Source organism: Nicotiana tomentosiformis, chromosome 5 (assembly GCF_000390325.3).
Source record: "Nicotiana tomentosiformis chromosome 5, ASM39032v3, whole genome shotgun sequence".
NCBI lineage: Eukaryota > Viridiplantae > Streptophyta > Magnoliopsida > Solanales > Solanaceae > Nicotiana > Nicotiana tomentosiformis.
In genome coordinates, this window is record NC_090816.1 from 122,330,496 (window position 1) to 122,402,584 (window position 72,089).

The window sequence follows — 72,089 nt, forward strand, 5'->3', positions numbered from 1 at the left end:
ATTTTTGGGCTGATGTTCGTGACATTTTTGAGCCTGAGAGACTGGACAGATTGATGGCTAAGTGAGGCTGAGGGCCTGATGGTGATGATGTTGATGGGATCGGGATGCACGCCGCAACATGTTTTTATTGATTTATGGCATGATTGTATTGTTATAGCGCTTGGAGTGAAGGAGCTCCTTCGGAGTCTGTACACACCCCTAGTGAGCACAGATACTTACTAAGTGCGAGTGCCAAGCGCGAGTGCCGAGTGACTTGTGAGGATTGAGTGACTGTAAGGCATGAGTGGCTGAAAGAATTGAGTGACTGGGAAGACTGAGTGAATTGATACTCTAAAATTATGCATATGGTTTTATCACTATGTTGCATTGCATTGGCATGCACATTGACATGTAAGCATAGAGATGTACTTTCCTCATTTCATTTGAAAAATGAATTTTCCTGTTGTAGAAGAAAGATTTTGGGGAAAATCGCAGTTTTCAGACTACTCATATGTTGGTGATTTCAGTGAAAAGAATTGAGTTTTACTATTATACTTGAAACGAAAATGTTTAATTTTTTTTTGCACTGTGAACGAGCTGAGCATTTTATTATTGAGTTATTCTTTGTGTTACTTTAATTATATTGTTATGAGATGTTACTGGATATTAGTGTGGACTCTGACTTTGGTACAAGCTCATCACTACTTTCAACCTAAGGTTAGGTTTGTTACTTATTGAGTACATGGGGTCAGTTATACTAAGATTTTGGATGTTGATGTTGTTGTGCATGGAGAGAGCTAGCATTAAAGATGTACTTGCGATCTAGTCATAGTTGCATCTTGTTCTTGGTAGCTTTAGAATTATTAATATGTTCATCTATATTTTAAACAGGTGATGTATTTTATTTCACACCAACTTTGTAAATTCTAATCTTAGAAGGTCATGATTTGTACTACCAGTCTTTGGGGAGTGTATTAGAGTCAGTTGAATATTAATTGAATCAGATTATTACTATTTGGCTTACCTAGAGGGTGAGGTTAGGTGCCATCACGGCTAGGCGGATTTTGGGTGGTGACAAGTTGGTATCAGAGCCCTAGGTTCATAGGTTCTACAAGTCATGAGCAAGAGTCTAGTAGAGTCTTGCGGATTAGTATGATGATGTCCATACTTATCTTCGAGAGGCTACAGGGAATTTAGGATAAACTTCTCATCTTTCTTTCTTTATCATGCGACATTGATTCATCTTGAAGCGTACCTCCTTGAATTTCTTCCACTCACCCATATGCGTATGAGAATGTTCGGTATCAGCTGTGCATCGACAGCGTGTGATTTTACGAACGAAGTACGAGATATGTTTTTGTGTTTTGGTGTTTGGCCAATCTGGAGGACTTGAGGCTAGGTGTAGACCGCATCTTAGGCTCGGTAGTTTCAGTTGTGAAAAACTTGTGCGTTGGACTTATGTGTTTGGTAATGTCCTTATGTGTTGAAATTTGTGGCTCGATGAGCGGTTAAATGGCTATATGATTAGTATGAGGTAACTGCGAGATGTGTTTGGATGGTTCAATTGTGATGAAAGGAGTTTTCTTGAAATGCCTTGATGTCTGTCTTGATTTGACTTATAGTCTTGAGTTATGAGTAGTTGAAGAATCTTTCACGTGGTGTAATTGTGGAACAAATTAAATTTTCATGACTTGTTGATGAGTTAAAACTTAGGAAGGTTAAGTGATTACTTAGTGGTTGCGGCAGTAAAAAGGGTATAGAAAGATGCCAGCTTGAGGCTAAACATGTGGGTTATCACCTGCGGAATAAACTATAGAGGTGTGATTATTACAATGTTGTATGGAAAATTTTATTTACTACAAGTAGGGAAGATGTATTGGGATTTGAATTTGAATTAGTCAAGAAAGTTGACCCGACCGTCAGGATAATGAAAGCGAGCTTAGTAGACGATTTGAGGTACCATATAGGTTGTGTTGCATGAGCTTGGGAAAAATTGAGTTAAATCTCACTACGGTGTTATGACAGTAATTGAATATGGGTATTGTGAGTTATTGAATGTTTTGATCTACGACTTTGAGCCAAGTGGGGGGAGCCTACTATTGACAATTCGATTTCATGGGTATATGTTAAATTAGGTTTTGGTCTAAGACATACTTGTGGAGAAATTATGACTTCGAAAGTTGAGATCGAGGATGACTCGAGTGAAAAAAACTCCTGGAAACGGGCTATATTGCACTCTATAAGAATATTAAAATCATGGAATTATTAAGTTGTTAATTACAAAGAAAGTAGTGCGCATGTAATATGAATTCGACCGGTGGTGTTAAGGTTGGGTTACTTATTTGAGTGTTGTTGTGCTAATGGGGCATGCGTCTTTTGGCCCGTTTGGGCGGTGCAATTCAGGTTTGAGTAGAGTGGGTGACCCTCGAGAAGGTTCTTATGGGTCCGGGATTTATATATGACAATTGAGAATTTTTTCGAACTTGTGTATGGATAGAATATGAATTTTCATTGGATGGTGCCGGGACTTGCGGTAATTCTGTATGACTATGAATTCTACATTCCAGTATAAGAAAGGTAAAAGAATAATTTTAAGTCCACATAAGGTCTTTTCAGAGTGGGTGTCTCGGTTGTGGTATTTAATTATGATGCGGTGAGGCTCTACAGTTGTTTTGGTGGAAATATTCTTGGGTTTGGTAACTTACGTGGCTTGGTCGAGTTAGAGGAATTCAGTTTTGATTGCTTGATTATGTGCAAATAGATTTCAAAGTCTTCTTGATGGTTTCTACCATGGGTTGAGGCGGATATTTTCTACTGGTGTGAGGTACGTGTTGTGTATTGTGATTTTCTCCTGGAAGGGAGCATATGGAATATTTCTAACTAATTGGGTATGTATTCTACTAGTGACTCAGAGTTGATATGAAATTCTCGTACTTTTCGTATGGTGGTCTAATAGAGGCGGTGTGTCCTGTGGGATTGAGAATGGCAATTTAGTTTTGAGGGGAAGGTCATGAATTATGGACAACATGGTCAGTTTCAGACATTTAGATGAATGTTATAACTGCTCGGTAATTCCTGAGAATGGTGCGCATACCAGAAGGCACATTGTGTTCTGAGTTACGGATGTTCATTGGTATTGTTGTACTCACATAGTTGATAGGCTGCTGGTATTCAAATTATTTTTATGTGACACGGAAGAATTATGTAAGTATTCCTAGTAGGATGGTTGACGAGCTAAAAACACAAGACAAAATTATGCTAGCTAGTCGAATATAATATAGAAAATATTGTATCAACAAGGATTGGATTTAAACAGTGTTTTTGTAGCTTCTAGTTTTAATTGCTATACAAGATGATCAACAATTTAGAGTTGTGTGATTTAAAACTAAAAATTACTAAAAGTCTAAACTATTGGCTAATGACAATCGCAACAAGAGTAAGCAAGAAGATATCAAAGGGAGAAAATAGGGGTTGATTGGATATGTGTAAGATACTTGTTTGGGGAATTAACTATGGTTACTTCGCTTCTATGGTTCAAGTGAGTCTCTCGAATTCACTCTATTATGTTCAAACATTCAGTCTAAACTCCTCTCTCGATTAAGTCTCAACCTTACAATATAAACTAAGTTAAGCTCGGTGAATATATGCAAGAATTCGTAGTGGATTGATCCTTAGGAGATCCTCTTTCGATTATTCTCCTAACTAGGTCTAAACAATAATTCAACTAGCCTCTTTCGATTACTAAGAAGAATCAAGAAATTCAACCAATAAGATAATACAAAACATCACAAATTATGCCTTTTTCGATTACATAAACAAGTGAATATATATATGCAACAAAAAAAATACTCAAAACGATTCAATACATAAAACTAGAGTTAATATCCACAAACAATTCTCAAAATACCAAATCCATCAATCCCTAAGGAAGAATTACTCCATGGATATGGAGAAATTCATCACAATTAAGCTTAAGTCAAAGAAAAACATAAACATCCAAACCTTTGTCTTGAGTGAGGATGAATGGTGAAATCCTTGTGCTCTTGCTTGTCCCTCTTCTCCTTAGCTTCCTTAGGTCTAAGGATTGCCAAATATCCTCAAAATACCATTTTCTATGTATATATACCAAGTAGGGTCGGCCCCAAACAAATACACCTTCTCCTACACGAAAAAGGACACTTTTCCTGAATTGGATGTGCGCGTCCGCACATTTGGAAGTGTGCCCGAGCACTTTGCCGTGCACTTTTTACACTGTTCTTCCCTATATGCACGGTCAGTGCGCAGTCGCACACTTTTCACACACTTTTTACCCTGTTATGTTGGGAATGTAAAAAATCGTAAACATGAAAGTTGTAGCCCTTTGAATTAGATTTCCAACAATATATTGTGGAGCTAAAACGGAGTTCCGAGTGAAACGTTATGTGCATTTTACTAGACATTGTGCAGTATACCTGCTCGATTCTTTGTTCGTTCTAAACTATCATCCGTTGATCCCCGAACACGATCCCGGCTTAATTCCTTGGGCTTTTACTCAGACTTCAAATCTCCAAATTACTTGAATTCATTCCATAACATCTACATAGCTCGGAATCACTCCTACAAGGCATAAACACACATAATTAGTGCGAAACACTAGTGATTAAGGCTCAAACTCAACTAAAGTGCAGTAAATTGGAATGTAATAATCGACTAAAATATGAGATTATAGCCTACCATCAATGGTCGTGCATGAAATATGTTTTAGTCATTCAAATGCTGGAGTTGTGATCAATTACGGTAGTTCATATGTTCTATGAATTTAAGGACTGGGAGTTCTCAGAAGAAAATTGCTTCGGGGTCGCGAACTATGAAGGTGTGGCAAAGTTAACTAGCAAATATTACGTGTTATGGTTAAGTCATTAAGGACTTTTTAGAGGGTTATTTATCCATGCTCAGATTGCGTTTGGGCCTTAATAAGCCTGGAATCAACTGTTGAGCTTTAAGCTATGATGTTTCTCATATATGTAACATTGCGTGAGCTATTTAAGTGACGATTGAGGCTACATAGGAGTTAAAATCCCTGAATGAACTTGATAAATGCTTCAGTGATGAAAGATTTTTGATTTGAGCTACGCTAGCACACTTTGTACATGCCTACACTTTAGCATGTCATTTATACCAGTCCAGGAATGTGAGAATCTTATTTCACTCACCTTATACATGTATACTTGTTTAAATTCTCTTATATAATATGTTTGGATTGGAGGCCTGGGACTATACCGGGCGGATTATGTTATTAGCTCGTGAGTTGTCTGTGCAGATCCATATATTGAAATTATTGACACGTGAGTTGTCTGTGCGGGTACTATTATTAGCACGTGAGTTGTCCGTACAGATCCATTTATTGATATTATTGGCACGTGAGTTGTCTGTGAAGATCCATGTATTGATATTATTGGCACGTGAGTTGTTCGTGCGGGTACTATTGTTAGCACGTGAACTGTCCGGGTAACGTGCAGAATTTGCGATTCCTCGATCGTTTATCGGATTAATTATTTCCTTCATCTGCATGCTATGATATTGACTTATCATGGAAATTTGAGAAAATTGTGCACATGCACACACGGATGGTCTTCTCACGGAATTTGATGAGTTGGTTTTAAATAATGTTCTGTGCCAGAAGGGCAGGATTACACTGGAATAGCTAAAATAGTTGTGTTTTGTGATATAAGGTCATTGGAACTAGAATAGGTACTATCGAATTTGATTATGGTATATTTGGGAGAATAATATCAGTAGTATACGAAGGTTTTGGAATGAGATTTTATTTAAAGTGGGGTTTAATACTAGTACTTGGTTGGTTTTGGGTAGTTACTGTGATCGGGAATGGTGTTGCGAGTATGCGGGTTGTGTAGTATGTTGTGTGATTATATTTGAGGTTATGGTTAAAGATTAATACAACTTGCTCAAATTTATACAGTGTGTAAATGTGAAATTTGGGTCTTCAAAGAAATATTTGGATGTTGGAAATTGGATTCCAAGGTTTATTGGCTAAGGCTAAATTAATTATTTTTAGTTATGTGGTGTCGTCAGGCCTATAAGGAATCGGGTGACATGGGATCACCCTCGGGTATGCATGAGTGATAAGGTGAAATAGTGATTTGAAGGTTCAAACATGTCAAAGAGAAAGCATCGCCGCGTGATCAAATATATGGGATAGGAAATTTTATGGTCATATTCATGCTAGAACATCTTAGAGCAATTTTTGGTGGTCGCCAAAGGCTTAGTTGGGTGTTCGGCGTGGATATTTAGAGTTGAAGAAATTGAACGGATAGTTCTCCATATTTAATCCTTGAGGATGTTATGTGAATTGCTAATAAGGGTAAAGTATGTGTAGTCACATTGGGCCTTATGAAATCTAAAAGGAAATAGGCTAAACTATAAATATGATGTTTCCCCATCGTTGTTCTCCATGTACCCGGTATTTCGTGTGTCTATGTATAAGAAGGCTATTGGAAATCCTTTGTCCATCGTTCTGGTGTAAACTATCAAATATGAAATTAGTGGGTAAATGGCTGATGAGAGGTACCTAATTGTAATCTTTGATTAAACAAGTTTGAAAGCTGAGAAATAAAGAAATTGCCTACGTAAAAGTGCTATGGCGAAATCAACAGGTTGAAGAAGCTACTTGGGAGGCCGGGGAAGAGATGAATAAAAAGTATCCTTATTTTGAATATCTATGTAATCTTTCTATGAAATTGTCGCCTATGATTCTTTTTTTCCATTGTATAGTTGATGTTAAAGGTGCTCATTTCTAGTTATATGTTGTTTATAAGACCACGGTTGGTGTTGATTTGGTGTTATGTTACGTCATTGGATTATGTATATGTTGTTAGGATGTGTTTCTGGATTCTATGACAGATGGATAGGCCCAATTACAAGAGAAACTCTGGCAAAATATTTGGAAATTTAGGGAGTTCGTCAAAATTTTTGGACAAATGGTGTATGGTATGGTAGTGGAGTCGCATCAGATGCTAATAGTGAACTTTGGCCCTCATTCGAGGACGAATGATCCTAAGCGGGGGAGAATGTAAGGCCCCGAAAATTTTGATTTGAGCTACGATAGCACACTTTGTACATGCCTACACTTTAGCATGTCATTTATATTAGTCCAGGAATGTGAGAATCTTATCTCACTCATCGTATACATGTATACCTGTTTAAATGCTCTTATATAATATGTTTAGACTAAAGGCCTGGGACTATACCGGGCGGATTATGTTATTAGCACGTGAGTTGTTCGTGCAGATCCATGTATTGAAATTATTGACACGTGAGTTGTATGTGCGAGTACTATTGTTAGCACGTGAGTTGTCCGTGCAGATCCATATATTGAAATTATTGGCACGTGAGTTATCCGTGCGGGTACTATTGTTAGTAAGTGAGTTGTCCGTGCAATGTGCGGAATTTGCGATTCCTCGATCGTTTATCGGATTAATTTTTTCCTTCCTCTGCATGCTATGATATTGCCTTATCATGGCAATTTGAGAAAATTGTGCGCATGAACACACAGATGGTCTTCTCACAGAATTTGATGAGTTGGTTTTAAATAATGTTTTGTGCCGGAAGGGCAGGATTACAATGGAATAGCTAAAATAGTTGTGTTTGGTGATATAAGGTCATTGGACCTAGAATAGGTACTATCGAATTTGATTACGGTATATTTGGGAGAATAATATCAGTAGTGTATGAAGGTTTTGGAACGAGGTTTTATTTAAAGTGGGGTTTAATACTAGTACTTAGTTGGTTTTGAGTAGTTACTGTGATCAGGAATGGTGTTGTGAGTATGCGAGTTGTGTAGTATGTTGTGTGATTATATCTGAGGTTATGGTTAAAGATTAATACAACTTGCTCAAATTTATACAGTGTGTAGATGTGAAATTCGGGTCTTGAAAAGAAATTTTTAGATGTTGAAAATTGGATTCCAAGGTTTATGGGGTAAGGCTAAATTAGTAATTTTCAGTTATGTGGTGTCTTCAGGCCTATAAGGAATAGGGTGATATGGGATCACCCTAGGGTATGCATGCATGATAAGGCGAAATAGTGATTTGAAGGTTCAAACATGTCACAGAGGAAGCATCACCCCGTGATCAAATATATGGGATAGGAAATTGTATGGTCATATTCATACTAGAACATCTTAGAGCAATTGTTGAAGGTAGCCAAAGGTTTAGTTGGGTATTCGGCGTAGAGATTTAGAGTTGAATAAAGTGAACGGATTGTTCTTAATATTTAATCCATGAGGATGTTATGAGAATTGCTAATAAGGGTAAAGTATGTGTAGTCACATTGGGCCTTATGAAATCTTGAAGGAAATAGGTTGAACTATGAGTATGATATTTCCATATAGTTGTTCTCCATGTACCCGGTATTTCGTGTGGCTATGTATAAGAAGGCTATTGGAAATCCTTTGTCCATCGTTCTGGTATAAACTATCAAATATGAAATTAATGGGTAAATGGTTGATGAGAGGTACCTAATTATAATCTTTGATTAAACAAGTTTGAAAGCTCAGAAATAAAGAAATTGCCTATGTGAAAGTGCTATGGTGAAATCAACAGGTTAAAAAGGCTACTTGGGAGGCCGGGGAAGAGATGAAGAAGAAGTATCCTTATTTGTTTGAATAGCTATGTAATCTTTCTATGAAATTGTCGCCTATGATTATTTTTTTCCACTATACAGTTGATGTTAAATGTGCTCCTTTCTAGTTATATGTTGTTTACAAGACCACGTTTGGTGTTGTTTTAGTGTTATGTTACGTCATTGGATTATGTATATGTTGTTAGGATATGTTTCTGGATTCTGTGACAGGTGGATAGGCCCAATTACAAGGGAAACTCTGGCAAAAATTTTGGAAATTTAAGGAGTTTGTCAAAATATTTGGACTGCTGGTGTATGGTATGGTATTGGAGTCGCATCGGATGCTAATGGTGAACTTTGGCCCTCATTCGAGGATGAATGATCCTAAGCAGGGGAGAATGTAAGGTCCCGATAATTTTGAAGTATTTAAGCGCTATTAAGAAAGTTGATGTGTGCTAATTATATTATTTTGTGTGCAGACGAGGACTATTAATATGATGTATATCAATTGAATATGATAATAAGTGTATGAGGTATATTATAAGTGATGTGGGGTCTAAGGAGAGGCCTAAGTCTAAGTCAAGCTGAAAAATTACATGATCAACTAATGTTCCATATATATATATAAGGAGTTATGTTATTAACAACTTATAGAATTAAAGATCTTCTAGTATAGTTTCTAATGCTTCAAACCGTTCGTCATTTGGACACTCCTACAAGAAGTCATGACCAAATTACCAAAACCTGGCAGAATGTGACACTATCGTGGCCCCAAGCAGTGCGCCTGTGGGGATTTCCAGAACACTTCAAAATATCGTTTCTAGGCACATTTTTCACTGCCGCGCCGCTCCCCGCGGTGCCCCATGCAGCGTGATAGTGCAATTTCTAGGTTTTTATGACCCGACCCCCATTTTATTTAACTCGTTTGGGGTTTATTGTTTGGGTATTTTCTGTTGCTTTAGAGAGAGGGGAGAGAGATTCTAGGGAGAGGAAGAATATCAAGAGCTTTATTCATCAAAATCTTGTCCAAGTCTTGAAATCGATTAAGAAATCCCTCAAGTTCTTCATCAAAGAGGTAAGTTTTCATACCCTAGTTTTTAATTTCGGATTCTAATTAAAAGTAGGTCATGAGAAGTATGATTCTTGGGTGTGAGAGTATTATATATACATGTATGGATTTATTATGGAAATATGAGTATGAACAGAGTATTGGAATTCAAGGTATGGTGATGTGAAAGCCATAAATTCTCAATTTAAATGAATACCCATTGTAGAGATAGAAAAGTGATTAATTGATGGAATTTTGTTGGTTGGGTGTGAATGGTTGGTCACACATGTGATGTTGGAAGTATAAGTTGTTAAAGAATGATGGTGGGATGAATTGTTGGTAAATGGTGGTAGTTGGAAGAACTAGTTATTATATGGTTAAGAGATGTAGAAATGTATGCCTACTAGGTATTTGATAAATTGTCTAAATGGCCTAGACTATGGAATTGGTGACTAATGTTGGTCCCATTGGATGTTGATATTGTATATTAAAGTTGCTTAGTATAGTATATCGATGTACTATCATTAAGGGGCAAATTTTAGTTTCGGATCATTGGCATTGAATTGAGGAGACAAGATGGCATTTAGAGGTGGATACGCGCGGAATGGAATTTCCGGAGTATTGATTAGCTTGTTCGACATTGGATTCGTCTTGTTTGAGGTAAGTAACATTTCTAAACTTGGAGCTGAGGGTATAAACCCCAAAAATACGTGTTATATGATTTGTTTGGAGGTAACGCACATGCTAGGTGACAGGCATGTGGGTGTACACCATAGAAATTGTGACATAATTGGTTTCCGTGGAATTGTGTAGCCAAATAATCTTGCATCATCCATGTACTTTTATGTGTTAAAGAAATTGAGCTGAGAATCATGTTAAAATCATGATAAGGCTATATGCTAGTATTATTGAGACCCACATAGGTCATATTGTTGTTGAATTTGTTTAAATTGTAATTCCATACTCAGTCATGTTCATTCATTTATATCATATCTCAGTCTCTGTTGTTATTTATTGATACATCATATCATCATTTTTGGGTTGATGTTTGTGACATTTTTGAGCCTGAGAGACTGGAGAGATTGATGACTGAATGATGTCGAGGGCCTGATGGTGAGAATATTGATGGGATCGGACTGCACGCCGCAATATGTTTTATTATTAATGCCATGATTGGCTTGTTATAGCGATTGGGATTAAGGATCCCATCCGGAGTTTGTACACACCCCCAGTGAGCGCAGGTACTTACTGAGTGTCGAGTGACTTGGGAGGATTGAGTGACTGTGAGGCATGAGTGACTGAGAGGATTGAGTGACTAGGAGTAATGAGTGAATTGATACTCTAAGAGTAAGCATATGGTTATATCACTATGTTGCATTGAATTGGCATGCACATTGACATGTAAGCATAGAGATGTACTTTCCTCATGCCAATTGAAAAATGAAATTTCCTGTTGTGGAATAAATATTTTGGGAAAATCGTTGTTTTCAGACTTACTCATATGTTGGAGATTTCAGTGAAAAGAATTGAGTTTTACTATTATACTTGAAAAGAAAATATTAATTTTTCGAACTGTGAACGAGCTGAGCATTTTATTATTGAGTTATTCTTTGTGTTGCTTTAATTATATTGTTATGAGATGTTACTAGATATTGTTGTGGACTCTGACCTTGGTACAACCTCGTCGCTACTTTCAACCTAAGGTTAGGTTTGTTACTTATTGAGTACATGGGGTCGGTTGTACTCATACTACACTTTTGTACCTTGCGTGCAGATTTTGGATGATGATGTTGTTGTACATGGCAGGAGCTAGCATTGAAGATGTACATGCGATCCCGTCACAGCTGCCTCTTGTTCTTTGTATCTTTAGAATTACTAATCTGTTCATGTACATTTTAAACAGATGATGTATTTTTGTCACGACCCAAATTCTAACATGTTGTGATGGCGCCGATCTCGAAACTAGGCAAGTCGAAAACCTCAATAAACCACAATTTCTTTTGAGTTTGAAAATATAATATTTAAATAAAATCCAAATCTCTTACAAATATCGATACAACCACTTCCAAAACCTGGTGTCACTGAGTACATGAGCATCTAATTATGAATACAAGGCTGAGACCAAATACAGTAAATAAGGAGATAGGTAAGGAGAGGCAAGGTCTGTGAAACACGGAAGCTACCTCAGGATCTCCGGAAAGTTAGTTGTGCGGAAGAATCAACACCCTCTATGTCTAGGAACACCTGGATCTGCACACTAAGTGCAGGGTGTAGTATGAGTACAACCAACTCAGCAAGTAACAATAATAAATAAGGAATCGAAGATAGTGATGAGCTACACAGTTATGGTTCATTTTCAGTAATTCCAGCAAAGAATTGACATGGTATTAATACTGCAGTTTAAGTCAAATCAATTTTATACAGTTCATGTTCATGTAATCCGCATATAAAATCTTTCAGAGATTTCACAACAATGACAGATAACAACTAAGTGCAACAACAAAAGGAAAGCAAGTACAGTCTCTCAGGACAACAATCACTCACTGGGCTCCCAACCCTCATCACTCACACTCGATGGGTACCCACGCTCACTAGGGTGTACAAACTCCGGAGGGGCTCCTATAGCCCAAGCACTATAATCTGCACAGACAACTCACGTGCCATAGTATAAATATCTGGATTCGCACGGACAACTCACGTGCTATAATATAATATAAGGATCCGCACGGACAACTCACGTGCTATAATATAAAATAAGGATCTGCACGGATAACTCACGTGTTGCACGGACAACTCACGTGCTGCATGGACAACTCACGTGCTATAACATAATATTTCACTGTCACGACCCAAAATCCATAAAGTTCATGATGGCGCCGGACACCATTGTTAGGAAAACCAACAATACGTACTTAATTGAGTTCTCATTTTGTTACTTTTGAAATCATATTTTCCTTCAATGTAAATCGTAAAAGATGAAGTTTACAAAATAAATAATAATATCTTTAAAATTTCAAATACAACACAACCCATTATCCTCCCAAAACCCGGTGTGACAAGTGCATAAGCATTAACTAGGAATGTAAAATAAAATACAACACCTATCCGGAAAACAAATTGGACAGGAAAACTGTAAGTACCCTCAAGGAGACTCAATTGGCTGCGGATCGTCGTATAAAATGCATCTCCCCTAAGTCCCTGCCATAATCGCGCCTCTGCGCCCACAAGGCCGCTAAACATATGTGTACCTACACAAAATGTGCAGCAAGTGTAGCATGAGTACGTAAATCAACTAGCAAGTTCCCTCCGTAATCGGAGCATATATATATATATATATATATATATATATATATATATAGCGGATTTCATCAAAGAGGTTGTCATAATTCAAATCAGGGAAAACCCTCAGATACACTGGTTTCTTGACAAATATTACGCATGATTCCATGAGGGTAATATATATATATATATAGGAAGTATCGAGGCGTACGACCCGATCCAACATAAAAGTAAATTGTGCACTGTCGAGGGTCGAACGGCGCGAATCATAGATGCATCTATTAACTTGCCGAGGCGAACGGCCCGCTCCCATGAGAGAGCGCTACATAACTCCTGACGAGGCGAACAACCCTATCCCATAAGAGTGGTAGAAGGAAATAGCCCGCTCGCGGATCAAACTTGCGACGCGGTCAAATATAAATTTAACATTAAAATCATATCTCTTTCTTGATTCTTTTCAAAATAAGCGATATTCAGCTTGTAGCTTTTTAAGGAATACCTCACTCGTGAAACATACATGCGACGCGGTTACACATAGATTTCTTAAGCTATTATAGCATTACTCAATCCTTTTCGAAATTACGAAGTTCAAATGAAACCTTTCAAATCTTAAGTTCTTAAATTTCAACTCCTTTCAAAATATTTAATAAGCAAACTAAATCTCGCTCTTTCTTAAGGTAGACAATAAACAAAAATCACTAACAATATCAACAAGGCATGATGTGAGCCTAAAACTACCCGGACATAGGCATAGCTAGTAGCTACGTACGTACTCTCGTCACCCCGTGCCTACGTAGCCCCCACAAATCTAAGCACACAATAATTTAGTTCACCTATGGGGTTAATTCCCTCTTACAAGATTAGAAAGGAGACTTACCTGCTCCGAAGTTAGATAACCGGCTCAAAAGCCTCCCTAACACCTCAAACTGATGTCCGTCGCTCCAAAACTAGTCAAATAAGTTTCAACCCAATCAAAATATACACTAATATTCATAATTAACCAATTCACTACCATTTTCAACTCCGCTCGAAAAATCAATAAAATCACCCTCGGCCCACGTGCCCGGATTTCGAAATATTCCGAAGATAAATATTACCCATAACATTACGAACTCAAATATATGCTTTATTCTCCATTTCATGCCCAATTTCGTGATCAAAATCCAAGAATACAAATTTCTAGGTTTTTCTTCAAAATTCCATTTTTTTTACAAATTTCCATGTTTAAATCCATATGTAGACCTTGTATGTAACTCACAACTAGTAGAAATCACTTACCTAATGCTTGATGATGAAATCCCCTCTTCAAAAGCTCTAAATATCGCCTGAGCCGTGTGAAAAAAAATGGGTGAAATGAACTCAACCCCCCAATTTAACTCCCCAGCACATTCACTCTTCCTTCGCGTTCGCGACTAAGTCTCGCATTTGCGGAGGCCAAAACTCCACTGCCCAAAATTTCTTCTTCGTGTTCATGATGGCCAGATAACCTGCTCCTTCACGTTCGCATTCGCGTTCGCATTCGCGTTCGCGTTCGCGTTCCACTCTTCGAGTTCGCAAAGGTCAACGACCTCAGGCACATCTCCTCCATTTCCTTCTACGCATTCGTGATTGGCCCCTTGCGTTCGTGTAAGTCAATCACGCAGATCCCCACGTTCGTGATCCCGCTTTTGCTTTTGCGAAGGACAAATCAACAACCCCTCAAATTCCTCTTCACGAAAGCGGGAGTCCCTTCGCGTTCGCGAAGGAGGAAACCAGACACCAGCAACATCAGTTCCAAAACAACCCGAAATGATCCGAAACCACCCTGAAACACACCTGAGATCCCCGGGACCCTGTCCAATCATACTAACCAATCCCATAACATAACACAAACTTGCTCGAGACCTCAAATCACATCAAACAATATTGAAATCATGAATCGCACCCCAATTCAAATTTAATGAACTTTGAAACCTCAACTTCTAAAATCGATGCCGAAACCTATCAAATCACGTCTGATTGTCCTCAAATTTTACACACAAGTCATAATTGACATTACGGACCTACTCCTACTCCCAAAATCGGATTCCGTCCCCGATATCAAAAAGTTCACTTCCGGTCAAACTTCTCAAAAACTTCAAATATCTAGCTTTAGCCAAATGAATCCAAAATGTCCTACGGACCTCCGAATCCACCTCCGGACACGCTCCCAATTCCAGAATCACCATACGGAGCTATACCAAGACTCGCAATCCCAAACGGATATTGATAACATTGAAATGCACTTCAACCCAATTTTATGAAATTTTTCCAAAATGTCAATTTCCACAATAGGCGCTGAAACGCTCTCGGGTCATCCAAAACCCGATCCGGACATACGCGCAAGTCCGAAATCATCATACGAACCTGTTGGAACCTTCAAATTCTGATTCCGAGATCATTTACTCAAAAATCCAACCTTGGTGAATTCTTCCAACTTAAAGCTTCCGAAAAGAGAATCTTCTTTCCAAATCAACTCTAAATTTCCGAAATTTCAATTCCGACCACGCGTACAAGTCCTAATACCTGAAGTGAAACTGATCATTGCCTCAAACTGCTGAATGACGCGCTAGGGCTCAAAACGACTGGTCGGGTCATTACATTCTCTCCCACTTAACCATACGTTCATCTTCGAACGTGCTAAGAACTGCGCTGGAGTTGTCCGAAATTATTGTTTAACACCTCGTGTACCTACCCGTGCTACCACAACTCAGCTGGGCACATTAACTCGATCAAATCTGAAGATATTCTCTTTTATTTAGGCAAATAAGCCTTAGAGCCCAGTTCCAACATCCGGAATTCTCTGGCAGGCCTGCTTCCAATATACAAAAATTGTATCAATCACCACACGATGTACCAGAACATGACTGTATATCTTTGTTGAATTCACACCATAAACCGCAATATTTGCATGACCATAATAACATTCTCTGATCATAATAGCCGACATTCCCTGAATCTGATGCTCACCATGCACCTCATGACATATATAAGTCTGGTTCCAACTCTTGCAATACCGTCACGACGGAAGAGATGTGTAGAAATTCATAACCGACTGTCGAGTCAACAAATCATTGAGTCTCTCCTACTTTCAAGAATCATCACCCCATTATGACCAAGTAATGGTATTTTCTCTTTACTATACTTTACATAATCCGATCACACGAATCCCGGATCCAATAATCTCATCTCACCTAGTATACATTATTTGGGCAATAAGCCACCGCAGACACTGCCAAAAGTCCCATATGATGCCACAATGTGCCAATAAGCTACAAACCCGAACGTGATACCTAAGGAAAATGAACTCTAGAAAGGATTACTCAACCTATGTAACTAATCGGACAACCGAAAAGGTATCATGAACCTTCCTCAGAAAATGGGACACAAAACACATAAAATAGAATATAGGGGACTGTACTCAACCTCCCGATCCAAACAACATACTCGTGGCGGCGTGCCACCCGATCTGCACAAAAATAATCTATAAGGAAATACTTACCGAGCTAGAATGCTCATTACTACAAAATATCGTAATATCGGACGCAAGCACGCTAAGTGAAAAATACCATCCCTGGAGGACCGACAACGCCATACGCTACAAAACTCAAGTGCAGCTAAGGTACGATATATGATTTGAATCTCGAAAGCCATCCTTCTCACATAACACCATCGCTACGTGGAACCTCAACACATGTGAAATTTATCAAGTTGTTTCACAACTCACACGGCACAATATAGTATCACATGAAATATCCAACGACGAAACGACATCCAACATCCGAATACTTCTCCATAAGGAGCGCTATGCTGAAATGAACTCATCTGCCTAATATAGAGCCCACATTCATATTTAGATCCACCCACGGACCTCAAGCCGATTTGGATCTCACTGTACTAGTCTAATAACCTTTCAAGGATCCATGATAACCCTTTTTCCCATAACACACAAGAACAACCATCATAACTAGAACAAACTTCCATAGTCCACAACCAAATAACTGAGCGCCCTCCAGGCATAAATTCTCGAATTGGCGATATCGCCAAAATATTCATTCTTGGTTTCAATATTCACTCAATCAAGTGACTATACGTCACCCTTATGCAATCTTCCCATGGGATACGCTCCCCTGACCTTCTGCACCAGGTAACAAGTCTGCACATCCATACCACCGACCCGCAATATTGAATCCTCAACTTTCAAATCCCATGCTACTTGATGCACTTAATCATGCCAATGAGCAAGAGAACAAGAATTTCATCATAACTCCTAAACCACTAAATAGGGTAAACACTTCATCAAATAGAAACCTTCTACTTAACTCGTTTCAAGAGAACCATTGCAACACGTGACTGAATTCTCATATTCGTAGAAAATACCAATCTCAAGTAGTGGTCTAAACCAACATAACTCTTCCGGGATCTATCTACACATAACATGCCATAATACTTGAATTACTCCAAATAAAATCAATTACGGCGGCCGTCAAGCCTCGCACGCACCGCCACAAATCACATGCATAACTCAATGCGCTGAAGGAACTGATCATTTCCACCATCAAGCCAATTTAACCATCGTTAGACAACCCGTCTTTTCCAAATTTAACCTTAACTTTCCTTAGAAATAATAATAGCTCCATTCAAAACATCATGAACCCAAATCCGCACTCATCCTGAGTGGCCTTATTTCACGAGACCACGCTCATCTCGAAACCCACAAACCATCTCATACCCTACATGTGCGCACATTCACATCTACAATTGGTACACCTATTCTGATATTTCTTTTACGATTCCGAAGTTATTTTCTCCCATTCTTCCATTGCTACACTACAAGCCAAAGATATCATAGAACATTCCAAGCCCCTTTTCATAATCCGCTGTAAAAGCTCGATTCTTATCCATACTACAAGCTCGAAAACCTTAGGCACCGCACTTTAACTTTTGAATTCACTAGGACCGTTGTTGAGAGTCACCCATTCCGACCTGGTCCCGAATATAATCAACTCCAAGTCTCTGCTAGCACATGAACACTCTCTCAATAAGCACCCGACTGGATCACTTTCTTTGTACGTCACATCTACACGAAACATAAATTCTGAGTCTTCCCAAAGTCTGAACATGAATCGATAAGGCCAAATATAGCACCCATTGATCAATTTCCCTGCTCAAATTACCCCTGATGTTCCCTTTCCTTAGTCGTAATAACCAATCAGTATGTCGATAGCCAAACATCTTACAAATAGACGACCATGCAATCCAACTATAGGCGGTGGGACTCTCTCACTTAGCTTGAAGCTACCATTGCATAACTCTAGAACCCGTCGAGATTCTTCCTTTACCGTTGAACTGATCTTGCACAACCAACTCACCAAATTCCTCGAAATCCTTATATTTGACCTTTCATGAACACTCTGAATCACTAACCACATTCACATATTTGACCTCTTGCCAGATACCCAGTAGAATTCTTCGTAGAAGCTTCGTCAACACCACGCGACCGCTAACTTGCTCATAGGAGATAACCCACATGTGGAAATTACATGCCGACATATTCCAACTTCGCTGCACTGGGTATAATTACTACAAAATCAGTAGACCATCCTATCATAGAACCCACATGCTACTCTGCCACTCTCCTACTTTGGAAAAACTCACTCCTTTAAGCAACTATCTGACTCATGTTTCACACACTTGGCCTTGTATAAGTTTATCCACCGCAAGGCACCTCCCACATGTCATTCACCATCCTTCGCTGCCTAGTTGTTGCCTTAAATCAAAATCTATCTCTGTAGCACTTGAACGGATAGATTACTACCAATTTTAAACGTTTTCGGAAATCCTCTTTCTCGAGCCATCAATACTAGGAATGTCGATTAGATCCTGAACCACTGCACACTGCGACATCTGACAGCCGTTTCCTCGGTGCCATTTAAAATACTCTTCCCCAAGGTGAATTAAAGGAAACCATAACACCGGCAAACTTAACACATTATAACCAATCAAGGACTTTGACGTCACATCACAGTTGAAGAATTCCACCATGCTTGAAAATACCAAGTCCCGCTACTCCATCAACCCAAGTCTGAACATTCTTAGTTCGATTGCCTTTCCTCTGTCAGAAATAAAATACCGAATCTCAAAATCATGCACTAAGTGGACCTATTTTTCAAGTCATTCACTACCCAGACACATAGGCAAGCATCCTACCATCACATCAATATTGTGCGATAACAACTCATGAGAATCATATCAACCAGTGCATAGCCTCAAAGCTCTCAGAAGTACAGCTACTAAGCTGAAATAACAGAATATCCTACCACAAGGCGATGACAATAGCCCATCAACTACGCAGGGAAAAATATCTCGCACCACATTTGTAGTACCATTACAATTCCTCAACTCGATCGATAGCAAGCGCTTCACATCGCATAAGATGGAGTAGGAAAGGAACAAAGGCATAATCTTCAAAGGAAATCAAACCACACGATGAGGAATCAAGAAAGGAAAGTGCTCCTAACAGTCTTGTAGCCTCTCGAAGATAAGTACAGACTGTACCGATCCGCAAGACTCTACTAGACTCGCTCATGACTCCTGAGACCTAAGTGAACCTAGTGCTCTTATACCATGTTGTCACGACCCAAAATTCATAAAGGTCGTGATGGCGCCGAACACCACAGTCAGGCAAGCCAACAATAAGTACTTAATTAGGTTCTCATTTTGTTACTTTTGAAATCATATTTTCCTTCAATTTAAATCGTAAAAGATGAAGTTTACAAAATAAATAATATTATCTATAAAATTTCGAATACAGCACAACCCATAATCCTCCCAAAACCCGGTGTCACAAGTGCATTAGCATTAACTAGGAATGTAAAATAAAATACAACAGCTGTCCGGAATACAAATTGGACAGGAAAAATGTAAGTACCCTGAGGGAGACTCTGTTGGCTGAGGAGAGTCATATAAAATGCAGCTCTCATAAGTCCCTGCCATAATCGCGCCAATGTGCCCACAAGGCCGCTAAACATATGTGTACCTGCATAAAATGTGCAGCAAGTATAGCATGAGTACGTAAATCAATGCGTACCCAGTAAGTATCCCGTCTAACCTCGAAGAAGTAGTGATGAGGGGTCGACTCGGACACTTACTATGGGCTATAATTAATATCATGTACAGTAAAGAAGTGAATAAAAATGAAACTGAGTAAATATATGAAATAAACATGTATAAAATACGTGGCATAATTCCCCTATTTACAATTTACTCAATCTCTCAACTAGCAAGTTCCCTCCGTAATCGGAGCATGCATATATATATATATATATATATATATATATATATATATATATATATATATATATAGTGGATTTCATCAAAGAGGTTGTTATAAATCAAATCGGGAAAACTCGCAGATACACTGACTTCTTGCCAAATATTACGCACGATTCCATGAGGATAATATATATATATATATATATATATATATATATATATATATATATAGTACCGAGGCGTACGGCCCGATCCAACATAAAAGTAAATTATGCACTGCCGACGGTCGAACGATGTGAACCATAGATGCATCTATTAACCTGCCGAGGCGAATAACCCACTCCCATGAGAGTGTGGTACATAAATCTTGACGAGGCGAACAACCCTATCTCATAGGAGTGGTAGAAGGAAATACCCCGCTCGCGGATCATACTTGCGACGCGGTCAAATATAAATTTAACATTAAAATCATATCTCTTGCTTAAGTTTTTTCAAAATAAGGGAAATTCAGCTTGTAACTTATTAAGGAATTTACCCCGCTCACGAAACATACATGCGACACGGTTACACATAGATTTCTTAAGCTATTATAGCATTACTCAATCCTTTTCGAAATTACGAAGTTCAAATGAAAACTTTCAAATCTTAAGTTCTTAAATTTCAACTCCTTTCAAAATATTTAATAATCAAACTAAATCTCGCTCCTTCTCAAGGCAGATAATAAACATAAATCACTAATAATATCAACAAGGCATGATGTGAGCCTAAAACTACCCGTACATAGGCATAACTAGTAGCTATGTACGGACTCTCGTCACCCCATGCATACGTAGCGCCCACAAATCGAAGCACACAATAATTTAGTTCACCTATGGGGTTAATTCCCTCTTACAAGGTTAGAAAGGAGACTTACCTGCTCTGAAGTTCCATAACCGGCTCCAAAGCCTCCCTAATACCTAAAACCGATTCCCTTCGCTCCAAAACTAGTCAAATAAGTTGCAACCCAATCAAAATATACTCTAAAATTCATAATTAACCGATTCACTACCACTTACAAGTCCGCTCGAAAAATCGGTAAAATCACCCTCGACCCATATGCCTGAATTCCAAAACTTTTCGAAGATAAACATTACCTATAACATTACGAACTCAAATATATGATTTATTCTCCATTTCATTCCCAATTCCGTGATCAAAATCCAAGAATACCAATTTCTATGTTTTTCTTCAAAATCCCAAATTTCTACAAATTTCCATGTTTAAATCCATATGTAGACCTTGTATGTAACTCACAACTAGTACAAACCCTCATGCTTGATGATGAAATCCCCTCTTCAAATGCTCAAAACATCGCCCAAGCCGTGTTAAGAAAAATGGGTGAAATGAACTCAATCCCCGATTTAAAACGTTCTGCCCAACACAGTCACTCCTCCTTCGCGTTCGCGACCAATGTCTCGCATTTGCAGAGGCAAAAACGCCACTGCCCAAAAAAAATTCTTCGCGTTTACGACCTCCTCGTCACGTTCGCGAAGGCCAACGACCTCAGGAACATCTCCTTCATATCCTTCTACGCGTTCACGACTAGCCCCTTGCGTTCGCGTAAGTCCATCACACACCTCTCCGCGTTCGCGATCCCTCATTCGCATTTGCGGTCCCTCCTTCGCGTTCATGAAGGACAAATCAACGGCCCCTCAAATTCCTCTTCACGAACGCGGGACTCCCTTCGCGTTCGTGAAGAAGGAAACCAGACACCAGCAACAACAGTTCCAAAACAGCCGGAAATGATCTGAAACCACCCTGAAACACACCCAAGGCCCCCGAGACACCGTCCAATCATACCAACCAATCCCATAACATAACACAATCTTGTTCGAGACCTCAAATCACATCAAACAACATCGAAATCATGAATTACACCCCAATTGAAATTTAATGAACTTTGAAGCCTCAACTTCTAAAATCGATGCCGAAACCTATCAAATCACGTCTGATTGTCCTCAAAATTTGCACACAAGTCATAATTGACATTACGGACCTACTCCAACTCTCGGAATCACATTTCGACCCCAATATCAAAGTGTCCACTTCCAGTCAAACTTCTCAAAAACCTTCAAATTTCTAGCATTAGCTAAATGGCTCCAAAATGACCTACGGACCTTCGAATCCACTTCCGGGCGCGCTCCCAATTCCAGAATAACCATACGGAGCTATCCCCAGACTTGTAATCCCAAACGGACACTGATAACATTGAAAGCACTTCAACCCAAATTAATGAAATTCTTCCAAAATGTCAACTTCCACAATAGGCGCTGAAACGCTCCCAGGTCATCCAAAACCCGATACAGACATACACTCAATTCCAAAATCGTCATACGAACCTGTTGGAACCTTCAAATCCCGATTCTGAGATTGTTTACCCAAAAATCCAACCTTGGTCAATTCTTCTAACTTAAAGTTTCTGAAATGAGAATCTTCTTTCCAAATCAACTCTGAATTTCCGATATTTCAATTCTGACCACGAGTACAAGTCATAATACCTAAAGCGAAGTTGATCATGGCCTCAAACTGTTGAATGACGCGCTAGGGCTCAAAATGACTGGTCGGGCCATTACACTCACAATCAGGTCTTTGGCCTCGCTCAGTCACAAATCTCTCTAGTCTCTCGGGGCCTTAACAAATCATGAAATCAGTCGAAACAACAATGATATGATGCATTAATAATGAACAATAGAGACTGGGAGAAAGTAATCAAGTAAACTACGACTGAGTACAAAACAATAATTAAGCAGATAGTTCAACATGTACACAACTTCTATGGGTCCCAACAGTACCAACATGTAGCCTAAACATGGTTTCCAACATGGTATATAGTCAAATTTCCACAACACATAGAGAGCACATAGCTATCAACAAGTTATTCAACTTTACAATTTCCACGTGATGGACCAAGTCACAAAAAGTCCCATTTTCTTAACTTCAACTTTCTGTCCAGACCTCTCTTCTTTGCGAACGCGACACGTCGCTCGCGTTCGCGAAGCACAAAATCGGGCTGCCCAACATTTTCTCTTTGCGAACGCGACCATGGCTTCGCGAACGTGAATCTTTACCAATCTTACCCTTCGCGGCCATGGCTTCGCGAACGCAAAGCTTTACCATCTCAGACCTTCGCGAACGCGTAGAAAAAGGACATGGGGTCCCCAATTGCCTCACTCCTCTTCGTGAACGCGACACCTCTCCCGCATTCGGGATGCACACACAGAACATAACTTCGTGTTAGCGTCCTCCTCTTCGCGAACACGAAAGAGGAAATCAAAAAAATGCAGCAGCAGATATCAGCAATCACACCAAGGCCAAAAATACCACCAAGTCCTACTAGATGAACTTTTTAACCCCCGGAACTCACACGATCCCCACCCTCACCCCGGAATAGCAATCAAACATACCATCAAGTCCTAAAATATCATAAGAACTTAGTCGAACCCTCAAATCACCTCAAACACCGCTAAAACAGTGAATCATACCCCAATTCAAGCCTAATGAACTTTGAAATTTAAAGTTTCTACAAACGACGCCGGAACCTATCAAATCAAGTTCGATTGACCTCAAATTTTGCACACAAGTCATAAATGACATAACTGAGGTATTCAAATTTTCATAATTGAATTCGACCCCGATGTCAAAAAGTCAACCCCCGGTCAAACTTTCTAAAAATTTAACTTTCGGCATTTCAAGCCTAATTCCACTACGGACCTCCAAATAAATTTCTGGGCACGCTCCTAAGTCCCAAATAACCATAGGGAGCTATTGGAATCATCGAAATTCAAATCCGAGGTCATTTACATATAAGTCCACATCCGATCACTTTTCTAACTTAAAATTTTCAATCATGAGACTAAGTGTCTCATTTCATTCTGAAACCACTCCGGGCCCGAACCAACTAACCCGGTATAACACAATATAGCTGAAGAACACAAAAAGAAGTAGAAATGGGGTAAACGGGGCTATATTTCCCGAAACGACCAGCCGGGTCGTTATAATTTTATTTCATACCAACTTTATAAATTCTAATCTTAGAAGCTCATGATTTGTACTAATAGTCATTGGGGAGTGTATTAGGGTTGGTTAAATCTTAATTGAATCGGATTGTTGTTATTTGGCTTACCTAGCGGGTGAGGTTAGGTACCATATCGGCTAGGCGAATTTTGGGTCGTGACAATTGGATTGTTACTAGATGAATTTTTTTAGTTTAGATTACTAAATTGAATGTTATTATGGTTAGTGATATCTTAAAAAATGATGTGTATGTGTTATAATTCGATTCAAAATGAGGTATAGCTGGACATGTATACATATAATACATAAGTGTATAAAAATATTTGAATACATATGTAATTCAATTCAAAATAGTTTTGAATACATAATACAACTATGTACATGATTATACTAATACATAAATACAACAGAATACAAACATAGGAAATAAAACAGAATATAATAATTGAATTTAGTTAAGTTTGAATTATAGTAAATACAGTAAAATACGGTGAATACAACCAGAAAAACAGTGAAAACAACCACTGAGTTAAACTCAATATAGCAGTAATATGTATTAGCAACATAATACATAATACAACTATGTACATGATCATACTAATACATAAATACAGTAGAATACATGTATTAACATCATAACTTACATACTATTAATATAACTACGTTTTATTAATACATAATACAACTATGTACATAATCATACTAATACATAAATATTGCATAATACATGTATTAACAACATAACTTACATACTATTAATATAACTTTTCAATACATAATACAACTATTTACATGATTATACTAATACATATTACTGCTATATTGAGTTTAATTCAGTGATTGTTTTCACTATTTTTCTGGTTGTATTCTGAATACATCTATTAACAGCATAACTTACATACTATTAATATAACTATGTTTTATTACATTATTGGCAGAACTTTTGAAAAAACATTAAAGTAAAAAATGAGTATTGAATCATGAGAATTTAAATACATAGGCATATAAAAACTAAATTGAATGTATTCTGAGTGACAGTTGCATTAAGACAAGAAGATATTCATGTATTCAAAATAAAAAAGGATGCGTAAAACCATGATCACTTAAGCAATAAGATGAAAATACAATCCGTATAACAGAAAACTATTCTAAAACTATCTTCACAGAAGTATCTGATTTTGTGATTTGCCTAACAATCTTTGCGGGTGCTTCATTGTTGCTTATCGCATCGGCGTCTAACTTCCTCATAGCATAGTCCCAAAAGAGAGCGCCATATCTTTGACGGAGTAAATTAGCATCAAAGGTTGTTTGTGGATCCAATCCATAAGTGCTCAAACACTCTACATATGCTGTGACATACAAACCAAAATCTTGCTAATAGATTTGAGAAGGGCATTGAATGCCTCCCTACCCCATGGGTAATCAAAATATCTTCCGCTCTCGATCAAATCAAAATATAGTATTGGGATGGTTATGCAGTTCTTCTCAGTAGATAACATGAATGTATGTTTGAAATACAACACAACTATTTTAATGGCATCTCCATCGTTGTCAAACCCCCAATTCTTCTCATCAAAGCATTTCAACAAATCTTTCTTCTTGACATTCTATGCACTGCCAAAGTATGTATCCACAATCCTGTTAGGCATCTTTCTGTTAAACTCAAAATCATCAGCATTACTAACACAATTGAGACCAATAACTATCGCAAATTTCTTGATTGAAAAGTATAATGTTGTACCATTCACATGTATTAAAAATGAATCAATAGGACTTTCTTCCAGCTGCAGAACCATGAAGCACCTGAACAACTGATGTTGAACCTCACAGTGATTCATATCGCGGTATCCTCCAAAATAAGTAGTACATAGTTTGTACTGATCTGGAGTAAGATTTTCTTTAAGGTCAGAGATTATGTCGTTGTTAGTATAGGAACTGATATGCGACGATAAAATAGGCGGGTGTTTAACAAATAGTTTTATTTCATGCATACAAAAAACAACTAAAAAGATAAAATATATGTTGAAAATACAGATGAATACAATTAGGTTGAATACATTATCTCATTCATGAATACAACATAGTACACAGATAATTACAACAAAAACTGTTATTTTAAATACATATGGATATAGTTAGGTTGAAAATATAGATGAATACAGTTAGATTGAATACATAACTAATTGATTAATAACATTAAAATGATAGAACTAACAATGTATTTAAAAATGTTGTTGTATGAACTCAAATACATATAAATACATCTAAATACAACAGTAAAAAATCATAGTAAAATATAAAAATCATTGTATGCCTTATCAAATACATATAAATACATTTAAATACAATAAGAGAAAACCATTGTACAAACTAAAAATCAATGTAAGTGTCACGACCCGAAATTCTCACCTTCGGGACCGTGATAGCGCCTAACATTTCACTTGCTAGGTAAGCCAACGTTAGAATAATTTAAATTATTTTTAACAATTTATTGTAATTAATTAGTAAAGAAATCATACAACTGGAGAATATTGTCTGAATTAAAGTGAACAAACCAAAATAAATACGATGTCTAAATACCATCCCAGAACTAGAGTCACAAGTGCACGAGCTTCTAGAATAATACAAATAAGGGTCTGAATAAAAATAAAGTTGTCTGAAAGAAAACACACAGCTAAAATAAAGTAGAATGGGCACTTCAGAGCTGCGAACGCCATGCAACTATACCTCAAGTCTCCACTGATAGCTGAAATCCAAGCAAAATCTACAGTACGCCTCCAGGACCAACTCCGGAATCTACACAAGAAGTGCAGAGTGTAGTATGAGTACAACCGATCTCATGTACTATGTAAGTGTCGAGCCTAACCTCGATGAAGTAGTGACGAGGCTAAGGCAGGTCACTTACATTAACATGTATGCAATAATAGTAATAGCAACAATAATAGTAATAAAACAAGTAACTCATTTCAACAGTTGAAGCCAACTCGGCAGTCATAACCAACTATTATTTTAATCAATTTCCATTGCGACGTGCAACCCGTTCCAACAATATAATTCTTCAATAAATTTCAGCGTGTAATCCGCTCCAACAATATAAACTTAAAATATAATTTGTTGTGCCTGCAACCCGATCCCTCAATTTATTCATTTTCATTTTTGTTGCAGCGTGCAACCCGATCTAACAATATAAATTAACATCTCTTAAATGTAATAAAAATACTCCAATAAATACCACATTCAATAAGAAATATTAGACAACAAGCATACAATAATTATAATTTATTTAGAAATAAGTGATGGCAAGTAGAAATTAATTATGGAAATTAAGGAGGGAATAGGCAATTTAATAATTAGTATGCTAAATGTCAAGTAGCAATTAAGTCACATAAATCAAATAAGCATGTAGCAATTATAACATGGATTCAAGGCATAATATTGATCAAGGAATATGAAAGAAACAACTAATATAATAATTAATTTATAATTTAAAATAATTTATGATTTTAAAATAATTATGCAACAATTAATTTGACGACGTATAGACACTCGTCACCTCACCTATACACCGTTCACATGAATTTCACATAATAAATCATTCAAGGGTTCTATTCTTTCAAGTCAAGGTTAACCACGGCACTTACCTCGCTTCGCAACCAAATTCAAGATTCCAATAAACCCTTGTCTCGCGAATTAGTGTCTGAAAGCCTCAAATCTAGTTATAAATAATTCAATATACTCAAAACAAATTGTAGGAATTAATTTCATATGAATTTACTAATTTTTCGGATTAGAATCCGAAATTCATTTTAAAACTTGACAGTGTGACCTACATCTCGAATCCTCGAAAAACTCATGAATTCTGAACACCCGTTTCGATACGAGTTCAACCATCTAAAAATTATTGAATTCCGACAACGAATTGACCTTCCAATCTTCATTTTACATTTTTGGAAGATTTTATAAAAATCTGATTTTTCTTCCATAAATTTACGGATTCATGATGTAAATGAGTATGGAATCATGAAATATAATCAATATAGGATAAGGAACACTTACCCCAATATCTTCTCGTGAAAATCGCCCAAAAATCGCCTTACCCGAGCTCAAAATCGTGAATAATGAAAAATGGGGGGAAATCTCATTTCCAGAACTTAAGTTCAGTTTTCCATTCATTTACCCTATGCGATCGCAAAGCACGAAATTTTTCCAGCATTATTTTTACTCTATGCGATCGCGGCCATTCTCCCGCGATCGCGTAAAACAAAGTTTTCCAACAGCCTTCTCCAACTCTTCCGAACAGCCTCTAGTATAATGGTAATAACCTTTTGTACAAAACTACAAATAGCAAATAGTTTATCTTTCTGAATACTAGACACCAAGATCTACAACTTTCATATTCTTTTCATCTCCCAGTTTCTTATAGATTTTGAGATATAAGCTGCCAAAGTAAGTCCTATGCAACACAATTTTTTCTCCGCGATTTCCAATCATCTTTCCGGACAGCCTGTAGTGTACCCGCCACACCTTTTTGTAAAAAAACTCTAAATGCCAAATGGTTTGATTTTATGAAACCTAGATACAAAGAGCTACAACTTTTATTTTTGGATCATCTCCAAATTCCTTATAGCTTGTGAGATATAAGCTTCCAAAGTCGGGTTAGTACAATAGAAAGTTTCCTCTACGCGATCGTGAAAGGTCATCCGCGATCGCGAAGCACATGCCAATTTCTCCCATTTTACTCATCGCGATCACGGCCAATTACCCGTTATCGCATAACACACTGTTGTAACCAAAAACTAGAAGCTAAAATGGTTTGAAACCACCCCTGAAACTCACTCGAGCCCTTCGGGACCCCGTCCGAATACAACAACAAGTCTCAAAACATATTATGGACCTACTCGAGGTCTCAAATCACATACAACAATGGCGGAACTACAAATCGCACGTCGATTGGGACTAATGAGTTAATAAAATTTTCAATTATATAACTCGCGCCGAAACATGCCAAATCAATTCGGAATGAACTCAAATTTTGCATGCAAGTCATAAATGACATAATAGAGTTGTTCAAATTTCTAGAATCAATTCCGACCCCGATATCAATAAAGTCAACTCCCATTTAAATTTTTCAAAAATCTTCTACTTTCCAACTTTCGCCAAAATGCATAGAATTGTCTTACGAACTTCCAAATCCAAATCTGAACATGCGCCCAAGTCCGAAATCACCATACAAAGCTATTGGAATCATTAAAATTCTATTCCAGGGTCGTTTGCTCAAAAGTCAAATCTCCGGTCAAACTTTAGAAATTCAATCTTTATAAAATCAAACCTTTTATTTTTTTCAAAAACTAACGGAAAATATGCCTACGTACCTCGGAATAACTTCAAATTTTGTACATAAGTCATAAATATTTGTTATGAAGCTGATCGAACTCCCGGAATCTAAATTAAGGCCTCGTATCAACAAAAACCCAATTATGACCAAATTTAGGAATTCTTAAAACTTTAAATTTCTAGTTTTTGTTAAATACCGATAATTTGAGTTAGGGACCTTCGAATTTGATTCCAGGCATACGTCCAAGTCCCAAATCACGATACGGACCTATCGGAACTGTCAAAACACTGACCCGGGTCTGTTGGCTCAAAACGTAGACCAAAATCAACTTAGTTGAGTTTTTAAGCTCTATTTCATAATTTAATTAATTTTTCATATAAAAACTTTCCCAAAAAAATCACGGACTGCGCACGCAAGTCGAAAAATACCGAATAGTGCTTTCGATGTCTCAGAACACATAAATGAATATTTAAAATTAAAGATAACATATTGTGTCATCACAATAAACAAACTCGAATACATATAAATACATCTACAATTACCTTGTCGTTCTGTGTTTCCGAACTACTTCCTTTAGCGACCTCTTTTTCCTTACTCCCATAAGCATCATCCATAAGTTTTCTTCTCTTTTCCACATCAGGAAGTGTTGATTTTTTCGAAGATTTCTCATATTGACTTTGTTTCATAGGGTCATTGCGTACTTTTGTTCTCCTTTCGGCATCAATGGTTGCTGATGAACCTGCAAATACAGGTTCCTCTTGAGTGATTTGCAAATCGAAAGATGGCCCTTTGAAATTGAGTGCTTTAGTAAGTATACCTCGGGTAACCCTCTTCGAAGTTGTTGAATCAGCTATTAAAGAGGAAATTTAAAGTATTCTACAGAAACCCTAACAATGGTGAATATTTAAAAAAACTGTTAAAGAGAAAAAAAAAAAGATGCTTTAACCGGCCAAAAACCCAAAAATTTTAACACTTACCACAACTTTTTAGAGAAAAAAAGTTAAAAATTGAGAGAGACAATGGCGTTGTGAGAAAACTATAAAGCTTGGGAAAGACAATGGGGAGAATCGTGGTTCAACAATGGGGAAGACAAACTTGGTGTGAGAGCAATCGTGGAGAGAGAAATTAGATATATTGTGTGGTGATTTTGAGAGATAATAACCGAAAGAAAGAGAGAAAAATATTAGACAACGTATTTAATGCCTTAACGGTAGTGTATACCATAAATACATATTTTGCTATAAAAAAAATACTAAAAAGGGTCGAAAATGTCCTTGAACTATTTGAAATATCTCAAAAATGCCCTCTGTTTATTTTTGGTACCAGAAATATCCTTACCGTCTATGTTTTAGACCACAAATGTCCTTAAACTGTTAGTTTTGCCATTGAATGTGACATGACAGTCCAACTGAGTTAGATGTGCTTACATGGGCCATCCACCAAAGCAATCCAACATGGCAAAATTATATTTTCGAAAAAATTATTTTTTTCGAATTTTTTTATTTAAATACAAAATCTAACACTTATTCCGAAAAAAGTAAAAAATGTCTGAAAAAAATATTTTTTCAGAAATTTTTATTAAAATACAAAATCAACATTTATTCCGAAAAAAGTAAAATATTTTCGAAAAAAAATATTTATTTCAATTTTTTTTATTAAAATACAAAATCACATCGCTATCAGAATCCAGGGGAACAATTTTTTATTGATGATTCTTATAACAATGACTTGATCCTAACAAGTGGTATTATAGACAAAAAGAAGTATCTTTCCCCCGGATTCTGATAGCGATTTGATTTTGTAGTTTAATAAAAATTCTGAAATAAATAATTTTTCAGGAATTTTCTTACTTTTTTCGGAATAAGTGCTGATTTTGTATTTTAATAAAAAAAATCGAAAAAAATAATTTTTCCGGACATTTTTTACTTTTTTCGGAATAAGTGTTAATTTTGTATTTTTTTTTTAAATTCGAAAAAATAATTTTGTCATATTGGATTGCTTGAGTGGATGGTCATATAAGCAAATCTAACCTAGTTAAACTATCAGGTCACATTCAATAGCAAGACTAATAGTTTAAGAGCATTTGTGGTCCAAAATATAAACGACATAGATATTTTTGGTACCAAAAATAAACTAAATATATTTTTGAGCTATTTAAAATAATTCAAAGATATTTTTGGTCCTTTTTCATAAAAAATAAAAGTTAATTATATAAAATAATATTATAAAAGAGTTTTTATAATAAATAGGATGTAAAATAAAATTTCAAGGTTAAATTGGGATCGAGGGCCAGTAGATGCAATCAGAAAGGTTAAAAGGATTACGGATTATGCGAATTCCCCTCTCCTACTCTCTCTCTCCCTCGGCTGTTTCTCTTTGTGAATCTGTCTTCTCATCCTGTAATTCCTTTATTTCTCATTATCAATATATCAATCTATTTGGTGGTGGATATTAGATCCATTACATACTGGTTCTGGAAAATCAAAACTCTCTATCGACCTCGCCACTCGTTATTTTCCTAATTCAGAAATCATTAACTCGACAAAATCCAAGTTTCTAAAGGTCTCGACATTACTACAAACAAAATCTCAATGTCTGAACGTCCCGGCGTTTTTCACCATTTACTCGGCGAGTTTTCGTCGGAGTTTTTTCCTTCTGATTTCCGGTGGGTTGCTTCGGACAGAATCTCAGGCATCATCAATCGTAACAAGCACCCGTTAATCGTCGGTGGGTCCAACTCGTTCATCTACGCTTTGTTAGCAAACCAGTTCGAACCGGCGTTCGACGTTTTCAATGAGTCGAATCCGGTTCAGTATACCTCAAAAGAGCTTCGTCATAACTGTTGCTTCATCTGGGTTGATGTTCTAACTCCGGTTTGAGTCAGTATTTATTTAAACGAGTTGATGAAATGATGAAATCGGAGATGTATGAGGAATTGGAAGAGTTTTTTGATAAAAACGGGTTTTCCGGTTCAAACTCAGCGAGTCGACACAGCGGGTTGAGAAAGGCAATAGGAGTGCCGGAGATGGAGAGGTATTTTGAAAAGTACAAGAATCGTACGGTAGAGGAGAAATGCAGGTTGTACGAGGAAGCAGTGAGGGAAAAAAAAGAGAACACGCGGCAGCTAGCGGAGAAGCAGATATGGAAGATCAAACGGCTGAGAGAAGCTGGGTGGGGCCTACAAAGAGTAGATGCCACGGCGGAAAATGGTAAGATTCCGGTTCCGGCGACGGAGATATGGGAGAAACAAGTAGTGAAACCAAACGTGAAGATTGTGAAGAGTTTTTCGTTGGAGTGAGTAGGTTTTGTTTTACAGCTATTTGCCAGCTCCTCTATTTCTCCCCTTCTTCTTTCTCTTCTTTTTAAAAAAATTGGGATTGAGGACACAACTTTTATTGCTTGTTATTATAAGAAGTACCAGTTGAAGGAATAAGCTATGAACAACTACATCACCAAGGTGAAACAGTTGAAGGAAGAAGCTGCTTCAGCATAAGCTCTATCATCTTTTGTTGCTAAATTGTTATTGGACTATGTAACCTTATTTACCAATGGCTTGCCTAATGTTATGCTTTTCCAAGAATGCTTCTATTATTTATGTTTGAACCTTCTATCAATAAAGTATAAACCAAAAAAGAATTTTGAACTTGGTTTCTTTATATTCGAGGGATTGATAACTTGGTTGAAACCTGATTGAACTTGGTTTCAGAGTAACTATTACCTCTTGTTTGATGGTTGAGGTTGATCTATTAGTTCTACTTCTTTATTCATTAAAACTCATTTGCCAAGCGCGAATCTAACCTACATACATAAAACTGGAATTTTGTTGAATATGAAAACTAAGTTAGTAGGTATTAAAAGTAGCATGAATTATCACCTTCTAAATCTTGAAATGAATTATCACCTTCCAATTCTTGAGATGGAGGAGGGTTAAGTTGTGGCGGCATAAGCAGTCCAATCCCCTCATAATTGTAATCTTGGGCCAGAGATAAAAAGGAAAAAATAAGCTCAGTTTTTTGCTATATTTAAGCATTATTCACAAATCAACAAAGATATATGCAAGTTGAATGTACACTCCAAAATGCATGGGTGCATTTTAAAGACTCAACTTAAACACCGGAACCAAACAATACTATGTTAAAAAACAAAAAACCTAATGAAAGATAAAAAACAAGTGAACGAGTAGTGCAAAAAAGCAATGAATATTTTTGATGTTTAGTCAAGAAACCAACAACTGACTTTGTAATTTCAAAGAGTAGTGCAAAAAAACAATGAATAGAAGGTTAACCTTCACTAAATGCTAAAATAAGCCGAGTGTGCATTTTAGGGGAAATGCTAACTTACGCTATGTGTACGAATTAGAAGCTTGGAAAAAAAGCTACGCCAATTGCCAAAATACTTTATTTTTGTCTTATTTGACAGGTTTTTTTTTTTGTTTTTCCATTATTTTCATCCCTATTTAATTATACTGTACCATTTCATTGACATTGTATAAAACCTTATTTTACTATAATTGCCAACTTTTCAAACCAAAAGAAAAAAGTATTGCTTTCCTTTTTATGACAACGTTTAAAGCACCTTTGTCATTACAATAACAGCTTTTCTTGTGTCAAGAGGATTCAAGAATTATATATATTCTTTACAACAAAAAATAATTTCGTAAAAAAAAATCCAATTACTAGGTTTAGGTAGTGAATATATTGATTGAAGAGTTTATTTGGACTTATATCCAATAAATTTAACTCCAAATAATGTTTGAGTCATTATTGAAAGATACCTTAAGGATTATTTGCACCATATGACCTTTCTTGAGGCCACCATTTAAATTCTGACTCATTAGTTCAGTTGGCCAAAATTCGTTTTTAAACGTAGTTGGATCATGGATGAGTTGCTCTTTACTTCTTTGTACAATAAATTTAATACTGGGACGAACACATAAAAAATTTAAATAGTAGCCTCATAAAAGGCCATTTGTGCAAATGCCTGATACCTTAATAGCAAAATCAGTCCATAAAAATGAAATTAGGAATAATGACATGTTCATTCTCGTGCAAGATAATTGATCCATTTAATGCCTCGTTTATTCGTATAAGTTCTACTCTTAAATACGACCTTCGAGTCTGTATTTCAATTTTAAAATTCTTTAATGTATTTTCAAATTTTGAGTTGCCTCGTTTGATTGTTTAATTCACATGTAAAACCCAGACTTAAATCATTAGTACATCTAATAATCTACTGTTAATATTCTCATTGTAATTACTAATTAATCAGTAGCAACTTAATTATAAATGATTCAAAAAAAATGTTAATAAAAGAATCATTTAATTTAATTTAACACGATTAGACCTCCTCAAGCATATTTAATTTCCTGCACTTGAACCATTGCGAAAATGAATAGAATGTTAATCTAGAACTCTGTATATTTGAGTTATGACATATTAACCGTAAATCTTAAATTTGACTATATTACATATTACATCCTATCCCAAGACATAAAACAACTACGTTTGTAGCAATGGTCTATAACCAAAATAGAAATTGTACATAAATTTACTAGTTAAAGGGAATTATACCACTTACGAAAAGAATGAAAAGGTAAACTCAAAATTTTGAAGCTCCTAGGGGAAAATATGTCACAAAGCAAAATGATGCTTTGAATTTCAAAAGAAAATTAAAGGAGAAAAAAGAGAGATAAATTCATATTCTTAAAGAATAACTTATTATAATTCAAGCTGATTAATAAAGAGAAAATTTTGAATATCGAAAATACTGCAAGTTAGCGACGTTGTTAACTGATAAAAACCTGTACTGTAATAATGCTCCACAATTTTGGACTTATCCTGCCACGTTGGCTTACTTTATCGTGTTCAGTGTATTTTCTGATATTTAGTTGTCAGAAAATAAAAATAAAAATCACTAATTAGGAAATTTGACTTCCTTCCATTTTGGACTGAAGACTTCAACTCACACATACTTAAGGTTGTGGGTAGTCCTTTTTTTTTTGGGAACCCCATTAAAACTCGTACTCGTTACAACCTCTGTCATAGCCTCTATCATTTGGGTGAGCACTCTTTAGTGAGTATTCTGTGCGTATTGAATAAACCTCCCACTATATAATAGCCTGCAAACTACACAGGTACGTAACGTTATCAGTCGTCGGATGCCCTTCGGAATAGCATTCTGTAGCGAGCACTCTGTGCGCACTAGGTAAACCCTTACTGTGTAATAACCTGCAAATCACACATAGGATGTAAGCCGCACTAGACAAGCACACACGCTCAAACTCAGAAGGCATTGATGGTGGATCGAACTCCCGTCGCCGCCCGTTGGGACAACACCCCTCCAAACCAACTGTCGGGACAACGTTATCAGTCTTCAATATCTGATTTTGCTTGCATTTTTTGAGCTCGTGCCTGCCAACTTCGTAACCCCAAATTCGAAGACCTTCGTTATATTTAGAGAGGTTAAGATCTAATATTTGAGCTCTTAACATTCCCTGTATTAGATTGTTTTTTATAAGAAATTGATTTTTTTGTCGTGATTATCAAACGTTGTGCCTTCAAAGTAGTTCAATAAATGATCTTGATATCGTTTTTTCTCCAAACACAGTACTGGCATTGAACAAATAGTTGAATAATTACCGTACATTGTATTCTCTTGCCCGTACAAATATTACATAACTCCACTCGTCAACCGTAGGCGTAAGAGAAAAATATCTTTTTCGGCGATTGAAAATATAATCTCTTTTGATCACTAGATCTGAAGTTGTTTGATTCTCTTTTGATCCGTATTTTCAATTCAAATTTATAACGATTTTACATTTCAAATGCTTCATACTTATTTCTCATTATTACTTTTTCTCGTAACTTTTAAATATATCTGATTTGTTCTTCAAAACGGGTGAGGTATTTTTTTGCCTTTTTCAGTCGTTTTTAATTATATTTTCACCTATATAATTCGTTAAAATTTGAAAAAAAAATTATGATATGACGTTTTTGAGTTTCACCTTGATATGTTCTAAACATTGAAATCATCTTCTACATGTAAAAGTTTTTTTAGTAGTATTTTCAAGTTGAAGTTAATTTTTACTTTCCCTTCTCATTACACTTGGATGACTAAGACTTATAATTTAGTGGCACTTTGTACCAGTAGGAACCAATCTCACACACAATAAGTTTGATTTCAATTAGTCCTACAAAATCCTGGTTAAAGTGGATATTTCCTCATAAGAAAAAAACCGCAGCTCAAAGAAAATTCGAGGATGTTGTTGCTAACCTAACTCCTACAAATATACATAACAAAGCAAATCTATTACAAAAATAATACTTCATCCGTTTCAATTTATGTGAATAAACTGGGTATGAAGTTTAAGAAAAAAATAAAACTTTTAAAATTTACAGTTCTAAACAAATAAAAAAGGGTGCAAAGTATTTGTGTGGTTATAAAAGATTCTAATTTTAAAATATTGGTTAAAAAGATTATATAGCAAAACTTACAAAGCAGAAGATTAGAAAGTGAGTAACATTCTAACTTTAAAAAGTTAGCTGCAATAGAAATGTATTTAACCTCCAAAAAACATGTTCTTAATTTGAACTATGAAGCAATTGTCTTTAAATTAATCCGAAGTTTCTAAACCCATATTAATTACAACAATTTTCACTGAACCGGCTAAATACTACAAGCACCACCGGAAAAGATCTATCAAAATCATCGGAAATTGACATGTCATCGGAAAAAACTCAATACATGTAGTTACAGTCAGATCCATTTCTTAGCTGCTTGCATTTTCCGGGAACTGTTGATTAAATATGCTGCGGCTAAGGGCAATTCGTCCGACAAATGACAGAATCGTGAAGATTCATATGCATCCGACGCATCCTTGGCTCGTTACTGCTGATGCATCCGATCACGTCTCCGTTTGGAATTGGGACCACCGCCAGGTTTGAAATTTTTTTCGCTGATTTTTGCTTTTCTGTTTGTGAAATTGACTAATAGGAAATAGCTAAATTGCCAGATTATTTATGAACTGAAACCTGGTGGTGTTGATGAACGGCGTTTGGTTGGTGCCAAACTGGAGAAGCTTGCCGAGGGGGAATCAGGTGCTTATTAATTATGTTAGTTATTGTTAAATTGGCATGTCAGTAACAATAGCAACATCTATTGCTATGCTCAGGGTAGAGCCAAGATTTGAAGCTTATAAGTTCGGGATTCTAATCTGTTTAAGTTAATGAGTTCTAAGTTGATATTTTATACATATTCGAAATTTCTTAAGATAAATACTTTGGACCAAAGCTACTATTGGGTTGGGCCAAACTCGTAGTCCGCATTCTAGCTCCACCCCTGCATATGACTCAATCCAGAGACTCAGACTAGTTGGGATCGGGAATACGAATCATCTTAAATTGACTAATATTTTACTTGCGGTTAGCTTATGTTAACTCTCCTCCTTTATTCGGGCTTGGGACTGGCAATGCGTGCTAACATAAGATGCTAAGCTCACATAGGTAGAATTTGGATTGATATGTCAATGTTGTATGCAGAGCCTAGAGGGAAACCTACAGAAGCCATACGAGGTGGGAGGTAATTGATCCTTACCTTGGACTTAAATATTGTTTCAGCTTCTTTAGTGTCTTTGTTGAATCTTCGGATGCCATCACTTCAACTTTGAATCTTTAGTATGCAATTCTGGTGCATGGTTCAAGTGTAAAGCAGGTTAGCTTTTATGATGATGATGTACGATTTTGGCAACTCTGGCATAATCAGTCCGCTGCTGCCGAGTCTCCAGCTCATGTCACTTCAACTTTTACTTCTCCTGCTCCATCAACCAAAGGGCGCCATTTTCTTGTCATCTGTTGTGAGAACAAAGCTATCTTCTTAGACCTGGTGACGATGCGTGGCCGCGATGTACCAAAGCAGGAGCTTGACAACAAATCACTTCTATGGCAAGTCTTAAATCCATCAATTTCTTTTTTGTGTTATCCAGTTTTTCGGATTTTTATGGTTGTTCAGGAATTAAATCTTTTTGAATCTACCTAAAAGCTAAACTATCTTGCTGCAACTATTTTTTAAGACTACCATTTCCCTAGGAAATTAGTAAATTTCTTATGCCACTATTTGATAGAATCAGCATTGCCAACTACCAGCCAAGTTAGAGCATCTCAAGTTTGTTGCACTTAATCAACACTTCACTAAACGTGCTTGCTATTTCTTACTTTTTTACTCATTAAAGCAACCACTCTTCATTTCCTTCCTCTCCACTAGACTCTTTTTTAATCTGGCAAAAGTAGAATTTCATTGGCCAGCATCTGAAGGATGCAAAAGCAATACAAAAACAGGGAGCTCCTGTACACTCCTATCTAAAATTCAAGGAGCTTACAAAAGTCCAAAAGCATAAGAGCAGTATTTACATTACAATTATTACACCAAGCAAAGAGATTCAATAAGCGTCTAGTCTTCGATACATGTATTGGAGTTGAGACTCCATCAAAACACCTCAGATTCCTCTTTCCAAATGCTCCAATGCAACAAGATGGAACCATTTGCCATGTATTTCTGATGGATTTCCCAAGTCTCCATTTCCCCCAGCTAATAAATGCTTCTCCCTGGTAGTACCCATTGTACTACCAAAATGCAGAAAACGTGTCTCAGATGTTCTTTGTTACAGGACAATGCAAAACTAAATGGTCTATGTTCTCATTCTCTGTCAAGCATAAGTAGTACCTGTTTCAGATTGCAATACCTCTTTTTGTTAAATTTTCTTGAGTTAAATAAAGCCCCAAAATTGCTAACCAGCTAAAGTTGCCACTTTTCCTTCCTCTCCACTAGACTTTATACGTTGAGGTGGGGAAAAATCTCAACAACGGTTGGGAAATTGAAAGCGAGAAAGATTATTCAGTTTAACTAGATCTAAGTTGAATTAGGCAGCTACATCTTCAACACTTCTTTATGTTTAAGCTAAATGGGATTACGAAATCGTGAGTTGGAAGGAACCTTTAGAGATGATAATGGAGATAACTAAATTATATATCCATGATTTGTCACACAATCACAGTGCGACCAAAGGGGGTGAACATGATGTAAACTGGGTTTTACTGCGGTGTATGGACCTGCTACAAGGAAAGACAGGAAACAAATTTATGGGAAGAGCACTCTGCATAAAGAGGGCTTTGGGATTGTTCATGGGTGATCGGTAGTGATTTTTGATGTTAAATTTACCAAATCTATAGAATAGTTTAAAGAGTTTGCTGAGATGATACCAGACCTGTCTTTAGTTGATTTGCCTCTTCATTGGGCCAATTTACTTGGTTTAGAGACAATTCTGACAATAGAGCTTCAAGAATTGATAGATTTTTTTATCAACGATGACTGGGACGAGACATTCAAGTACATGAACTAGAGAGTTCTTCCCAGAACCATCTCAGATCATTTCCCAATTTTGTTGGAACACGTAGTTGAAGAATGACTTCAAATTTGAAAATATGTGGCTGGATGTCCAGGGGTTGTTGAATTGGTTGAAAATGGTCGAGTTCCCAGTTGAATGATAGACCAGATGTTAGAACTGCTAAGAAGCCAAGATTGCTAATAAAGATGACTAATTATATCAATGATAGAGTTTATTTGCTTTTTGGTTTGAGCTAAAATAATACTTCTTTGTCATAATGGTGTTTAGTCTTCATGATGGCAAAAGTTGTTTTCTGGGTCATGGGAAGTTGGAAATCATATCTGATTGTCTTAATTTACTTGTTCTTTTGAATCTCTTGCAGTATGGTGTTCCTCTCTAAAGCAGCTACTGCTGATGGCCCTCTTGTGGCTTTTGGAGGGTCGGATGGTGTAATTAGAGTTCTTTCAATGATAACATGGAAGGTCTCATTTTAGAATATTTGGCTTGTAAAGTCTTTCTGATATTTGCTCCATTCATTGTCAAAATGAGTAGATGAATAAGACTTTTTCTGCAGCTTGCACGAAGATACACAGGAGGTCATAAGGGAGCAATTTCTTGCTTGATGAATTTCATGGCTGCTTCTGGCGAGGTACTTGTTATGCTTCCAGTGGATGCTTAGATCCCTTTTATCACCTTACACTACGTAGTGGACTTGAAATTTTTTATCCAAAACCTAGTGTCTCCATTTATAATTCTAGAGATGGGCTGTGTTTCAAAAATGTCTCCATGATTTATACTTGGCTAAGGCGTTTGGCCATGATTTGGTTAAAGTTTGAAAAAAAAGAGTATTTGAATTTGAAGTTGAAAAAGACATGAATTTCACTTGGAGAAAAAGTTGAAGTTTGTGAGTGGAAGCTTGAAATACTCTCAAACCTGTTTTTCAACCTTAGAGTTTTCTATTTCAAGTTTGAAGTTGAAATAGTGGACCAGATTGTAAAACAAACATTTACCTCAAATATTTGAAATAATGTCTATGGCCAAACGGGTTAGTGCTGCTGCCTGGAAGCAGCAAGTTTTGGTTAAGCTGGTTTCCTTTTTTGATGTGCTTAAACATTTTCCTTTTCTCTCTTAAGGTGAGATACATTTTGTAGAAAGAGATGGTACAATATGAGGCCAAGATATGGTGCATCGTTTGCAGCTTTTGTATAAGTTAAACCTGCAATTTGTTTGCATAGATATTCTGTGTCCAGAGGAATCAGCCAGAAAAGATTGTGAATCACATCTCTCATTTAGACTTCAAAGGCTTGTCAGAGCCTCGGAAAATAATACTAATAGATCTTGATTTTGCGAAGTATGTTTTCCAGTTTTTATGATTAAACACAGAGAGCTTAAAGAGAATTTTCAGCCTACAATGTAGATGTTTTTCAACTTAAAGACTGGTGTCCTCTCTCTAACAACTTAAACTTTTAGATGTGGTGGTTCACACAATCAATGGAAGGTGGACTTTGGTTCTTCTGAAGTATTTCTTGCCTTAATAGTTCATTTACTCTCAGATAGAATATAATCTTAAGTGAAGCAGATAATTTGCTTGGTCAATGTTGGTTTCTCTGTTAGAGAGAAGTAAGGGGGGAAAGGGAAACATCTATCTGAGGTTCTTGGCTTGAATGGCTTTGTACCTTGTTCACTTTGTAGTTATGCATTGTTAAATGAAACTGGATTACAGAAGTACATATGCTTGCTGTCCATCCATTCCCAATCTGAATGTCCTTGTGTTTCCCTTTCTCAACATGTAAACTGAGCAAAAGAAATTGAAGTTCCATAAAAAAAATGAATTGTTGTAGTTGTAATGAAGAACATGGACATTTTACTCTGAGATTTGTTACTGTAAACAGAACTGCTGAAAGTGATAATTCTCTGTTCTTATATAATTTACCAAAAAGAATGACTAGGTTCACCTGTCAGAAACTGTTATACTTTTAATATTTTTTTCTGTTTGACTTCTAATTGCCATTATCTTTGTTATCGTGTGTACAGTCTCTTCTAGTTTCTGGTGGTAGTGACGGATTGCTTGTACTTTGGAGTGCAGACAATGCTCTTGATTCGAGAGAGCTTGTTCCTAAGCTCAGCTTAAAAGTATCTTCTTATTCCTTTTTTTTTTTTTCCTTTTAAATTTCTATTGCAACTTAATAATTCACACAAGTAAGAATTTCATTTGCCGCTGCTAAAAGCAAAAAATGAGAACATGGAATGCATCTGGAAAATCACTGATAGATGAAGCTGATTGAACTGCAAGTCCTTATCTGCTTCTATCAAATCCTTGAAGCTTTTCTTCAGCTTCCATTGTTATACTTTATAGGCTCATGATGGTGGGGTTGTTGCTGTAGAGCTCTCTAGAGTGATTGGTAATGCACCACAGCTCATTACTATTGGTGCTGATAAAACATTAGCTATCTGGGACACCGTCTCCTTTAAGGTATTGTATAAGATCTCTTTGATTTGTAGCTTTACTACATAGGGGATATATTTATGTTAACAAAATTTCAACCCAATTGTAGGAACTGCGTCGAATAAAACCTGTTCCAAAACTAGCTTGTCACAGTGTAGCATCGTGGTGCCACCCACGGGCTCCCAACCTCGATATCTTGACTTGTGTCAAAGATTCCCATATATGGTAGGCATACTTCACACACCTCCCTTGGTTGGAACATTATTAACACTGCTTAAAGTTTTCCCTCTTTGGGCAAAATATGATATTCTGTTGCAACTTTGCAGGGCTATCGAGCATCCTACCTATTCTGCTCTTACGAGGCCATTGTGTGAACTTTCTGCACTAGTTCCTCCACAATTACTTGCCTCTCACAAGAAGCTGAAGGTGAAACTACTACAGATAAATAACGTTGTTTATCTTAATGTTTTCCTTGCTGTATATCTTGTCTTTCAATTCCGACCTATTTTTCCTTATGCAACTTCTTAGATTTAGGAAGACTGATATAGACAGAAAGGAATCAAAGATGTTTTGATGGCATTTCAACTGCCAACCATACACTCAAGGCCAAATGTTTGGATAATCTTTTTAGTTGGGTTAATTTTACACCTGTATATAACCCTGACTCTTTTTTGGAATTTATCAGCGCCTTAGTCTTACAATAGTTTCTTTGTCATTGGGTTGATATTTCCCTTCTTTTTGTAACCTATGCATCCCTGGATGCTTCTTATTAATGAAATACAACTTATTTCATAAAAAAAAAAGTGTTAAATCTACATTATGATGGCTGGAAAAATGAATAACTAATATGAATTTTGTGTTTTAATACGAGCAAAGCCTTCGCGTATCAAGTCTGGAAAGTGATTTTTATAGTAGTTGCTTTTTTGTAAGAAGAATTTCCCCTAGTTTCTTCTACTAGATAATTATGAGGATTGTTTACGCACTCCATCATATCATATAGGGTTAAATTTCTACATTGGGAGGCATCTAATTTTTTGACTTTTTGAAGATGACTTGACTACATTTTTTTATGTTCTTCTCTCTGGTCTTTTAGGTTTATTCTATGGTTACACACCCTTTACAGCCACACCTTGTAGCTACTGGAACCAATATTGGCATTATTCTGTGTGAATTTGATCAGAAGTCTCTTCCTCCCGTAGTAGCACTGCCAACACCAACAGGAAGTCGTGAACATACTGCTGTTTATGTAGTTGAAAGGGAATTGAAGCTGTTGCAATTTCAGTTATCTAACACCACTCCTCCAGCACTTGGAAGTAATGGCTCTTTGAGTGACACAGGAAGGTTCAGAGGAGAGATACCTGAACAACTTCACGTCAAACAAACCAAAAAGCATATTACTACTCCAGCTCCACATGATTCATACTCAGTTCTTTCTGTCAGCAGTTCTGGGAAGTAAGTAATTCACAGACACTAGTGATACTCAATCTCTCTATCAGGCTTAGTGTAGTAGGTGGCATCTAGTATCTTTAACATTATCTTGATTTGTATTATTGCCTCATATTGTTAGAAGCCTCATCCATTACTTCACTAATGCTTTTTAAGGTTGTACCGGACGGTTTTACAAGGTTTTGAACTGTTAATTTTGCAGGTATCTAGCAATTGTATGGCCTGATATTCCTTACTTCTCTATCTACAAGGTCAGCGATTGGTCAGTTGTTGATTCTGGAAGCGCAAGGCTGTTGGCTTGGGATACTTGTCGAGATAGGTTTGCTTTGTTGGAATCTGCACTCCCTCCTAGAATTCCTGTTATTCCAAAAGGTTCATCTAGAAAAGCGAAGGAAGCTGCTGCAGCTGCAGCACAGGCAACTGCTGCTGCTTCTTCTGCTGCTTCTTCTGCTACTGTTCAAGTTCGTATATTGCTGGATGACGGGACATCAAATGTATTAATGAAGTCGGTGGGAAGCCGAAGTGAACCAGTTATTGGCTTGCATGGAGGGGCATTACTTGGTATGGCCTATCGAACTTCTCGAAGGGTTAGCCCTGCTGCTGCTACAACAATCTCAACATTTCAATCTATGCCATTATCAGGCTTTGGAAGTAGTTCTGTGTCTTCATTTAGCGCTATGGAAGACAGTTCTCAAAAATCTGCAGCTGAAACAGTGCCACAGAACTTCCAATTATACAGCTGGGAAACATTTCAACCAGTGGGTGGTCTTCTTCCTCAACCTGATTGGACCGCATGGGATCAAACAGTTGAGTATTGTGCTTTTGCTTATCCGCAGCACATTGTCATATGTTCTTTACGTCCACAGTTTAGATACTTGGGGGATGTGGCAATTCCTTATGCAACTGGGGCAGTTTGGCAGCGAAGGCAGTTGTTTGTGGCTACACCTACTACCATTGAGTGTGTTTTTGTGGATGCTGGAGTTGCGCCTATTGACATAGAAACAAAACGAAGAAGAGAGGAAATGAAACTTAAAGAGGCACAGGCAAGAGCTGTTGCTGAACATGGAGAATTAGCATTGATAGCAGTCGACAACCAACAAACAAATCCACAAGAGAGGATAGCATTGAGACCCCCAATGCTACAAGTTGTGCGGTTGGCTTCTTTTCAGCATGCACCCTCTATTCCTCCATTTCTGTCATTGCCTAGACAGTCAAAATTTGATGGTGATGCATCGAGTGTTCTCAAGGAGATGGATGCTCGTAAAGCTAATGAGGTGGCAGTTGGTGGTGGTGGGGTTGCAGTAGCTGTCACTCGTTTTCCTGCAGAGCAAGCACGGCCAGTTGGACCTCTTCTAATTGTAGGTGTTCGAGATGGTGTTCTTTGGCTAATTGATCGATACATGTGCGCCCATGCAATATCCCTCAGCCATCCTGGTATCCGTTGCCGATGTTTGGCGGCTTATGGAGATGCTGTTAGTGCAGTAAAATGGGCCAGTCGACTTGGCCGCGAGCATCATGATGATCTAGCGCAATTTATGCTTGGGATGGGTTATGCTACTGAAGCACTTCATTTACCTGGATTATCCAAGAGGTTGGAGTTTGATCTGGCCCTGCAGAGCAATGATTTGAAAAGAGCACTTCAGTGCCTTCTAATAATGAGCAACAGCAGAGATATTGGGCAAGAAACTCTTGGATTGGATCTGAACGATCTTATGAACATGACAAAGAAGAAGGAAAATGTTGTTGAAGCTGTTCAAGGAATAGTTAAATTTGCCAAGGAGTTTATGGATCTCATTGATGCTGCAGATGCGACAGCACAAGCTGAGATTGCTCGTGAAGCTCTTAAAAGACTAGCAGCTGCTGGTTCCATAAAGGGAGCTCTACGAGGTCAGGAATTAAGAGGCGTTGCTTTACGGCTTGCAAATCATGGGGAGTTAACACGACTCAGTGTATGTCACTTGCTTTGTTTCTGCATTTGTTTCCATTTGGTTTTGCTGACACGACTGGAGTATGCCACCTGCTTCTTTTCTGGTTTTGTTTCAGATCCTCATATACATAGAATTTTACTAACTGGCTCTTGGCGGCCTTCATACCTTTTCCATTGATAATAAACTTCCCCAAGTCTGAATTGCCCATCTATGCTATCAGATTTAAATTGATTTGACCTTCAGATTAACCATTGATTTACATTTCTACATTATATTCTTTTCCCATACTTCTGGGTCTAAAGGAATAAAGAAAGCAATCAAAATCAAAGGATACGTTCAGTTTTTCATCTTCTAGTATATTTGTCATCCCCCTTCACTCGACTCTGCTAGCATGATAGGAGTTCCTTTTGAATTTTGAGATCGATTGAATCAGCTGCATGTCAGATTCAGCGTATATTTGCTAAATGATTTTTAGAGATTTCTAAATTCCTTGCGTAGTGACTGATAAATCTTTGGCAGAACTTGGTAAACAATTTGATATCAGTTGGTGCGGGACGGGAGGCTGCATTTGCAGCTGCACTTTTGGGAGACAATGTACTTATGGAGAAAGCATGGCAGGAAACTGGGATGCTTGCTGAGGCTGTACTACATGCACATGTAAAATTTTATTCTCTAATAGCTTGTTTGGATAGTTGTTACCTGTTGTATTGTATCGTATTGTATTGTTACTTTAAATACAATATTTGTTTTGATTGTTACTTAAATTTTATTGTATCGTATCGTTAAATCCGTCGCTATGTAACGACGAAAACTGCCACTTTATGGAACGACCGATTTGGTGTGGTCACATCGTTATCTTATCTTTTTCTCTCATCTTGTCCGTCCTTATGTATTATTAGATAATTCTATTTTATCCTTTACCCTACCTTTTTATATAATAATTCTATCTCGTAACTTATTTATTTTTTACAATATTGTAATTTTACTCTTTATATTGTTGGTACATGACATCATGAAACGACGGTAAACAATACAATTTATCCAAAATTGTATACATCAAAACGATACAGTACAATACAATACAATAATATATGATACATTATGAAACGATACATAACAATCATCCAAACAAGCTGTAAATGTTGGATTTCAATCTCTTGATTTAGTAGTTGTTATTAATGGTCTCATTATTTTCAGGCTCATGGGCGACCTTCATTGAGAACCTTGGTCCAGTCGTGGAACAAAACGTTGCAGAAGGAGATGGAACACACTCCATCAATGAAAACTGATGCAGCAGCTGCATTTCTGGCCTCTCTCGAGGGACCTAAGCTCACGAGTTTGGCAGATGCTGCAAAGAAGCCACCAATTGAAATACTGCCACCTGGTATGGCATCTCTATATGGTCCTAATCCCGGTCAAGCCAAACCTCTTTTGGGGAAACAGGGCCTTCCACAACCTGGCAAACCACTACTTTTAGAAGGATCTAAAACGACAGCACCAATTGCTTCTGTTCCTGCTGGAAGCGACACAACTGCAACATCAGAATCAGGCGGCCCTCCTAAATCAGAAAATGGGGCTTCAACTACACCGGAATCAAGTAATCCACCTGCGGCGGACTCTGGTGCTGCACCTGCGACAGAAACCACTGCTGCACCTGCGACAGAAACTGGTGCTGCACCTGCGTCAGAGACTGGTACTGCACCTGCGACAGAAACTGGTGCCGCTGCTGCAGAATCAATTACAACCCGAGCATCAAACTCGGATGCTTCAGTTGCAGCTGAATCAATTGTTCCTGATCCACTAGCATTGAATGAAAAGCCTTCAGACAATCAGGCCTTGGTCTTATCAACATCAGCTGCTGTAGAACCATCTACAACAGGTGAAATTGTTCCATCGACTTCAGCCACGGGTCCAACCCCTGCACCAGATAATAAGAAACCAAGTATTCCTGATGAACCTTTAATGATTGATTTTTCTTGACGTGCTTTGTATACTCACCTTTCCCATGCAGATTCTCTGCGTATACGCGGTATGGTTCCTTGCATTACAGTTCTTTTAATAGTGGAATAGTCTCTTTACTCCTTTTGTCCTTTTAAAGCAATACGCATGTTGCAGTTGAAGCTGCCTGGTCATTGATAGGATTGTTACCTTATGTGTTAGGTCGGTTTTCTTATTATTTGTTTGTCCTGTCTCTTCCTTATTCTTTAATGATATAATTACGAGAAAGTTCACAAGGGTGTTTCTGCACCAGTTTTTAGCGGGGATTTGCAGTCGTACCCTATATTTGTGTCACTTTTTAACTTGTACCCTATTTTTAAAACTTATTGATTTGGTAACCAGCTGACAAAAAATCCGTAATAATATGATAATTATACCCGTGAAAAAAAATATAAAACCTGCGTCACGCATTAATCGCGTGATCTGCAACCTCATTCGTGAAAATTCACATTGAAGCTAAAACGTCATGCTAATGCATGTTGAAGTTATTTATCATGCAGTCTATAGTTTTGTCATGATCCGAAACTTCAGTCTAAACATGCTTAAGTTTTTTAGTTCATTTGCTAAAATTTCAGACTAAACATGCTTAAGTTTTTGTCTAGCAGTATGTAATTTTCTAATGAGTTTTTGCTAATGTATGCTGAAGTTATTTAGTTCATTTGCTAAAATTTCATACCAAAACATGCTGAAGTTTTGTCCTGCAGTTTATAATTTTGTCATGAGTTTTATCTGAAACTTCAATCTAAACAATCTGAAGTTTTTTAGTTCATTTGCTAAAACTTCAGACTAAACATTCTTAAATTTTTGTCTTGCAGTATGTAATTTTCTAATTAGTTTTTGCTAATGCATGCTGAAGTTATTTAGTTCATTTGCTAAAATTTCATACCAAAACATGTTGAAGTTTTGTCCTGCAGTCTACAGTTTTGTCATGAGTTTTATCCAAAATTTCAGTCTAAACAAGCTGAAGTTGTTTAGTTCATTTGCTAAAACTTCAGACTATGCTTAAGTTTTTGTCTTGCAGTATGTAATTTTCTAATGAGTTTTTGCTAATGCATGCTGAAGTTATTTAGTTCATTTGCTAAATCTTCATACATGAGTTTTATCCGAAATTTCAGTCTAAACAAGCTGAAGTTTTTTAGTTAATTTGCTAAAACTTCAGATTAAGCATGCTTAAGTTTTTGTCTTGCAATATGCAATTTTCTAATAAGTTTTTGCTACTGCATACTGAAGTTATTTAGTTCATTTACTAAAATTTCATATCAAAACATGTTCGAAGTTTTGTCCTGCAGTCTATAGTTTTGTCAATAGTCTTTTATTAAAGAAGGGCAAAATTGTCTTTTTAAAATATTTTTAACAAAAAAAACTGGTACGGATGCAAACGGAAAAATAAAACGAATACAAGTTAAAAAGGGGCGACCAAACAGGGCTCCCCGTGCAATTTTTACAACTTTTAGCCCCTTTTTTTGGTTTGTACTAGTTTTTAGCCCTTTTTCAGTTTGTTACCCGTAACTATACTGTATAGCCGCTCTCAAAATAATAGTCGAAAAATGTATATTTTTTAAAAAAAATTGTATATATACATTTTGTATGTTATATATAAAAATATACAAAAATTATATATTTTTTAGACTACCGAATGTAAATAGTTTCTGGGGCGAGCTAAAGGTAAAAAAAAAAAAAGTCACCCATTAGCGCATCAGATAAAATCCATTACCTTCATTCATACACATTGGATGATGGGATTTTGACGTGTATACCACTCCTAATAATGATTGGCAAGATTTTAGTTAAAGATTAGTCTTAGCAACTAAAGCCAAAATGATTGTCACTGTATAGCCAAATCATATCATACGAACCAAAAATTAGGAGATACTAAATATTCAACTCCTAATTTTAGGCTTGTTCCCTTCCAAAATTCAGGTTCGTCCAAAAATGTCGCAAACAATCACCAATTATTCAATACAAGTTGGGCTGTTATATATCAGTTCTGTATCTCATGTTATGTATCAGTATATATCACACGAGATTTTCATTGATATTGTATATCAGTGTATATTGCACAAGATTTTTATTAATATGCATAGACATTATATCAATATGCATGGGGGTAGCAAATGGTCGGGTCGGGTCGGATATGGGACGGGTCGAAAGCAGGTAATGAAAAAAGGGATAAATTATTCGATCCGATCCATATTTAGTACGGATAAAAACAGGTTAACCGGCGGATAATATGGGTAACCATAACCCATATTATCCGTGACTTCTTGAATATGACCACTTTTGGGAGAATTCTTAGTCTCCCAAACTTGAGGAACCCAATTTGAGACTTTACAAATGTAAAAGTTAAACTCATTAGTTATCAATTGGTTATCCATTTTTTAAATGGATATATGGTTCTTATCCATATTTGATCCGTTTTTAAAAAATTCATTATACAACCTATTTTTAGTAGATAATATGAGAGGCTGATTGTTTTCTTTTAACCATTTTGCCACCACTATACCTGAGATAATCGGATATACATGGTGATATATACTGACATATAAAGTGATATATGTGGATATACTTAGGGAGATACACAAAATTGATCATTCTTCAATCTCATAGTTTTCAATCTGAAAGTCATCTCAAATTCGCCTTAAATCATCTCTAAACACATTCAAAAATCGATATTCAAACTTCTTAAAATGTTTCAAGAAAATCCAATATTACCCAATCGAAAGTTATATGATTTCAGCAGTATTTATTGGAGGAGAATAATGTGGGAGAGATTTGGGAAAGACTGAAAATTTTAAAGAGAAAGATTTGGGGAGAAATAGAAGAAAATTAATGGAAAGGAGAGTGGGTAGAGGCATTCGAACAAAGAAAGGAGAGAGACAGATAGTTGCTTTATTTATTGTAAGCTAACCTAGTTTGACTATAAAATATTAATTTATCAAATTAAAATATGAATGTGGGTTGCAAGTAAGCCTCGCAAGTGGGTCGGTCCAGGACCGGGACCGGTCTAGGACCGCGGCCCATATGAATAGTGGGTCTAAACGGTCCTAACCGTTTAAGACCGGGGGGAGGTGGGCCTGCAAGTGGGCATGTCCTTTGCGCGAGGCTCGCGAGACCGGACCGTTTGGGACCGGGACTAGACCGGTCCTAGCGGGCCTAAACGGTCCCAACGGCTCTAAATTTAATTTAAAAAAATATGTTCGGCATTTAAAATGTAGTCGTTTCCTCTGCCAAAATAGCCATTGGCTATTTATAAAATAGTTATTTAACCCTCCAATTTTGTTTTAACCCCAAACTTTTTATAATTATACTTTTTCCCTATTTTCAACTATAAATACCCCTCATTCTTTCATTTTTCTCACAAAATCATCAATCTCTCTCAATCTCTCTCTAATTTTCTTCTACAATTGCTTAATTTATTGTTATAATTTGTGCAAAATTGTGAAGTTGGTGAATTGAAGACTTCAAGTCTTCAACGATAATTAATTTTTAACAAGTTGTTCGTCAATTCGGTAAACTCGTTCCAACTCTTAAGTTTTAATATTATAGTTTTGTTTGCTTTAATTACTTTATATTTCTTTGAATATCTCTTTACGCTATTTTTGTCTTTAAATTTGAATTAAAAAATTTAGGTCACAATTCTATAATATAATTTACAAGGAATTGCCTTAGATATTTTTATTAATATTTTTTTCCCTCTAACTTCTATAAAATTTAAAAATAAAATAGAAAGTATTTGTTGGGCCTACTTAACTTCGGGACCGGCCCACTTAATCCGGGACCATTAGTTTGTGGTCCCGGTCCCGAGCCGGTTCTAACAAGAACCCCGCAAAACCACGGGCCCACTTAGGACTGTTTAATTTGGGACTGGGCCCACTTAGGACCGACCCACGAAGCATACTTACGACCGGGTCGGCCCACATGACGCCCTTAGTTGCAAGGTGTCAATAACTATAAATTGGGCCTATTAAATAGAATGGGGAGAAATTTAAAAATAGCCAGATTTACAAGTGCTAATTGAAAAATAGCTACAATTTCAAAAGTAATCAAAATTTAGCCACTTTTCATGTAAAGATAAATCTGAACGAAAACACTGTTCAAAATCCGAAAAATATTCCAGCATAATATACTGGAGTTCCAGTATAGCATATTATACAGGAGTTCTAGTATAATACATCGGACCACCATAATATGTTGGAAGTTCATACACAAGTGTTCCAATCTCCAGTATATTATGCTAGAACTTTTCGCGCGTGTTGGAGTTCCAGCATAATATGCTGGAAGTTCATATACAGGTGCACCAATCTCCAGTATATTATGTTGGACCGGTCCGTGTTGCAGTAAAATAGTGGTTATTTTTCAATGAATTTACAAACGCTGGCTATTTTTGAATTATCAGTTCGAAAATTGGCTATTCCGTGCTATTTTTACAATAGAATACAGTGCAAAATTTCTTTGAATAAACCCATTAAACCCTATTTCTCATTCCTCCTGTTTTTATTCTCGTAGAAATGACATTAGGTAGTCATTCTAGAGGGTTGCTATTTAGAAATTAGTCAGTATGTCCGGAATTTCATTTTTTCGGTTTAATTTTTCAGGACACAGAGACCTGAAGTAAAGGTTTTTAGTTCAAATTTTTAGGACAAAATAAGTACTGACTAATCCATAAATAGCAGTCATAAAAATGGCTATTTCTGTAATTCCTCTTTATTCTGCCCGTAAAGTAGTCTTTTACTTTGCCTTTACTTTTCCCAATGAAGGAGAGACATAGAGAGAGAGGGGAAATCTCTCGAATCCTCTAACTATACTGACCTTCATCCACTTTATTAGAATACAATGCCAATTTTTTTTGAATAAACCCATTAAACCTTATTTCTCATTCCTCTTGTCTTTTATTCTAGTAGAAATGACATAAGGTAGTCATTTTATAGAGTTGCTATTTAGAAATTAGTCGGTATGTCTTGAATTTCAGTTAAGATTTTTAGTTTAAATTTTCAGGATAAAATAAGCACTAGCTAATCCATAAATAGCAGCCCTAAAAATGATTATTTATGTAATTTCCCTTTATTATGCCCGTAATGTAGTCTTTTATTCTGCCTTTTCTTTTCCCAGCGAAGGGGAGAGAGAGAGAAAGAGAGAGAGAGAGAGAGAGAGAGAGAGAGGAAGTCTCTCGAATCCTCTAACTATACATGCCTTCCTCCACTTTATTAGAATACAATGCCAAATTCCCTTGAATAAACCCATTAAACCCTATTTTTCATTCCCCATGTCTTTTATTCTAGTAGAAATGGCATCAGGTAATCATTCTAGAGGGTTGCTATTTAGAAATTAGTCAGTATTTCCTGAATTTTAGTTTTTCGGTTCAATTTTTCAGGACACAAAGTTCAGAAATTAAGATTTTTAGTTGAAATTTTCAGCACAAAATAAGTACTGGTTAATCCAAAAATAGCATCCCTAAAAATAGCTATTTATGTAATTCCCCTTTAGTCTGCCCGTAAGGTACTCTGTTGTTCTGCCTTTTCTTTTCCCAATTAAGGGGGAGAGAGAGAGAACAAAAATCTCCCATCCTCTAACTATACATGTCTTCCTTCACCTTATTAGAATACAATGCCAAAATTCCTTGAATAAACCCAGTAAACCCTATTTCTCATTTCTCGTGTCTTTTATTCTAGTAGAAATGACATCAGGTAGTCATTCTAAAGGGTTACTATTTAGAAATTATTCACTATGTCCTGAATTTCAGTTTTTCGATTCAATTTTTCTGGACACAAAGTCTTGAAGTTAAGATTTTTAAGACAAAATAAGTACATGCTAATCCATAAATAACAATTCTAAAAATGGCAATTTATGTAATTCCCATTTAGTCTGCCCGTAAAATAGTCTTTTATTCTACTTTTTGTTTCCCAATGAAGGGGAGAGAGAGAGAGAGAGAATGGAAGTCTCTCGAATCCTCTAACTATACATGCCTTCCTTCACTTTATTAGAATACAACGCCAAATTTCATTGAATAAACCCATTAAACCCTATTTCTCATTCCTCTCGTCTTAATTCTAGTAGAAATGACATCAAGTAGTCATTCTAGAGGGTTGCTATTTAGAAATTAGTCAGTATGTCCTAAATTTCAATTTTTCGATTTAATTTTTCAGGACACAAAGTCATTGAGTTAAGATTTTTAGTTCAAATTTTCAGGACAAAATAAGCACTGATTAATCCATAAATAGCAGCCCTAAAATGACTATTTATGTAATTCCCCTTTAGTGTGCCCGTAAAGTAATCTTTTATTCTGCCTTTTCTTTTCCCAATGAAGGAGAGAGAGAGAGAGAGAATGGAAGTCTCTCGAATCCTCTAACTATATAGGCCTTCCTCTACTTTATTAGAATACAAATTTCCTTGAATAAACCCATTAAACCATATTTCTCATTCCTCCCGTATTTTATTCTAGTAGTCATTCTAGTGGGTTGCTATTTAAAAATTAGTCATTATATCCTGAATTTCAGTTTTTCTGTTCAATTTTTCAGGACACAAAGTCTTGAAGTTAAGATTTTTAGTTCAAATATTTAGGACAAAAAAAGTACTGGCTAAACCATAAATACCAACTCTAAAAATGACTATTTATGTAATTCCCCTTTATTCTGTCCGTAAATAGTCTTTTATTCTGCTTTTTCTTTTTCTAATGAAGGAGAGAGAGAGAAAGGAAGTCTCTTGAATCCTCTAACTATACAAGCCTTCCTCCACTTCCAAATCCTCCCCACACAGATTTGGAAAAAGGAAATTCATATGGATATGGATATTAATCTCTTGTCCCAAATGAGAAAGCACATGTTCGCCCAACCATTTATATTAAAATTACTTAGTTGACAAATATATAATATCTTTATAATTTATGTATAACATATGTATTACCCTATATAATCAGTGCATAATTTATGTATATCGGTCAGAAAAAATAAACAATAAATTCAGCAGGCTATTTGTGTAAAGGTCGCTATATTTATGTCGCTCCAATATGAAAACCCAATTCTCTATTTGATACCATTTTCTTTTCGATTTTGATTATACTCCATTACTCCTAATTGTTTCTATGAAAAGCAAAATAGAGGGTACTCGAGGTTGGAACTAATTGCAGTACATTTTTGACTAATTGTAGTATTATAAGTTCAATCACTTTCTTATAACTTTCTGTCACTTTCTTCATTTAAAAGATTGCATTTTAGATGCATAAGACCTAATAATATCGTTTTCCTAATGTTTTGCCTTTTTTTCCACTGCTTTCTTCTTAATCACACATGCAATTTTGTCCCCATTCTCATTCAATTCAATCATTCATGATTTTCTATCACTATTACTTGGAGAATGACCACTACACTAGGCTATAAAAGTCCATATTTTAGCTTTGGAAGCAATTATTTGCTTTATAATCATGAAACATAAGAAAATGGAAATTCCGTGTTTGGATTAATATCCCTCTCTTTGAAGTCATTGGGATTCACATGAACACATTATACATGAAAATGAACACACACATGTCACTTTCTTTTACTTAAGAGTCATAGACACAAACAAGAGTCAGGATTTCAAGCTTATGGGTTCGGGATTCTTATCGTTTTAAGTTAGTGGGTTCTAAATTTATAATTTATACATATTCAATAAATTTTTAAAGACAAATACAGGATTCGAACCAAAGTGTTGGGTTCGGCCGAACCCGCTCCCGGCACTCTAGCTCCGCCTCTTGTTATAGAAAACTACAATAATTTAGAAAACTACAATGATTAAGAAATTTGGCTCCCAAATAATTTTCTTAAACAAAACCTGTATTGACAAATATGAATAGGGCAACAAAGCATTTTAGAAGTTTCGAGCTCGAATTCTGGGAATGAAAAGAATGCTCGGAGGGAGAGTTTTATCTTTTAGATCTTATGCGACGCAAATTTGAATTAGTCGACTAATGAGTAACCAATCAAATGATTATAAAAAAAGAAAGAAAAAATATAATTATACCATCAATAAGAGGCCTATACATAATATATCCTAATAAATGAAGGTATATCCAATATCCATATAATAATTACATTGAATATTAATTTAATAAAAACATTGTATACGGTTAAAATCTGGCCCACCAATTTTACTATTTGACCGAGACCGGGAGATTGCATCGAAGGACGGTCTCGTAACGGAACAGACTAAATCACGAGGACTAGGTACCAAGTTCAGAACCGAGGTACCTGTCGAGACCGAGGCTAGTAGCGATCGAAGCCAAACGAGACAGACATCGAGCAAGATCAAAAATAGCACAATAACAGAAAGGCAAGATATCCGTGACTGGTCGAGGATCACGGCGTAAACCTCAGTGACTGGTCGAGGATCATGGCGTAAATCTCGGAACAGATCAAATCAGAAACGGTTAATTAGTTAATCATGAGATTTTCTTCTGTAATTAGGGTTATACCATAAGTAGAACTCCTCTACTATATAAAGGAGAGTATTAACCATTTGTAAGACACATTGTTCTCGCATAAAAAAGCCAATATAACTCTTTCTCTTTAGCTTATACTCCCTTGTCCATCAGCTTGCTTTACTCTTAACTGTTTTGGTATCAATCAATTCGAGGGCATCCTAGGTCGAGGGTTGAATTCCGTTTCAATACTGGTTCGCTTTACTTTATAGTTCATTTTTGTCATTAATCTTCATATTTATCTATTGGCATTAAGTGAAATTACATATCCTTAGAACCTCATTATAAATTTAATTGTTATCCAATTTTAAGGGTAAACAGTTTGGCGCCCACTGTGGGGCCTAAGATAATAGTGATTGCTTAATACTGATTCCGATAACATACACTGCTTTACACGTGTTCTCGTAAGAAACTTTGTTTTCAGGATAAACATGTCAAACTCACAAGCAACGCCTACATATGGTGACAACAGCCCCAGATTTCATGGGGAAAATGACAACATAGCCGCCCCAGGAATTGAGGTGCCTCAGCTGACCTCGAGGGAGCACCAATTGCAAATCCCATCGATGTCAGTTCACATATCGCCCTAAATGCAAATTTGGGCGTTGAACTCGAAGGTAGTATACCCCGGGAAGTTCGATCAGGTGGCCGAGGTATGCAGGGCGAAGAAGATTGTGGAGTTAGCCTCCAATTAATATTCGAAATATTACAGGCTCAACAAGCCACTATAGCACAAACTACAAAATCAACACCGAACATCGAGTAGGATCGAACCAGAAGTCTCTCAAAGGACTGAGCATGTGCCGGAAAGGTCGAATGCCAATGAATCGGGGATTGACCCCACCATTATGAAAATGTTCGAGGAGCTCACTAAACAGATTGAATCGGGAGAAAAGAAAATCGAGGCAAATGACACGAAAGTAGAGACATACAACTCCCGGGTTGACGAAATACCGGGGGCACCACCGATTCTAAAGGGTATAGATTCAAAGAAATTTGTACAAAAGCCTTTCCCTCTAAGTGCGGCACTGAAACCTATTCGGAAAAAATTCCGAATGCCAGAAATTCCTAAGTATAATGGGACCACCGATCCTAATGGCATGCCACTTCTTATACATGCGCAATAAAAGGGAATGACTTGGAAGACGATGAGATTGAATCTGTTTTACTGAAGAAATTTGGAGAAACCTTTTCAAAATGAGCAATGATATGATACCATAATTTTTCGCCTAATTCCATCGATTCCTTCGCCATACTTGTAGACTCCTTCGTAAAGGCATATGCCGGAGCGAAAAAGGTTGCAACTAGGAAGTCGTACCTCTTCAAGGTGAAACAAAAAGACAACGAAATGTTGAGGCAATTCGTATCTCGGTTCCAGATGGAATGCATGGAACTACCACCAGTCACAGATGATTGGGCTGTTCAAGCCTTTACTCAGGGTTTGAACAAACGCTGTTCAGTGGCATCACGACAACTAAAACAGAATTTAGCTGGCATCACGACAGCTAAAACAAAATTTACCTGGCATCACGACAGCTAAAACAGAGAATCCCAATCAAACAGAGATCGGTATAAACCATACAACGTAGATCGTAGAAATAATGGCCCAGGGCACAATCCCATCCGAAATTATCAAAGGAACGATCGAGGACAGAGCTCTCGAGAGCTCATGAGAAAAAGTGGCTTCGATAAACATGCTGATCCCACAGAAGCACCACGATTATCATAATACAACTTCAACATCGACGCATCAGGTATTGTGTCAGTCATTAGAAGAATCAAAGATACTAGATGGCCCAGACCCCTACAAACCGATCCATCACAAAGAAACCCCAATCAAATATGTAAATACCATGGTACACATAGTCATAGAACCTAAGACTGCAGAAAATTAAGGGGGGTGGTGGCCCGTCTATTCAACGAGGGTCACCTTCGAGAATTCTTGAGCGACCGAGCTAAGAACCATTTCAGATACAAGGATACAAACAGGAAAAACGAGTAGGAAGAATCACAGCATGTGATTCACATGATCGTTGGTGGGATCGATATTCCATAAGTGCCCGTGTTCAAACGTACTAGAGTATCAATCAATAGGGAAAAACGAACTCGAGACTATGTGCCAGAAGGCACTTTATCATTCAATGATGAGGAAGCATAAGGGATCTCACAACCCCACAATGATTCTTTGGAAATCTCTATCCTTATGAATAAAATTTAGGTTAAACGTGTTTTAATTGATCCAGGAAGTTCGGCCAATATTATTCGATCGAGGGTCGTGAAACAGCTCGGCCTAAAGATCAGATCGTACCCGCAACTTGGATTATCAATGGCTTCAACATGGCGAGTGAAACAACTAAAGGATAAATCACCATACCAGTAAATGTAGCCGAAACTATTCAAGAAACAAAGTTCCATGTGATCGAGGGCGATATGGGATACAACGCACTGCTCGAAAGACCCTGGATTCATAATATGAGGGCGGTCCCCTCAACCCTTCACAAAATGCTGAAATTACCAACACCAGATGGAGTAAAAAAGGTGTATGGGGAACATCATGCTGCAAAAGAGATGTTCGTGATCGACGAAGTAATGCTGGTATCGGTGCTTTCATCAACAAAAGGATCGGAGTCCAAAGGAAAATATGAAGCTAAATAGTAACCACAACCACCAGCCTCGACTCAGTTGGAGAAGCAGGGAACGGATGAGGACGATGACTACTGGATCCCTCGATCCTTCATAATCCCCGAGGATTCCGACGCCACCAAATCGACTGTCGAGGAACTGGAGCAAGTAAGGTATACCTGGGTATGGGGTTAAACCCCAAGCTCAGAGAAAAACTCATTAGATTTATTATCGATAATATGAATTGTTTTGCTTGGTCCCGCCTAGATATGACAGAGATCTAACTGGAGATCATTACACATCGACTAAGCTTGGACCCTAAGTTCCGCCCGGTAAAACAAAAGAGAAGGTCTCAGTCTGAGGTAAAACATGCATTCATCAAGGACGAGGTAACCAAACTTCTCAAAATAGGATCCATTCGGGAGGTAAAATATCCCGAATGGTTAGCAAACGTAGTCGTAGTCCCTAAAAGGGGAAATAAACGTAGAATGTGTGTAGACTATAAAGATTTAAACAAAGCATGTCCTAAAGACTCCTTTCCTCTGCCGAATATCGATTGCATGATCGATGACACGGCCGGCCACGAGATCCTTAATTTTCTCGATGCCTACTCCGGTACAATCAAATATAAATGAACCTGGAGGATCAGGAAAAGACTTCGTTTATCACTAAGTACGGTACTTATTGTTATAATGTAATTGTAAGGCCCCATAAAAAAGAATTTTCTAATGATTTAAGATTTAAAAATTTCGCCAGCGGTATTTTGGAATAATGTATTTGCGTATTAAATGTGACCTATGGTATAGAACCACGTCATTTTGAAATGAAAATATATGTTTAAGGTGTGTTGGATAATATTAAAGAGCTTTGTGAATGGGAAGAATTTGTGTGTAACATGTTGGATACATTAAATGGAAAAGATATTATTATGTAAACATGGTTTCATACTTATATGAAGGTTTGGAAGTCAATTCGGGTCTATATCATATCAAGGTATTAATTGAGGGTGAGTGGATAAGAAAAAAATGGAAAAGATAATAACTGGGAGCGTGCTAGGGGCAATGCAACGCGCGGATTGTGGCACGTTAGCCCTCTCAGCAAATTTAAAAAACCAGTGAAGTATAGAAGATGGCGTTGGCACGGGCACGCTACCCCCACCTGAAGCCTTTTAAGTACTCACCTTAGGGGTTCATTTTCCCCATTTCACATGGACGGATTTGGGAGCTCTTCTCCACTCTCTCAAGACCACCAACTCCCCTCTTATTCAAGGTAAGAAATCCTCATTATCTTGGTATTAAATTCCATCATTTCTACACTAGTATTGATGAGATCTACACATAAAATACATAGATCTTCAAGAAATTTCTTCAAGAACTCAAAGGAGGTTTTTGCAAGATTTCTTCCAAAAGGTAATCCTACACACTTAGACTTACATGTATGGATATATTATGAGAATATGAGTATGAACTAAGTATTGGAACTTTATGGTATGGTGATTGGAAGCCATAATTTCCCAATTTAAATACATAACCATTGTAAAAATTGAAAGGTGATTATTTGATGGAATTTTGTTGGTTGGACGTAGATGGATGGTCATGTATGTGATGTTGGAAGTTATAAAATGTTTAAGAATTATGGTGGGGGTAAATTATTGGTAAATGGTAGTAGTTGGATGAACTAATTCTATTGTTAAGAGGTATAGAGATTCATGCCTACTAGGTGTTTGATAAAATGCCTAAATGGCCTAAATTATGAAATTTGTTACTAATATTGGTTCCATTGGATGTTGTTATTGTAGATTGAAGTTTCTTAGTGTAGTGGATCATTGTAATATCACTAAGGGTCTAATTTGAGATATGTTGGCTAAACTTTCTCTGTTGGAATTGGATTCCATAATGTTCCCGTAAGTTTCAAAGTATGGGTTGCGTATTAAAATGTAATGGCTTTGAGTCGTGTTTCAAATGAAATCTAGTATGCCAAATTGTAAATGTCTTATTGTTGATAACCTATAAAGGTGGCTGGAAATGAAATAATTGAATTGGGGATATAGAGCGTGGCCAACATGCCAAGAATTTAAGTTATGACTGTGGCTAGTAGTGCAAATGATTTGAGAGAATGCGATAAAGAATATGAAATGAGTCTCGACTCAACTGTGTTAAAAGTGATTTGGAAAATAGAATTTGCCTAAGAGTTTTTGTACTCAATTTATTCCCATTAGTGGCTGCTTTAACTAATGCTTTGCTTTATAAATATATCCAGTATGATTCGAGTTCTATATACTCATGTGTTGAAATCGTACATTGTCATTTATGGGGAAGAGTATTGCAAGAGTAAATGGTGTATTGATTGTTTATGATTTTTCATGTGTGTTTCTATTGTTGGTTGGTATGCCTCATTCTTTGGGAAAAAACCATTTATGTTTGAAGTTCCCATTTTAAATGGATTTGAAGTATATGATTTCTAAAATATTTTATATGTTGATATTTGATGGTGATCTTTGAAATAGAAAGAGGTGAAAGTGTGGAATATGAAATACAACCATCGTGCCAGAAATAGAGAATCTTGAGAATGTCCAAATGAGCCAAGTAAATATTATTGTGGTGAGTGACTGGAAATACTAATGAGAATTTATACAAAGTGCAAAATGTTGAGGTGAGTACAACTGTATTTATGTTACCTCTGTGTGTAAATCAAATAAAAAAAAATTTGGAAGCATCATTAGCAAAATTGAGGAAGGGTGGGTCATAAGGCCCACACCTGAAACTACACGTGCCGGTGTAGGGGTGGATTGGGATTATTTCCCTTATTTGGGATGAAATTAGAACCTTTGGGAAATTGTGATATTATTCCCCTTAATTGGGATAAAACTGGAACCTTTATGGATTGGAAAATTCAACCCACACGACATATGTGGAAAGGAGGCCTAGCTGATTGGGTGGAGATCAGACGCCATATTGTGCATATGGTGGTACTACTCTTGGTAACAACTTTCTTTTGCATCACTTGTCAAACCACATTGTCCGTGGGGAGATGGCCTAGCCGATTGGGCGTGATCGTACTCTGTGCTAACAAAGACGGTGGAATATCAGTGCTAATGATCTCCCAACCAACCAAATTCGTATTTTGAAAATTATTATGTTTTAACTGGACATTTGGATATTGTTGATTGTGACTTGTTGTTTCTATGTATTGCCTTTTCTTATATGGGCATTCTATTTTGAAAGAGGACTTTTAGCTATACATACTAGTGTTATTCGACGGTACTAACGTCCATTTTGCCCGGGGCGCTGCATCTTTAATGGATGTAGGTGGTTCTACAGCAGGCGACATTGATCAGTGATAGCAGTACACCTTTTTTAGCTAATTTGGTGAGCCCCACTTTATTTTGGGGTCATGTATCTTTTGTTTCTCATGTACTGTATTTTGAGGTATAGCCGGGGCTTTGTTGCTGGTATTTTCATATTACTCGTCTATTGTACTTAGAGGCTCCGTAGACAGGTTATGAGTTATGAGTTGTGGTTGATGTTGGGGAATTGAACTAGAGATGTTGGTATTTGGAAATTATATTTTTTTATTAATTCTATAAACTCGTAATATTTTGGAAATTATGAACGAAGCTTCTAATGGAAATGAATGGGAGTTGTTAATGAAATATTTTCAGTGTTTTATTAATGGAGTACATCTCCTCTTTATTCATGGATGAGTTTGGGTAGAAGAAAATCTAATAGGCTTGTTCGGCCTGATTCTCTCTGTTGAGCGCCGGTCGCGCTCCCCAAGTTTGGGGCATGACAAATTTGGTATCAGAGCCTAAGGTTTTAAAGTGTCCTAGGATGTCTTGGAGCCGTGTCTAGTAGAGTCCTTATTATCGGTGTGTTGTCGACCACATCTATAATGAGGAGGCTACTTGGATATTTAGGAATTTCACTCTTCTTTGATACTTCATACCGTGCGATAGAGCTCAATATATGAAGCTAATTTCCTCGCCATGTCTCATTTTCCAGATGAGTAATCCATGAGTTCGAAGTAGCAAGGAGGGAATGACCGCGCCATTGAATCTGGGGGAGATTACACAAGAGTTCATTGGGAGAATGCATCGAGTCGTGGAGGTATTGTAAGAACTTGTTGCTAGGCAAAGTATCATTGTTCCTACCAATGTCACCGCACCACCGGATCATGTGGTGAGTGTATCTGAGAAACGAAAAAGGGTTGTTGGTACTAATGAGCAGGATTGTTTGGTTTGAAAGAAGCGTTGCTTGGGGAGATGTTGGATGACTCTTGAAATATGTTACGATTGTGGAACGAGGGGGCACAAGAAGGACAAATTCCCTAGATTGGGTACACCCAACCCGGTTTGCCCGATGTGCGGGAAGGAACATTTGGCGTCGTGTGGTGAGTATGCTCAACAGCATGTTAGGGGTTCTAGGTTTGGAAAATTCCAAAGGCCCACACATCAAACTGATACGGGGTTGGTTACTCCCCCATTGGAAGCTTGGAGGAAGGATAAGGGGGATGCTTATATGTATGCAAAAAGGGTAATTATCAGGTTAGTGGGACGAGTCAGTTTAGTGGACCCTATCCCCGTTGTGTGAAGTGTGGGAGATGTCATCCAGGAGTATGTCACTATGGTACCTATGTATGTTACAAGTGTGGTATGAGGGGTCACATTAAGAGAGATTGTCATTCGTCTCGCCAGAGCATGGGCGGGGGAGCGACACAACCATCCAGTTCCATAGTTACTACATCCATAATGCCTCCCCCAGCTAGATGCACTATACCGCCCGTAGGGTGTGGAGAAGCTAGGAGTGGTATTCAGAGCTCAGGAGGGCCCAACAAGTTTTATGCTAAGAGGGGGCGTCAAAGGTTTGAGGCTTTTACAGATGTGGTTACAGGTATATTGACTGTCCAATCTCATGATGTATATGTTCTTATTGATCCCGGTTCCACTTTGTCATATGTCATTCCTTATGCTACTATAGAAGTTGGGATAGAACCGAAACAACTTTATGAGCCGTTCTATATATCTACTCCTTGAACGAGACATGTTATTCGTGAAGGCACTCTTATTACAAATTCTCTCATTTACAACCTCTTGAGGAATTGAGATCTATAATTATGTTCTCGAATTGAGTTATAACTCTAGGATTAATACTTCCCACTTATTTTCCTAACTTCCCAACAAGGGACTATATCTGATGAATTTCTTGCGGAACCTTTTGATTCGGTTGAATAACATTTGCTCATTTGTGCCTATGCACACACCATCGTAATATTTACCTATATGGTATCATATCCAATGTAAAGCAACCTAGTATTGAGATACTTCGTAAGCCACTCTTTCTCTCTCCGGTGTACGTAGATCCTATGATTAGAACAATTATTTTACCCCTTTATGAATAGTATCATGAACCTTTTTCATTGTCTAGTAACATGAGAGTATATTTCAACACCTATCATATGTGTACCTGTCCATTGAAATTGGTCAATCGTCTGCATAAAGTTTATGAAATTTGTGAAAAATATTTTATATGGTGATATTTGATGGTGATCTTTGAAATAGAAATAGGTGAAAGTGTGGAATATGAAATACGGCCATTGTGCCAGGAATAGAGAATCTTGTGAATGGTCAAATGAGCCAAGTAAATATTATTGTGGTGAGTGACTGGAAATACTGATGAGAATTTATACAATGTGAAAACTGTTGAGGTGAGTACAACTGTATTTATGTTACCTCTGTGTGTAAATCAAATTAAAAAAAATGTTTTTGCAAGCATCATTAGCAAAATTGAGGAAGAGTGGGTCATAAGGCTCACACCTGAAACTACACGTGCCGGTGTAGGGGTGGATTGTGATTATTCCCCTTATTTGGGATGAAATTGGAACCTTTGGGAAGTTGTGATATTATTCCCCTTAATTGGGATAAAACTGGAACCTTTGTGGATTGGAAAATTCAACCCACACGACATATGTGGGAAGGCGGCCTAGCTGATCGGGTGGAGATCAGACGCCATATTGTGCATATGGTGGTACTACTCTTGGTAATAATTTTCTTTCGCATCACTTGTCAAACCACATTGTCCGTGGGGAGATGGCCTAGCCGATTGGGCGTGATCATAGTCCGTGCTAACAAAGACGGTGGAATATCGGTGCTAATGATCTCCCAACCAACCAAATTCGTATTTTGAAAATTATTATGTTTTACGGACATTTGGATATTGTTGATGGGACTTGCTGTTTCTATGTGTTACCTTTTCTTATATGGGTATTCTATTTTGAAAGAGGACTTTTAGATAGACATACTAGTGCTATTCGACAGTACTAACGTCCCTTTTGCCTAGGGCGCTGCTCTTTAATGAATGCAGGTGGTTCTACAGCAGGCGACATTGATCAGTGATAGCAGTACACTCTTTTCAGCTAATTTGGTGAGCCCCACTTCATTTTAGGGTCATGTATCTTTTGTTTCTCATGTACTGTCTTTTGAGGTATAGTTGGGGCCTTGTTGCCGGCATTTTCATATTACTCTTCTATTATACTTAGAGGCTCCGTAGACAGGTTGTGAGTTATGGTTGATGTTGGGGAATTGAACTAGAAATGTTGGTATTTGGAAATCATATTTTTCATTAATTCTATAAACTCGTAATATTTTAGAAATTATGAACGAAGCTGCTAATGGAAATGAAATGGGAGTTGTTAATAAAATATTTTCAGTGTTTGATTAATGGAGTACATCTCCTCTTTATTCATGGATGAGTTTGGGTAGAAGGAAATCTAACTGGCTTGCTCGACCGGGTTCTCTCGGTTGAGCGTCGGTCGCGCTACCCGTGTTTGGGACGTGACAGTAATGTCGTTTGGACTAAAACATGCTGGTGCCACTTATCAACGCTTAGTAAATCGAATGTTCGAAGAACAAATAGGTAAATAAATGGGCGTTTATATTGACGATATGCTAGTTAAGTTCCTGCGAGCAGAGGACCATTTGATACATTTGCAGGAGACCTTCGATATACTAAGGAAATACAACATGAAGCTCAACCCGGAGAAATGTGTATTCGGGGTCGGCTCGGGCAAGTTCCTCGACTTTATGGTATCAAATCGGTGAATCAAAATCAACCCCGATAAGATCAAGGAAATCGAAGACATCACGATCGTGGACAATGTTAAGTCCGTACAAAGATTAACAGGGCGCATAACCGCCCTAGGCCGATTCATCTCGAGGTCTTCAGATATAAGTCACAGGTTTTTCTCACTACTCAAAAAGAAGAATAGTTTTGCGTGGACCTGGAATGCCTACAAGCATTGGAAGAATTAAAGCGGTACCTCTCAAACCCGCCACTGCTTTATACCCCGAAAGCGGACTAGTGACTCTATTTGTACTTAGCAGTCTCGGGAATCGCGGTAAGTGGGGTCCTAGTTCTAGAAGATCAAGGTACGTAATTTCGTGTTTATTATGTTAGTCGAACTTTAGGTAAGGCCGAGACTCGGTACCCACACATAGAAAAATTAGCGCTTGCCTTAATAAGAGCCTCTAGGAAATTAAAATCATATTTTCAGTGTCACCCGATCTGCATGGTGACTACTTATCCTCTTCGCAATATTTTGCATAAGCCCGAACTTTTGGGCCGATTGGCCAAATGGGCCATCGAGATCAGTGGGTACGATATCGAGTATCGACCCCGAACGACCATCAAGTCTCAAATCTTAGCGGACTTCATGGCCGACTTTACGCCAGCCCTCGTACCCGAAGTCTAAAGGGAATTATTAATAAAGTCGGGTACATCATCGGAGGTGTGGACCCTCTTCACAGACGGTGCTTCGAACGTGAATGGGTCCGAGTTAGGCATTGTTTTGAAGCCACCCACGAGTAATACAATTAGACAAGCTATCAAAAATGCCAAGTTAACTAACAATGAGGCCGAGTATGAAGCCATGATTGCAGGTCTCGAGCTAGCTAAAGGTTTGGGAGCAGAAGTCATCAAGGCCAAATGTGACTCCCTTCTTGTCGTAAACCAAGTCAATAGAACCTTCGAGGTTCGAGAAGATCAAATGCATAGATTCTTGGACAAACTACAGGTGACTCTACATCGGTTTAAAGAATGGACCCTACAACATGTTCCTCAAGAACAAAACAATGAGGCTGATACCCGCGCAGATTTAGGGTCATCAGTCAAAGACGACGAGATTAGCTCGGAGACTGTCGTATAACTTTCAAGGTCAGTAATCGAAGAAGGCCGCGCCGAAATCAACTCCACAAGTCTGACATCGAATTGGAGGAACAAATATATCGAATACCTAAAGAAAGGGTAGCTTCCATCGGATCCTAGGGAATCGAGGACTCTACGTACGAAGGTTGCATGATTCACATTGCCGAAGACGGAACACTGTATAGAAGGATGTTCGATAGACCATTGGAAATATGTTTAGGACCAGGAGATACCGACTACGTCCTACGAGAAATCCACGAGGGCACATATGGAAATCATTCCGGTGCCGAATCATTGGTTCACAAAGTCATCAGAGCATGATACTATTGGGCCGATATAAAAAAGGATACAAAAGAGTTTGTTCGAAAGTGCGGCAAATGTCAAAGGTATGCGCCGATGATTCACTAACCTAGAGAGCAATCCACTCAGTCTTATCCCCATGGACATTCATGAAATGGGAATGGATATCGTCGGCCCTCTACTATCGGCCCTAGATAAAGCTAAATTTATTGTTTATGAGTGACTATTTCTCTAAGTGGGTTGAAGCACAGGCTCTCGAGAAAATTAGAGAGAAAAAAGTCATAGATTTCATCTGGGACCATATTATATGCCGATTCGGGATGCCTGGCGAGATCGTATGCGATACTGGAAAGCAATTCATCAGCAACAAAGTGACAAATTTTCTCGAAGATCACAAAATAAAAAGGATCTCGTCGACGCCATATCATCCTAATGGGAACGGACAGGCCGAATCGACAAACAAGACTATCATTCAAAATCTAAAGAAAAGATTGAACGACGCTAAGGGAAAATAGAGAGAAATATTGCCCGAAGTCTTTTGGGCGTATCGAACAATGTCAAAATCTAGTACGGGGGCAACACCGTTCTCTTTAGTATATGGCACCAAAGCTCTGATCCCGGTTGAAGTCGGGGAACCTAGCGTCAGGTTTCGATATGCAACAGAAGAGTCAAATCATGAGGCTATGAATACAAGCCTCGAATTTCTAGATAAAAAATGGGAAGCTGCCTTAGTTCGGATGGCGGCACAGAAACAACGGATCGAAAGGTACTACAATCAAAGAGCCAATCTTCGACACTTTAAAATCGGGGACTTGGTTCTGAGGAAGGTCACCCTCAATACTCGAGACTCAAATGAAGGAAAACTTGTCCCGCACTGGGAGGGACCGTATCAGGTCCTTGATATCATCGGAATCCTACAAACTTGGCACGATGAACAACGAAAAGTTACCAAACAATTGGATTATATCACTCCTCAAACGATATTACTGCTAAGGTACGACCTTCTGCATTTTCATTTATATTTTATACTAACCATTTGTAGGTGTTTAATCAAAGACATCGAAGGGTTCTTCAAACACAAAGTCCTTAGGTCTGAAAGCACGCGTTGCACTCTTTTTTCCTTAGACCGTTTTTGTCCCAAATGGGTTTTTACGGCGAGGTTTTTAACGAGGCAACCATTGTTTGTGCTAAATTAGAGAAATTCAATAGTATTTGAGGCTCCTTTACAATCAACCTCGAATACTGAGGGTTATCACCCTCGGATAGGAAAATACTTTATGTCGACAGGGTCTCGATAGGCAAATTTTATAATGGTCAAATGGTTGAACGAACCATACCAATGTAGATTACTCGAGCCCTAATGGTAAACATGTACACATGTTAATCTATTGAAAAAAATATTTTTCCTTATCGGATATTTCATGCCTTAAAGAAATTTTTACTTTACAATATCGTGCTTGTGATCTATTGTGAAAACTGCCTTAAGGGCCGGTCACAACTAAAGTTCGAACAATTGACCCCGCACTCGGGGACCACCATCAGAAAAATCGACATGATCGAATTACTAAAACCTCGAGATCATAAGACCTGAAAAAGGCAACCCTTGATTTTATAGGCCACGGCTACCCCACTCGGGGACTGATACTTCGAACAAGTTCGAAGTATAACAGGGGAACAAGTCCAAAAGACGAGTCCCAAGCTAAAGGCTATGGCCAAAATAACACGGTTCGGAGACTTCCGATTTTCGTTATAAAACAGGCCTTCGATATTTTCATAAACCAGTTAAAATGGCTAGCGTCGGCTGAATTACTAAGGGTCTCGATAATATCGACCCTCGAAAACCCTAATGGGTACAAAGTCGTTCGAACTCTCGAACAAATTCTTTATTTCATGCTAAGGCACAACGGATTTTATATGATTAAACAATAAACCTTTCAAGCCGAAAATGGGGAGAAAGCCATTCTTTTTACTATGGCCGTATCGGCCTAATTCAAGAGCCTAAAGGACCATTTTATTTTTGAGTTCGAAAAATCATCGTCACTCAATTAAAACCTAAGGGTCACCCTACTCCTAGTTCAAGCAAGTACTCACTCGATTATAAAAACTACATTAGTCCGGCTTCGTTCAAATTGCCTAAGTCTCGAACTTATGAACAAATTTTTCATAAGGCATGAATGAAACAAAATTTCCACAAGGCAAAAAATGAAATAAAGACAAGTCAAAAAGAGATCTTTATATATATGAGAATATTTACAAGGTCCGATCAGGATCCTACACAAAAAATCAAAAGTTAAAAATCCTAAGGTTCCTAATTTTCTCCGGGGTCAGCTTCTTCTCCATCGAGCCCTCCCCCCGCTTTTGGATCCGCTCTTGCTCATGGCGTCATCATCATCATCATCGAAGGCCAGCGCTCCAGCATCGGCTTTATGCCCTCTAGCCTTTATTATCTCGTTGGTAAGATCGAAACCTCGAGCGTGGATCTCCTTGAGGGTTTCCCTCCGAGATTGGCATTTGACGAGTTTAGCAATCCAATATGCTCGAGTTTGAGCGGTCTCGACTGCCTCTCTCGCTTCGACTTGAGCGGCTTCAGCATCGTCCCGGTAGACGGCCACGATCGCATCTGCCTCGGCTTTAGCTTTTTCGGCTTCAGATTTGGCCTTTGCAAGTTCGGAAGACAACCGAGCTTCGAGCTCCCGTATATTTTTTCCTGAGCCGAGCTATTCTCTTTCATGCCTGACTTTCGGCCGATGACAATTGGGATAAAGCAATCTCTTTTTTTGCAGCAAAGCGGTCCATGCCTTCTTTCCACCCCAAGGTCCTCGCCTTCATCATATTGACCTCCTCGCGGAGCTGCTCGATCCTCTCAACCTTTTGCTGCAGCTGTGAGATTGAAATGTTAGCCTCCGTTCCCGAATCGAGCCCATGAGCTTTTAAGAATTTAATTACCTGCTCGATCAGGTCGGTCTGATCTTGGTGAGCCTTGGCCAACTCGGCTCAGAGGTATTTGGTCTCCCATTCTTTTTGCCCACAGAGAAGTCTAAGGGCATTTCTCTCCCCCATGAGCCCTCGGAGGTCGACCTCATACCGACTCAGCTCAGCTCGAGACCGAGAAAATGCTTCCTTATGAAGCGCTGAGCCCAAAGCAGAAAGAAGAAAATAAGTTAGACATGAAGAGAAAAATGAACACAAGGGTAATACCAACAAGGGGAGTTAAGGCTTACCCGATTCAGAGCTTGCTGTGCTTCATTGAAAAGGCTCGATGCCTCGCCCGAGTCCTTCCTCGAGACCTCCAAGTCGCTCAGGTCAGTAGCATCTTCGACCATAGTAAAGTAATCACGGAAGGGATCCCTTCGATGGAGAGGGTTTTCAAGACCCGAGCCTCTTGAATCATTTCCTCGGAAAATGAGGGGAGTAGCGGGGAACCTCTAATCTCTATTGCTCCAAGTGGATCACTTGGGGTGTTCTCTTCATATCGAGGGGCCTCGAGACTAGCTCCTACAGTCGTAGCCACTGTTGGCTCATTATGGTGGGAGGCATCTTCAATCCTCGATGACTCGGGGACTTCGCCCAAGTCTCTTCCCGAGACACCCTCATCTCGAGACGGAGTCTATGCAGTCTTCACCGATTCAATGGCTTTTGGGGCCTCGGTGCTCAGTCCCACTCGGGCCACCAGCCCGGAGTCGTCTTCTTCCTCTTCTTCGTCTTCATCCCTTAGATGCCGAATATAGTCTTCGATCAGGAGGTTGATGTTCTTCCTCGACTTACGAGCCTTCTTCTTCTTAGGTTCTGGATCCTCAGAGGTTGAGATCATTTTCTCTTTTTGTCTTTCGCCGATTTCGATGCCGGGATCGAAGTCTCCTCCTCACCATATAAGGGCCTCATGACAGCATCTTTTCCAAGGCCTTTATGAAAAGAAATTAAGTAAGAAATGCTTTGACAAAATCATCAAAAGACGTGAAAAATGGGCTTACCATGAGTTTTGGCCTCCCATCGGCCCCTTGATAAATTGCACCATGAGCGCTCGGCATATGTAGAGGTCGAGGCCAGGTCCCGAACCCAGCTTTTGAGGTTAGGAATTACATCGGGCATCCAAGCGACCACTACATCACGAAAAAGGATATCAATGAGAAGAAGCAAAGGAACAAAACAATAAATAGAAGCTAACAATGGGATTGTACTTACGCTTCATATTCCATTTCTCAGAAAATGGCATCTTTTCGGCCGGAATTAGGTTGGAAGTCCTCACTCGAACGAACCGATCCATCCAGCCTCGGTCCTTGTCCTCATCTATGCTCGAGAACAACACTTTGGTAGCCCAACGTTGGAGTTTTATTAACCCACCTCGATAGAGGCGGGGGCTATGCAACCTGATGAGGTGGTCGAGGGTGAAAGGCATCCCCTCGACTTTGCTCACAAAGAATCAGAGCATAATAACAATTCACCAAAAGGAAGGATGGACTAGGCCTAGGGTTATTTGGTATTGACAACAAAAATCAATGACAACGGGGTCGAGGGGCCCCAAAGTGAAAAGGTAAGTGTAAACACTTAGAAACTCTTCCACATAGGTGGTAATGTCCTATTCGGGGGTCGGGATCACCACCTCGTTTCCCTCCCAGTTGCAGTCTTTCTTTACTTGCTTAAGGTATCCCTCAGTTATCAAGCATATATACGTCGACACTAGCTCGCATCGACCAGGAATCGATGAGGCTTTATCA

General features: G+C 37.7%; 1 protein-coding gene and 1 pseudogene across 1 annotated transcript; both read left to right on the forward strand.

Annotated features, from left to right (window-relative positions):
- The first annotated feature begins 32,018 nt into the window (after positions 1-32,018).
- On the forward strand, positions 32,019-33,296 carry LOC104110109 (adenylate isopentenyltransferase-like; annotated as a pseudogene).
- A 3,850-nt stretch (positions 33,297-37,146) lies between these two features.
- LOC104110107 (uncharacterized) lies at positions 37,147-47,978 on the forward strand. The gene is made up of 14 exons (XM_009619532.4): positions 37,147-37,543; positions 37,618-37,702; positions 38,144-38,183; positions 38,306-38,545; positions 40,367-40,466; positions 40,559-40,633; positions 42,019-42,117; positions 42,341-42,457; positions 42,540-42,655; positions 42,757-42,856; positions 43,524-43,882; positions 44,079-45,825; positions 46,324-46,461; positions 47,002-47,978. The coding sequence occupies exons 1-14, from the start codon at positions 37,412-37,414 to the stop codon at positions 47,782-47,784; spliced, it is 4,131 nt and encodes a 1,376-aa protein (XP_009617827.2). The 5' UTR covers positions 37,147-37,411; the 3' UTR covers positions 47,785-47,978.
- Positions 47,979-72,089: the final 24,111 nt, after the last annotated feature.

What these genes read in the sequence shown, in the direction of transcription:
- LOC104110107 (XM_009619532.4), top strand. Translation starts at nt 37,412, where the DNA reads ATGCTGCGGCTAAGGGCAATTCGTCCGACAAATGACAGAATCGTGAAG. An exon ending in GCTTGCCGAGGGGGAATCAG is followed by an intron (nt 37,703 to 38,143) that starts GTGCTTATTAAT and finishes TGTTGTATGCAG; the next exon opens with AGCCTAGAGGGAAACCTACA. An exon ending in TTTCAATGATAACATGGAAG is followed by an intron (nt 40,467 to 40,558) that starts GTCTCATTTTAG and finishes CTTTTTCTGCAG; the next exon opens with CTTGCACGAAGATACACAGG.